We start from the raw sequence: 71,892 nt of genomic DNA, 5'->3' as shown, positions 1-71,892 counted from the left end.
CCCCTCCTCCCTGGCAGCCCCAAGAGGGTCCTGCCCAGGCAGGCAGCACATGACCAAGCTGAAGCCCCTTGCACGGCAGGGAGCGTGCAGAGCCGCTGCGCTCTGCGGCTCAAGGCAGGGACACTTGCTCAGCTCTGGCTCCTCAAGGCCTGCTTGAGGCACCAGGGCTGGGAAACGGTGGGCGAGACACAGGGCCCTGCCCCTCAGCCGTGTGCTGGCCATCTGCTTGCCTCTGGCCCTCTTTGGGCCCTTCTCCCCATGGCCAAGGAGCCACTGGAGCCCGTCCAGGCTGACGGGCCCCATACCTGTTGCACAGTGGCGAGCAGTACAGCAGGCTCACGGTCACCTCGCTGGGCTCCAAGCAGGCCAGCTGGCAAAGGGTCTTGTTTAGGGTGACCCGGGCCGACAGCTCCCTCACATACTTGACGTTCCTGTAGAGGCACCTTATGATGCGTGGCACCTGGAAGACACAAGGCGGACGGTGAGGCTGCTCCCAGAGAGCAGCCAATACCCCAGCTCCCACTCACTTCTCCTTCCCTCTCCACCACTCCCACCGCTCCTTGCTGCCTTCCAAGGGGCTCCGCTGCCCACGAACACTGGCTCTCGGCGGGGAAACAGCGCCCCAGAGGGTCGAGCCCCACGCACGCCAGCCCCAGGCTCCTTACATCTTCCAGCACAGAGAAAGCGTCCAGCAGGAACATGGTCAGCATGTGGGAAGCCACCTCCGTATTGTAGGTGCTGCAGTTCCTCATGCCCTCGATGGCTGTGACAATGACGTCTGTCCTTTCGGAAGGCTGCAGGTTTTTCACAAACAGCTGGGGCAGAAAGGACCCAGGAGAGAAGAAATGTCACGCTGCGGGCCGCACTACTGCTGCTTAGCTAAGCAGTGGATGTGGCTCTGGAGAGAGGTGCGGGGCAGTGCTGGCACCGTGGCCCAGGAGAGCCAGGAGCACGCGCTGTGCTGGGTAGCAGCAGCATGGGGCATGTGGCCAGAGGGCCACCAGGGCAAGGCAGGATGCTCGGGAGCAGGCTCACAGTGCACTGGCTCTGCAGGCAACCCTAGCTTGCCGGTGGCCAGCAGGCTGCAGCTGCTGCTGGGACTCTTGGAGCCAAGCCTCTGGCTAGTCCCTGCTCAGGGACAGCGGGAGACACAGCAGTGAGAGCAGGGCTGCTACCAGGCAGCAACCAGTACTCTAGGTGCCACTCAGAGCTGCTTCCTTCTCCACCACCACCTCTGCCTCAACCCCAAGGCCCCCTCAGCCCCACTCGTTAGGCATCCCTTTGCTCATCCACGTCTCCTCAGGACCCCATGGCCAACAGTCCCAGCAAGGGAAGTGCTCCTCACCCTCATGATCACGCTCATGTTGCTCGTCCACGAAAGGCAGAGCTCATTGTCGGCTTCCCTCTCCTTCTGGGGCTCCACATACTCTGGATCATCCTGCAGCATCGCCCGGCCTGAACAGCAGCAGAAAGACACAGCGGTCAGCAGGAGTCATGCAGAGCTGCAGCTGGCAGACTCATGGCGTCAGAGAGAAACCAGCCTGGCAGAGACAAAGGGCATGCCAGGAATGGATGGGGAGCAGGATTCCCAGGGAGGGTCGGGGCCTATTCCAGGGCAGAGAAGGGCAACTGCTTCAAAGGGTACCAAAAGCCTCACGGGCTTTCCGGTGCGAAGCCCGACACAAGCCGTAGCCTCTGAGCAGGGGCTGCTGAGCGTTTTCCAGGCCAGTGGTATCCAGGACAGGTACTAACAGCCCGCTCCCCTGCTCCTACATCAGCCGCGCCTCCTGCTCCTTTGCCTCACTGAGCAGAGGGGCCGAGGCAGTGCGATGCCTTCCCCGGCCTTGCCAGCGTGGCCGCGTGCAGAAGCACACAGCCCAGCACAGCTTCTCTTACGTTTTCGCTGCACGACGAATCTGAAGAGGCAATGAAGAGCATCCAAGGCCCCGCCCTTGGTCTCCGCGTCCTCGTAAGCACAGCAAAGGATGAGACAGCCCACCAGCTGTCCCAGCATCAGCACGGGGATCTTCCCATAGCAGGCAGGGCTCTCATCCACTCCTCCAAAGGGGTGCCACACCTGGGCAAGGCGGGTGGGACAGGTAGAAGGGCTGACGGGAGGCAGTCGCCACCAAAGCCCTGAAGCCAAGACTCTGCCCAGGCATGGATCCCAGCGGAGCCAAAGCTCTCGAGGGCCCTGCAGGCCTTGCCTCCCAAAGCAGCAGCCCAGCAAAGGCAGCACTGCCAGGCTGCGGCTCACATCATGCTCCGCGCGCACTGCTCCCCTGCACAGGGCTGGGGGCACAGCTGGCTCCTGCGACAAAGGGACTGCAGAGAAAAGCCCATGGAGAGAGGGCCAAAGAGCTTTGCTTCAGGGCAGAGCCTTGCTCAGTGCCTTAACCTGTGCCCACGCTTCCCTCCGAGGGACCCCCTGAGCTGCACTGTGCTCTGGGCTGCTGCAAAGGGCCAAAGCGGGGGCTGCACGGTGCTTGGCTCCTTACCTCCAGCGAGGAATAGTTGGCCAGCAACTTGCTCAGCCTCCCAATCCTCCCCACGGCCCTCTCACGCACAGCTGCTCTCTCCGTCTTGGTGAAGGGCAGCAGCATCTGCAAGGAGAAAGGCTACTGCTCTGCCCGGGGAGCTGACGCCCACTCCAGCAGAAGCAGCTCTGCTAAGCGCCTGCCTGCAGTCCTACAGTGCACCAAGGCTTCCTCGGAGCTAGAGCCAAGCCTGGAATGGCCTTCCTGCCCCTACAGGCCCCAGCCTGCAAGGCCCACCTTGCCCTCAGGCAGCCAGCCACACCTAAGCCCCCTCCCAGCCTCTGCTCCTGGCCATGCACATGGCCCCGGGTGCCCTCTTCAGGATGGCAGGCCTTTCAGGCCACACCTTCCCTAGGGGTCTGCAGTGGGCAGCCTGGCCTCCGGCCTCCTGGCATGGCAGAAGAACCAAGCTTCCGGGCTCGGCTCCCCTTGCAGCACGGGCAGCTCCCAGTGGGTCTCTGCCCCAAGGAAAGCACAAGGCACGCGGAGGCGGGGGGGCAGCAGCACCAGCTGCCATCAGTGCAGTGCCTAGAGAAGAAGGGTGACATTCCTCCCACTGCTTTGGTGCAAGGAGAGCTTTGGGGGCAGAGGTGGCCCAGGAGTGCTCATGGGGGCAAGGTGTTCCCAAGAGCCTGGAGGATGTTTGGGGTGGGAAGGGACTTGGGCTGTAGCCAGGGGGCACTGGGCTCACAGAAGAGCCCAGTGGGGAACCTCCGCTCACCCAAGCGAGAAACGCCCCCTGCCTGCAGCGTGCTGCCTGTACATGGCACTCGGGGGGGGGGGATGTCCACTCGAGGGTGTCACTTCCCTCTGGGCTGAGGAACAGGCCCAATGCAGCCCACTCTTTGCAAATGCCACACCTGCAAGATCTTCTGCAGCTCCAGGAGGCTGGAAGTGGCCGACTTGAGCACCAGCACCTCCAACATGTTGTCCATGGCATCGAGGGTCTGCAAGGAGGACAGGGGGTTGTGGCATTCCTTCCCCACTGCCTCTGACCCACAGCAGACTCAGTTGAACCCCTGCTGCCCAGCGAGGACACCCGCTGCCCTGCACGGGCCAACGAGAGGCCTCAGGGCAGGAGATCTGCTGTGCACGGACCAGCCCCTGGGCACTGCCCATGGCCCAGCCCACGGGAAGGGCATGAAGGCAGGAGGGTGGGAAAACAAAGCTGAGATCCTGCCCAGCCTTGGAGCTGACAGTCACCTCTCAGCACAGCGAAGCCAGGGGCAAGCCCAGAGGGGCTGGCGGGCTCCCTGTAGCTCACCCAGCACCTACCTTGGAGTAGAGGGACATGTCCACGGTCTCCATGTCTTCTCTTGGAGGAAGCAAGAAGACACTCTTGAAGCAGGCATGGAGAAGGCTGCTCTTTTTGCCCTCCAGAACCGGCTCCACTGCACTGCAAAGAGAGAGCGAGAGAGAGAGAGAGATGCCTGTTGGACACTGGTGCTGGGAGCAGTGCCTGGATGCCCTGGGGAGGTGGCTGTGGGCCGCTGGGGCAGGAGTCCCCCGGCTGCTACAGAGAGCACGTGAGGGAGCCCTGCAGGGAGGCACCTCCTCCCTCCATGAACTGGCCCAGGGCCAGAGGAGAGCCCAGGCAGCTAGGCCTCCCCCCTTCTCTACCACCTGCCTCCCCTTCTGCACTACAAGCCAAGGGGCCCTGGGGAGCTGCAGCAGGCAACCCTCTGCCCTCCCATCTGCCCTGCTGACAAGCCTGGGCCAGGGGAGAGCAGAAGCGCAGCAGACAGCACCGCCAGCCTCCTCCCACCATGGTGCACACCTCCCAGCCAGGCATGGTGCCATCAGGCACATGCTGTGCACAGGTCCTGGCCAAACCAGGGGCTCTGCTAGCTACCTCATTGCCGTGATAGCAAGCATGGCTTGCTGGCGCACTGCTGTGCCCAGGCGCTCCAAGGGCTCCTCTTCCAGCAGCACCTGCACAGCACAACCGGCAGTCAGCGCGGCAACTGCCATCACCCAGCACCAGCAGACCCAGGGCCCAGCTGGCCTTGCCCCTGTCCTCACACCTGCTGCCTCTCCCCTCACCTCGATATGCTCGGCCAGCTCGTGTCGGCAGCAGAACACCTCCAGGCCCCAGGACAAGGTCTTGGCGCTGCTGCCTCCACAGAGGGTGCCGATGGACGCTAGAAACTTCAGCTTCTGCGCCTCTTGCTGACAGACGGGGAAGAGAGACAGAGTGAGCGCGAGAGGGGACAGGAAAGGCCAGCAGGACCAGAGCAGCCAGGGGGCTGCAGTGCTGGGCGGGACCCCGGACGGCAGCAGCTCTGCACAGCCAGCACCTCCCCAGCAGCCTGCCAGCAGACATGGGCGGACCCGCAGGGAGACCCAGGCACAGCCCCCATGGAAACGGCTGCACTTACCTGTTCTCGGCCACCCACAAAGGCCTGGATGAAGTCCAAGGCTTCCTCATCCTCTCTGGACAGCTCGGACCAGCTGCTGATGGAAAACCTTGCACCTGAGAAAGGAAGAGAGCCGGGAGCACTGCAGAGATGGAGGGCAGGCAGCAGAGAGCCGCGCAGTGAGCTCTGCCCGCCGGCCAGCCATGGGCCTGCTCCCGGGCACGCAGTCTCCCCCAGGCTGCTCAAGGCTGCACGGTGCCCAGCACATGGGCTGCCCTGCTGCAGCCAGCCAGCCAGGGCAAACCTCAACTGCACCAGGCTGGGGAACGTGCTGCCAGACGGGCAGCATCCCTCCTCCTGCCACGGAGCTGCCGCTCGCTGCCCGTCCCAGGCAGCAGGAGCTGCGTCCATCTGCGCTCTCCCTCCTGGGCGCATGCTGCGCTGGGGCCAGCTCCCAAGCCCCGAGCGGGCCCTGGCATCCGGGCACCGCTGTGCCACCACCCTGGGCACCCCGACACCACGTGCTGGGGACATGGGAGCCCGGCGCAGAGCAGGGTGCGCTCCCCGGCCCTCACCCCAGCCCAGCCCAGCCCCACGGGGGCTCACTCACCTCTCCGCCACGCCTGGGACTCGAACCCCTCCAAGGGCCTCGAGGCAGAGCTGCTCTCCTCGGCAACCCTGTCCTGCTCCTGGGATGCCCGGCGCGGGCAGCCGTACTCCTGCTCCCAGGCCACCCGTGGGCGGCTGGGGGGTCTCTCCGCCATCCTGCGGCACGGAGCAGAGGCAGGAGGGGGACACTTGTTTAATGCAGAGCTGGGGAGGGTCCCCACGGGGGTGGGGGCAGCGCAGTCAAAGGTCCCCGCGCCCGTCCCGGCCCTGGAGCCAGCTCTCCTGCGCCTCAGCCCCTGCCGCAAGGTCCTGCCCCCGCCACGGCCGAGGGCCCCCGCAGCCCCGTGGCACTGCCGAGCCCGGCCCCGTCGCTCTCACCCGCAGCAGGAGCTGGCAAGGCCTCGGCAAGCGCCTCGACTCCGCGGGGCTGCCGGGGCGGCAGGGAAAGACGCGGCTGCGCTCGGGGGCTCCTCCTCGAGCTCCACGTGCTCCTGCCCTCTCCCGTCGCCGTCCGCCCGGACACTGCCCGCACCTGACAGCGCCGCCGGTGTCACAACGGGGGGGGTCACAATGGCCCCGCCGGGGGCGGCTCTGAGGTCACCTCTGCTGCGCGAGCTGCTCCAGCAGCAGCAGCCGGCGCCGCCAGGGGCTCCAGGGCCGCAGCGCGGCCGCCCCGGGCAGGAGGGAGCTGGGGCAGGGCAGGGCGAGGCAGCTCGAGGGGCCGCGCACGGCTCCGCATGGCCACCTCCCTCCTCTTTCATCCCCGGCTGCCCACGCCTGGCCGCACTCACCTGCTCACCACTAACCACCAGCACCACCTCAAAACCTGACCCCACCGTACCTCTTGCCCCAATCCCCTCCTCTCATCCCTCACCCCAAACTCTAACCCTCCAGCCACAACCCAGACCTCCAACCCCTTTCCCTAACTCTTGCTCCAGCCCTCACCGGCATCTCCAACCCTCAGCCCTAGACAACAAATGCTAGCCGTCACCCCAGCCCTCACCCCTGCCATAGCCCACTCCCCCACAAAGCTAGCCAACGCTCACAGCAAGCACCAGAAACCCGCAGCACAACCACCAAACCTCGCCCCACGCCTCACCCAACCCCTCACCCCATGCAGCCAGCTCTCGTCCCCAGCCCTGCCCTCAACACCAGCCCCCAAGCACCAACCCCAGGGAGATGCCCGAACCCCCACTGCCAGCCCCAACCCCTTCTCCCGCCCGGCACCTGGCCCCTTCTCTGCACGGCACAGATTATTGGCCTTGCCAGTTCTGCTGGCCCCCGGGGCCGTGGCCGGGCTCCCAAGTGGGCGGAAAACCACACGGACGTCGGGCAAAGAGCTGGTGAGCAGCCTGGACTGCTTCAGGCTGGAGCACATTGTACGGTGTAGAAATTATGCCCTCCACTCCTGCAAGTAGGAGGATGTTGGCCCGTTCAGCTGGCACGGTTGGAGCTGGAAAAGGATGCCTGCCCGTTGTCTAAAAGAAAATGTTGTAAAACCTAAAACCTTTTCCCTGTGTTTTACAAAAGCAAAACAGCTAACCTCGTGTGAACTCAAGGAGCAATTTCTCTGGGAGGACTGTATGAAAACTGAGGGGGTTTTTTTGTTTGTTTTGAGGAGAAAAGCACTCTTTCTTTTCCAAACCCTTGAGTTGGTGTTCTTTGACCTTCATACGTGAGTCGATTTCAGCCTAGAAGGCTCTTTTCCCACCGGTAGGTGTTGATGTTGACAGAGGCACCGCTGTGCTTTCTAGTGTGGCATGCTAGCACCTATTCCAAGAAGTGGAACTCTCTCTGCTTATTGCGTTGTGGCCAAGCAATACATCCGCACAATGGAAGAAGGTTGAGGGCAGAAGCCTGGCTGTGACTGACCACAGGTGTTGCCAAGAAAGCTGGATGAATCTCAGCACAAAGGGCGCCACAGGCTGGCCTTTGTTTTAAGGCATGCCCTGGACTCCTGCAAGCACCTGAAGGCTGGAAATCCATCCTTCCAGGAGCAGAAACGATGAGCAGTAGAGGGAATGTGCTGCGCAGGTGAGCTGCAGCTGGTGCAGCAAGCATTGCTGGTTTGAAGCGGTGGCTTGCTCCTTTGCCCTTTCCCAGAGAAATGCAATCTGATAATGGATGACATCTGTAAGAACAAAGAACTGCAAAGGTGGAGTTCTTCCCGTGGAGTCCAGTGGACTTTCCACCTACCGTGTCGAGCTCAATGCAATGGGGGAGGAGAAAGATGCAATGGATGAGAGAAAGGACAGCAATGCAAGAGTGACTCTTCTCTCTTAGAATACTTCTAAGTGGGGATTGGATTTGTGGGAAGTCTGAAGTTGGCTACGTAAGTGACACCCTCCCACCATGGGAAGTGTCAGAGAAGGACATTGTATCTGATTTAGCTTCAGCTTAGTCTCAGGGCCTAAAGTAGATGAAGCCTGCGGGCCTCAAGGCCGAACTGTGAATGAACTTGAGAAACATTGCTGGCAATGTAGCTGCAAAACCATTTATGACCAGCTACTAAGGCTACAAAAGGGGCTAATGAGGATGTAAAATAGGATGCAGGAGACAAGATGGGATGCACGTGGGTTGGGCTTGACCTTGGAGGAGATAAGGGCCTGGGCTGTAGGCCAGGAGCTGTCCGAAGGAGAGAGAGAGCAGTCAGAAGGGGAGAGACCAGTGACTCAGAAAAGAAGACTGGAGGAGACTGTCACTGGCAGGTGGGGAAATAAGACTGCAAAGGGTCTGATTAGCCCAGAATGTCTTTGTTCAGGGTCCCTGCGTGGAGGCAGCCAGCTCGAGCTGTTACTTCCTGTACTGTCATTTATTCTTGTAATTCATGTCAAAGAAATAATTAATTCTGCTCCTATATGTGCATGAGACTCTGCTCCTCGGAAACCTAGGGTGGGGCCATGTCTACAACAGGAAGTCCCCTAGATGAGGGGTTTGTGTCAGTAGCTGCACAAATTCCTTTGAAAACACTGTCAAGGTCCTGGAGAATCACCGATCACAGGACGGCTGAGGTTGGAATGGACCTCTGGAGATCATCTAGTCCAACCCCCCTGCTCAAGCAGGGTCCTCCAGAGCACATTGCCCAGGACCCCACCCAGAGGGCTTTTGAGTGTCTCCAGGGAAGGAGACTGCACGGCCTCTCTGGGCAACCTGTGCCAGTGCTCCGTCACCCTCCCAGCCCAGAAGTTTTTCCTCCTGTGCACATGGAACTGCCTGTGGTTCAGTTTGTGCCCGTTGCCTCTTGTCCTGTCACTGGGCTCTACTGAGATCCCCTCTCAGTCTTGTCTTCTCCAGGCTCTACAGGCCGAGCTCTCGCAGCCTTTCTTCACAGGAGACATGCTGCAGTCCCCTCATCATCTTCGTAGCCCTCCGCCGGACTCTCTCCAGTAGGGCCATGTCTCTCTTGTACCCTCTTTCCAGCAGGTCAACCCCCAGCCTGTCCTGGGCCATGGAGTTCTTCCTCCCTAGGTGCAGGACCCTGCACTTGCCTTTGTTGAACTTGAGAAGGTTCCTCTCTGCCCATGAGGTTGTGATTAAACAAGGTTGTGGCTCTTTTTCTGGATGGTGGACGGGTGGGATGGCAGCAGGACGAGGAGTCATGAGGGGAGGAAGGGGAATTCCATTGACTTCTGCACCTGGGTTAGGTTCTTGGGAGGGTTATTATTGTGGGAAGTGAGGACATATGCAGCGTGAGTGCCCAAGCTGTGCACGAATTCAGCCACAGTCAGGGGTGAATCCTCCTTTGGGAGAAAATCAAGATGTAGGCCGAACTGATGAATGACTAGTTGAGGAGGAATATCCTTGTGCTTGTATTCGATGTGTATGTATGTTTTTGGATGCAATCCCTTTGGCTAGTCAGGGCTGCATAACCAGGAAAGTGGCTGGAAAGCAAGTAACCTTTCTAGTGGCTACAGGGGCTACTTTATCTCTCAAGCCATGGAGCTCAATGACAGTCCTTCCGAGATGGGTGTGTTATAAAGGTCCGCAGGCATTCACCACTAAGTCAGAGTCAGACTCTTATACGATCGTTTGTTTCAGCTGGAGCTGGGTGCCTCCAAAGAGGGACCCAGAACAAAGACATTCTGGGCTAATTATACTCCTTCCAGTCTTATTTCCCCGCCTGCCAGTGACAGTCTCTTCCAGTCTTCTTTCCTGAGTTGCTGGTCTCTTTCCTTGTAAATGGATTGTGTCTACATCCCAGGACGGTTGCTGTGTTCCTGCTTCAAAGTGCCTTATCTTATCCGGAGGCTAACCGTGACCTCTGTCCATTGTGTTCTGTATGTTGGAGGGCTGATTCTGGCTGCTTCTGCAGTTGTTGCGTCAGCAGCAGCCCACAGGTTCGGTAAAAGCTTCGGCCTGCAGGCTTCAGGGCATTATTTTAAATAAAATAATTACTTATTTAAATGATTTTACAGCATAGAAACAGCTCGAAGTGGGTGCCTCTGGAGAAGGACACCGGACAAAGAAATTCTGGGGTAATTAGACCCCTTACAGTTTTATTTTCCCACCGGCCAGTGAAGGCCTCCTCCAATCTTCTTTACTGAGTCAGTGGTCTCTCCCCTTCTGATTGGTGTCTCTCTCCTTCTGACAGCTCCTGGCCTACAGCCCAGGCTGGATGCCATGTCCTTGTTTCTCCCAGGCCCTTATCTCCTCCAAGGTCAAGCCCAACCCACGTGCATCCCATCTTGTCTCCTGCAGTCTACTTTGTAGCCTCATGAGCTAGTTTTGTATCTTTGTCAGCTAGTTTTAACTGGTTTGGCAGTTACAACATTGGCAAGGTCACATCCTTCGCAAAGTTTCTGGAGTTCAAGGACAGTTCAGCCTTGAGGCCTGCAGGCTTCATCTACTTTAGGCACTGATGCTAAGCAAGAGTGAGACTTATGCGAAGCGGAAGCTAAATCGGCTACAATTTCCTTCTCCAACAGTCCTCCCTTGGTTTCTATGAGCACACCTGCTGGATACATATATTGGGGTAGAGTATTTGTGCACATCATACAGGAGAATGTGAGGCACTTTTTCTCCCTTTTTTTTTTTTTTTTGTGAAGTTTACCTTAGATTAAATAATCTAATGAAAAGGCGCCCAGGTGTTGCTGGGTTGTTAAGAAAGCCTTACTGCACGGATTTGGTTTGGAGACTCAAGAACTGAGATGCAGCTGTGCTTTTGCAGCCGGGCACTAATTCGTGAAGCACAAAGTATAGGCATTCCTCTTTTTCGATTGTAATCCCGTTCCCAATAGTGCGTTATGACAAACAAGAAGTTATGTTACCATTTTTAGTTATTGAAGGCAGAACACTGAAGGAGATAAGCCCGCCTTAACTAGGATAATCCTTCTGTTAAGCAAACATGAAGATGGTACTGCTCTTTTGGAAGTTTGTCTGCAGCTCTTGAAAAAGCAGGTATCTCCCTAAGAGACAGCATCTCGAAGATGTACACAATATGCTAAACATTTCTCTCTCCTCAGAGTTTCTGGATTCCCCTGTCTCTAGTCATTGTGAATACTGTCCACCCTCCCAAGCTGATCCGCTTGCCTGGGGGCTCCTTACTCCTGGGGGCCTTCTTGGACAAAGGAGACATTCTCTCTGCATACGTCCTACATTGCCACAGAAATAACATTCCGGTCCCTCACTGTCTGCCCATCTTCTCCTGTCCCCTTCTCGTCCTTGCCCTTGGCATTGCCCTAGCCTTCCTCGGCCTCCTCTGTCTCTTCCTCTACCCCTTCCTCTAATTTGCAAGTTCCGTCCTGAAGCTGCTGCTAAGAGATTAGCCTCTTCTTGGTTTTCCTTTTTCCGTTCCTTTGCTTGCTTCCCTTGCTGTTTCTCCTCTCGCCCGTCATAGACCAATACTGCCACGCTTAAAATCCTTTGTGAAGTTTCTCCTTGCCACCCTGGCATGTGCTCCTTCAACTCTTTTGGGCTATCCGGAGCGGCCTGATGGACAAAGACACTAATGGCTAGTGCATCATTCCAATTCTGGAAAGTCCTTCCCCCCTAGTTCAACAAGGCTTGCCCTAGTCGTCCCCCAAAATCCCTGGCCTCTTTGTCCAAGCTCTGTCTACGCTCCTGCACTCTAGTCCAATCCACTCCTAGTTTGCTACATGCTCTAATAGCTTCTACCGAGTTCCGGAGTCCTGTCTGGCAAGCGACTCTGTCCCCTGCGTTATTGTAATCCCAATATGGATCGTTTGCTGGCTAACGATTTGTGTTTCCCCCAGTCTGTTGTACAAACTTTGCCTCTTTATTAACTATTTTATCATCTCGCTCGTTTGGTCAGAACAACTCTCTCAAGAGTACTTGGGTATCCCGCCAGTTTGGTCAGAACAACTCTCTCAAGAGTACTTGGGTATCCCGCCAGTTTGGATTATACCCAGTGCATATATATTAGAAAACAGCTGAGCGCTCCTTTCCGCATCCTCCCTCAACCTGGGCATTTTGCTTGCCCACAATGCTCAATCACTCGGACTCCAGGGTTGGCTAGTAAATACATGCAGTACCACGTGAGGGGGGTTAGCTCCCCCCCCCCGCCCCCGCTGCACTCGCTTGTAATGCTGCTGCATTAGGTAAAACATTAGCAACCATAGGATGGAGGCCTGCCACGGGAGGAGGGGAAGTCTGAGTAAGAGGAGGAGAGGGACAGATAGACAGATCTTCAGGAGGCGCCACCGGAGGAGTGTAAGGCGGAGCAGTAGCTCCTGGGGCGTTATTTGGGACACCTATATCTGCTGCAGCAAGAGTAGTTTTACAGAGGGTGCCGTTTGTCCTCCTTGGATCTCGCCGGTCCCACATCCAATTATCCCCACACATACCAATAATCCATTCAGTGAGGCTTTTCATCTTCCAATATAAGCTGTAGCAGAGCTCATTTCTTAGAATCGAAGGATCCTTCCTTGGGTTAACCCCCACATTAATTGTAAGATGGACAATCATCCTGACATAAAGGGACAGCTAACTAGCTAGGGATCGATTTGACTGTAACGGCTTTTTTCTCCTTTTTTTCCTTTTCCTTTTCTAAATTTGGATGTTTGGAGCCAAGAGGGTCCAATGGTGGTTGGCTACACTGCCATCTGGGGTGCCAAAGTGCTGTGCAAACACTTTGATCCTAGGTTTCCAAGAAGCAGAGCCTCACGCACATCTAGCAGCAAAATTTTATTTCTTGAAATGATGGTGCAGCATAGTAACTGCTGGAGCTGGGTGCCTCCAGGGAGGGACCTTGAACAAAGGAATTCTGGCCTAATTAGACCCTTTACAGTTTTATTTCCCACCTGCCAGGGAAGGTCTCCCCCAATCTTCTTTACTGAGTCTTCTTTACTCTCCTTCTGGTTGGTCTTGGCCTTCAGCCCACACTGGTTGCCATGTCCTTGTTTCCCACAGTCCCTTATCTCCTCCAAGGTCAACCCCAACCCACGTGCATCCCATCTTGTCCCCTGCAGTCTACTTTTTAGCCCCATGAGCTAGCTGTGTATCTTTATTAGCTGCTTTTAATGGGTTTGGCCGTTACATGCTCAGCAATGATTCTGGAGTTCATGGACGGTTCGGCCTTGAGGCCTGCATGCGCAGGGTAGGCAGTGGTGATAGAAACAGAGCTGCATGTCATACCCCAGCTCTGCCCTTCCACCTGAGATGCAAGCCCTGAAGACAGCAGGGGCCTGCTCTTGCCCTGCGGTGACTGGAGAGGGCAGGGGAGGCCAAAGCTTTTCTCCCCCTTTCCCTTGGCTATTGTGGGCCAGCAGAGCAGTTGACGCTTTGCAGCAAAACCAAAGTGTGTCAGGCCGCTCTACGCTGGCCTGGCATATTGGAACGAGTGGACACCCCGTCCCCCCCAGGACAAGCCAGATTCATGCAGGCAGCAAGTTTTGCCCCTTGCCTTTGGCTCCCTAAAAAAAGAACACTCACTCCGGCTGAGGAAACGGGGCTGTATCTTTGCGGGAAGCCCAACAAAGCCATGAAGTGGTAGCACAACAGGGGCTGTGCTTGAGGAGTCGAGCTGTCCTGGGGCTGCGGGAGATGCCAGCAATGAGCCAGACCTTCCAGCACAATTGCATGTGTGTGTCCGTGGTGTGCAGCACCATGGCATTGGCACAGCTGCGTCAGCTCTGCTCAAACAGAGTCACGTCCTGGCGGGAGGGTGCCACCTCGCCCATGCTCTCGGGAGCCAGGGACACAGTGCTCCGAGGTGGAATCTTGATGTTCTCCTTGGCACCCTCAGGTTCATGATGGTCTGTGACACCAGGCAACGGACTAAAGGTTCCGCATCATTTTCCAGGGGCTGGAGGGCTGCGAGAGAAAGGCACCGAGCTGAGAACAGACTCCCACCTTTGCAGAGATCCCAGGAATCCCCCCCCAGGCAGGGCCAGCCCCACTCAGCTCTTCCCATGCGGAGGAGGCAGCAGGTAGGACAAATGGATCAGCTGGCACTTGCAGGTCGGCCAAGCCCCAGATGCGCCCCAAATACCCCCTGCTCTCCCCCACGTAGGGACACAGAGCCTTCCTCACCTGGGGCAGGCCAGTGAACTGCAGCTCACTTCCCAGCCTCCTCCCTCCTCCCTGCCAGGGCTGCCTGACACAGCGCTGCTCTCACTCACCAGTGCACAGCTCCTGCACCTTCTCCTTCCTCCGCTTCTTCACTTGCTGCCCGATGAGCCCTAGGCAAACACCTCCGCTCACCCCTCATACTCCCCAGCAAGCCCCCAGCAGCACAGCTCCCATCTGGCCTTGCCAGCTTGGCCATGCAGCCTGCTCCCCTTGGGCAAGGCTGGCCCCAGCCCCGTCCCCACGGTGCAGGACCCAGGGACAGTGGGAGGGACTGAAGACCCTCCTGTGTGCCCGTCTGGGTGGGCAGGCATGGCCCTGGGCTTGTGGCTCACCAATGAACCTCACAGCTGCCTCCCGCAAGGATGCGTCCGGGTTCTCCAGGTAAGGCAGGCTCTGGCGCAGGTGTTGCTCCGCTCTGCTCCTGTCCCTCAGCAGCTGCAGACAGCACAAGGTTGGCACCGAGCCTCCCCAGAAGGCCAGGCCTGTCCCTCCTCCCAGCTCCGGCCTCCTCTTCCTTCCTGCCCACGCCTCCCAGCTAGAAGCTGGCTGGTAGCCAGGTTCAGAGGGAGCAGAGGGCAGAGCGGGGCCTGTGGGTGCTGAGATCCCCGCCATGCTTCTGCCAAGGCCCAGCCAGGCCAGGGGCCCCTTCAGCACCCCAGCGGGCACTTAGAGTAGAGGGCTCTGGGCTGCAGCAGTGCGTGAGGGGCACAGCTGTGCACCCTGCCCACTGGCCATGGCGGCAGGCCTCATCCCGCCGCGGCCCCGGGGGCTTTGGCCACGTCCTTACCACGCACTCCCCGATCTTCCATGTCTCCGCTCTTCTGGCCAGCTGCTTGAGCTCCTCCCACTTGAGGAACTGTGCAGCGCTCACCAGGGCTTCCTGAGAGGCCTGCAGAGCAACAGAGACCAGGAGATGCCACCGCAGCCACGGCAGGACACCCTGGGTCCCCCTCGTCTTGGCAAGGCTCCCAGCCTTTCCCAGCCCCAAATGGCACGACGCAGCGTGCCACTAGGTCTGGCCCTCCCTGAAGGCAGAGGCAGCTCTGCCTTGTCCTTCGGCACACAGGAAGCTGCACCTCATGCTGCCATGCGTTCCAAGGCACACTTGGCAGCAGCCCTTGCCTTGCTGCTCACCTCCACCCACGGCATGTCAGCATTGCTTCCCCAAAACACTGCTCCCTACCTGGGCCACTCTCTGCACCTTGTCACTCATGTGGAGGAAGAGCGGCACCAGGCTCCTCTGTGCATGCTGCTTCAGGTTCCGTTTGTTCTTCCCCACCACAGTCTCCAGCAGGTCTTTGAAGAGGAGCATGGAGAGCTCTCGCACTCTGCTGTCTTCCTGCAGGCAGGGAGGAGAGGAGGGGAGGCCTCAGCAATGACTCCAGGAACGGGGCCCGACAAGAGCGTTTGCCGTGGCAAGGCCTCGTCCTCTCCGGGCACAACTGTCCCCCAGCCCGGCCAGAGGTCGGAGCTGAGGACAAGCCTCTGCTGAGGCAGCCTGGACAATGAGGGTTGTCGGCAGCAGCACGACAAGCCTCCCTGGGCTCTGTCTCCCTCTCCCTCTGGAGGGAGCTTCTTGGATTTCCCGAGGCCTCCATCAGGGCCCCCGCACACAACAAGAGGACAGAAAGGGACAGCCCCGCGGCACGGCCTCTCCCTCGCTCTCTAGCCTGCTCCTACCTCTCTGCTCATCGCTGCCCCAGGCCACGGCAAGCGCCGCACGCAGTCAAGCATGAGACGCAGCAGCCGAGAGCAGACAGGGGGCTGGTTTGCTCTACTCCCACAGCCCTGGACACCAAGGCCAGCACAGGGCATGGGCTGAGAACCACAGGGCAAAAGGTTTCCTGACATACAGCAGGGCCTGTGTGGGGACGTGCCAACAGGCACGTATGCAGAGGGGCACACAGCACCCAGACCACGCATACGGACCCCTGGACACACCAGCAGAGCCCCGGCTCTCCCATCAGCCTTACGTCATCAAAGCGAGGCAGAAGCTTCTCGGCCAGCTGCAGAACAATCGGGTTGGAGCCCTTCTGTTCCAGGTAGCTGAGGATGTTTCTCAGCAGCATCAGGCTTCCTACACGCACTTCCCTGCAAGCATCCTGCAGCCACTCCATGCTGTCTGGGAGCAGGCTCTGCATTCTCCTTTTCTGTGGGAAACACACAACTTTCTTTGTGGGAAGCAAGGCCAGACACCCCACCCCGCCCACCCAAAAGTGCTCTGCCTGCTCTTTTCCCATCAGGGCTCAGTGGCCAGGGCCAGGGCTCTGCACACACGCAGGCCTTGGGCACAGAGGCTGCAGTGCAGGGCACAGATCTGCAAGGGGGCCCTCAGCATGCACTGGCCTCTGTAGGGAGCAAAGCTGCTGCCTCAAGGCCCAGGAGCACCTGGCTGCCTTAGCCCGGCCCTGTGCTCCAGCTCATTGTCCCTCTCCCAGATCTTCCCGCTGGGCACTGGTGCCTTTCTCCTTGTGCAGCACGGCCAAGGGCCTGGCATGACACTCGGGGCAGATGAATGGGGCAGTGGAGACTTGGGAGCAGCTACCACACCTCCGGATTGCCAGCCAAGTCCAAGCCACTCTCTGACCCAGTGTCTCCTGTCAAGCCCCAGGCTGCCAGCATGGCTTCACCCGCCTGCCCCCCTCCTCACCATCTTGGGTCTATTCAACAGGGCCACGAGGCCTCTGAACGCCAGTCTGCGCATCTCCAGGCTCTCACTCTGCGCATAACCCTGGACGAGTGGCAGGACCTCCTCATCCATGTCGGCAAGGTCAGGGCATTCCAGCAGCTGAAATGGACACAGCACTGAAAGACTGGCACAGCCGGCAGCACTGCCCGCAGCGTGCAGCTCTCCATCCCACCCACCATCCAGGGCAAGGGCACCAGGCCCTCACAAAGCTCAGCCCAAACACAGCAGGCATTGTGCAGACACCCCTGGGCCCTGCTCACAGCCCCGCGCCTCACGGCACGCTGCACACACTGCTCGCCTCCTCCTCCCGTCCCCTGAACCCTCCGCAGCCTCTTGTTCTCATCCCTTGGAGGAGCAATTGAACACAGAGAGCTGCCACAAAGCAGGCACGAAATACAAGTGCTTACGAGTGGTCGCCCAGCAGAAACGAGCCAAGGCCGGGGCTACTACCAGGAGCGTATGCATTGCCCCAGCTCCATTCACCAGCATCACCCCACACGCATGTGCACAAGCGAGCACAGCATTTAGAGGCCCCTCCAGAGAGGCACTGCTTGCCATGAGGCCCACCTCGACAAAGAAAGCCATGACGGGCAGCTGATGAAACTGGTCCTCCCTCCTCAGCAGCCTTGCCAGCTGGCGGAAGATCCAGCGACGCAGGTGACTGGCAGCCCCCCTCATTGCTCTGTCAGAGGCAAGAAGGCAGTGTTGGGCCTCAGCCGAGCAGGCAAACCTCCTCTGGCATCGCTCTGCTTGGCACGCAGCTCCTGCAGCCAGCGGCATTTGCTCATGGAGCACTGCTCTTGCCCTACCACACCTTGCCATTAGAAAGTCAGCGTCAGGCATCATTACGTTCCTCTTGGTGGGAGACCGGAGAAACAGCCTTCCTGCCCAGGCGGCATGGCCTGCCCACACATCCCCTCTCCTGCCCGCTTTGGATTCCTGTGCCCCTGGGCCCTCCCCAGGTTCTCCTGCGCACGACCCTCTCCCACAGCTCCTAACACCACCTGCTCCCCCAGCAGCTCTCCAAGCTGGGCAGCATGGCAGCTCCCAGGGCCCTTCTGCTGGGCGAGCCCTTGCCACAAGGGCTGAGGCTGCAGCCTCTTTCTTGGAGAAGTGGCGTTCCCCCTCCCCCACCAAGAAGCACATGGGGAGGCACACCCCACAGCCAGGGAAGAGGTGCTGGGCCAGAGCAGGCCGGAAAGGGCTCTACCTGGCCAGCACCACCACTCCCTTCTGCGAGGTGTCCGCATGCAGAAATAGGTCCCAGCCGCCCTTCCTCTCAACAGTCACGGCTACGGTCTCATAGTGGGCGCAGCGCAGCAGACTTTTCATGGCCTGCACGGCGCACCTGCATGCAGAGCAAAGCCCAGGTCACACTGGCAGCCCGGCCCTGCCTCCAGGTGCAGCGCAGAGACAGGGCGAGCGGGATCGAGCACCTGACGTGGCTGGTGGGACGGGACTCATCCCGTTGGCATTCCCTCAAGAAGATATTTGCTTCCTGGTGGCTGAACTCTGCTGTGAAGACCATCTGCAAGAGCAGCGCCAGGAAGAGCTGGGGGAAAAACGCCTTCACCGCCTCTGGGCAGACGGGCTCCCGGATGATCTCACACAGTGCCCTCGTTGCCTGCAGAAAACACTCAGTCACACCTCTCACTCCCGAGCAGTCCCCGGCATGCTTCCACAACCCTCCAGGTGGGAGGCTCGAGCACAGCCTTGGAGCATGGGAAGTGCAGCTGGAGGCCTCAGCCTGGCTGCCTGACCAGGGCCAGCGCCCGCAGGCTCTTGGGCCTCAGCTCCTGGTTGTACACAGTGAGCCTTCCTGCCTCAGCATGACCATCACCTCGGCAGGCTTCGTGTAGCGTGCACGCTCGGCCAGGCTCCCTGTCCCAGGCCGTGCTGCCTGCCCAGGTTTTGCAGGAGCCCTACTCCTGCCCCTCACCTTGCCCCCAACCCGACCCTGGCTTTCCAGCCTGCTGAGCGAGGTCGGCGGATGCAGGGACAGCGTCGGATGGAGATTTCCTGGGCATGGCCAGCCTGGCTGTTGGTGTGCAGAGAGGCCAGGCAGCACTTGGCAGCCCTGTGCGCTGGCACAGTCGGAGGCCTGGCGCTGGCCATGTTGTAGCCATGGGCCCAGGAGAGGTCCCTGCTTGGGGGCACACGGGCAGCGGAGAGGGGGAGGGGGCCCAGGGAGGCAGGCACCAGCCTGGGGGCACGGGAGGCCTGGTCCCCTAACTCACGGCCAGCGGAAGGATGCAGTTGTTGTCCCTGTCGGAGCTGGACTGCTTGCGCAGTGGCCGCTCCTCCAGCAAGCTCAGCAGCTCCCGCAGCATGTCCGGCGCAAGCATCGGCTTATCCATCAGCACCTTCCACATGCTCACGGCAGTGCTGCAGGCCCAGAGCGCCTTGTCAGTGGCACTTCCTTGGCCGCAGCACCGTAGCCTGGGCCAGCCCTGGAGGTCCCCAGCTGTGTGCCAGCCCTGCCCCTGCCCACCCCCTCCTCCCTGGCAGCCCCAAGAGGGTCCTGCCCAGGCAGGCAGCACATGACCAAGCTGAAGCCCCTTGCGCGGCAGGGAGCGTGCAGAGCCGCTGCGCTCTGCGGCTCAAGGCAGGGACACTTGCTCAGCTCTGGCTCCTCAAGGCCTGCTTGAGGCACCAGGGCTGGGAAACGGTGGGCGAGACACAGGGCCCTGCCCCTCAGCCGTGTGCTGGCCATCTGCTTGCCTCTGGCCCTCTTTGGGCCCTTCTCCCCATGGCCAAGGAGCCACTGGAGCCCGTCCAGGCTGACGGGCCCCATACCTGTTGCACAGTGGCGAGCAGTACAGCAGGCTCACGGTCACCTCGCTGGGCTCCAAGCAGGCCAGCTGGCAAAGGGTCTTGTTTAGGGTGACCCGGGCCGACAGCTCCCTCACATACTTGACGTTCCTGTAGAGGCACCTTATGATGCGTGGCACCTGGAAGACACAAGGCGGACGGTGAGGCTGCTCCCAGAGAGCAGCCAATACCCCAGCTCCCACTCACTTCTCCTTCCCTCTCCACCACTCCCACCGCTCCTTGCTGCCTTCCAAGGGGCTCCGCTGCCCACGAACACTGGCTCTCGGCGGGGAAACAGCGCCCCAGAGGGTCGAGCCCCACGCACGCCAGCCCCAGGCTCCTTACATCTTCCAGCACAGAGAAAGCGTCCAGCAGGAACATGGTCAGCATGTGGGAAGCCACCTCCGTATTGTAGGTGCTGCAGTTCCTCATGCCCTCGATGGCTGTGACAATGACGTCTGTCCTTTCGGAAGGCTGCAGGTTTTTCACAAACAGCTGGGGCAGAAAGGACCCAGGAGAGAAGAAATGTCACGCTGCGGGCCGCACTACTGCTGCTTAGCTAAGCAGTGGATGTGGCTCTGGAGAGAGGTGCGGGGCAGTGCTGGCACCGTGGCCCAGGAGAGCCAGGAGCACGCGCTGTGCTGGGTAGCAGCAGCATGGGGCATGTGGCCAGAGGGCCACCAGGGCAAGGCAGGATGCTCGGGAGCAGGCTCACAGTGCACTGGCTCTGCAGGCAACCCTAGCTTGCCGGTGGCCAGCAGGCTGCAGCTGCTGCTGGGACTCTTGGAGCCAAGCCTCTGGCTAGTCCCCCCGCTCAGGGACAGCGGGAGACACAGCAGTGAGAGCAGGGCTGCTACCAGGCAGCAACCAGTACTCTAGGTGCCACTCAGAGCTGCTTCCTTCTCCACCACCACCTCTGCCTCAACCCCAAGGCCCCCTCAGCCCCACTCGTTAGGCATCCCTTTGCTCATCCACGTCTCCTCAGGACCCCATGGCCAACAGTCCCAGCAAGGGAAGTGCTCCTCACCCTCATGATCACGCTCATGTTGCTCGTCCACGAAAGGCAGAGCTCATTGTCGGCTTCCCTCTCCTTCTGGGGCTCCACATACTCTGGATCATCCTGCAGCATCGCCCGGCCTGAACAGCAGCAGAAAGACACAGCGGTCAGCAGGAGTCATGCAGAGCTGCAGCTGGCAGACTCATGGCGTCAGAGAGAAACCAGCCTGGCAGAGACAAAGGGCATGCCAGGAATGGATGGGGAGCAGGATTCCCAGGGAGGGTCGGGGCCTATTCCAGGGCAGAGAAGGGCAACTGCTTCAAAGGGTACCAAAAGCCTCACGGGCTTTCCGGTGCGAAGCCCGACACAAGCCGTAGCCTCTGAGCAGGGGCTGCTGAGCGTTTTCCAGGCCAGTGGTATCCAGGACAGGTACTAACAGCCCGCTCCCCTGCTCCTACATCAGCCGCGCCTCCTGCTCCTTTGCCTCACTGAGCAGAGGGGCCGAGGCAGTGCGATGCCTTCCCCGGCCTTGCCAGCGTGGCCGCGTGCAGAAGCACACAGCCCAGCACAGCTTCTCTTACGTTTTCGCTGCACGACGAATCTGAAGAGGCAATGAAGAGCATCCAAGGCCCCGCCCTTGGTCTCCGCGTCCTCGTAAGCACAGCAAAGGATGAGACAGCCCACCAGCTGTCCCAGCATCAGCACGGGGATCTTCCCATAGCAGGCAGGGCTCTCATCCACTCCTCCAAAGGGGTGCCACACCTGGGCAAGGCGGGTGGGACAGGTAGAAGGGCTGATGGGAGGCAGTCGCCACCAAAGCCCTGAAGCCAAGACTCTGCCCAGGCATGGATCCCAGCGGAGCCAAAGCTCTCGAGGGCCCTGCAGGCCTTGCCTCCCAAAGCAGCAGCCCAGCAAAGGCAGCACTGCCAGGCTGCGGCTCACATCATGCTCCGCGCGCACTGCTCCCCTGCACAGGGCTGGGGGCACAGCTGGCTCCTGCGACAAAGGGACTGCAGAGAAAAGCCCATGGAGAGAGGGCCAAAGAGCTTTGCTTCAGGGCAGAGCCTTGCTCAGTGCCTTAACCTGTGCCCACGCTTCCCTCCGAGGGACCCCCTGAGCTGCACTGTGCTCTGGGCTGCTGCAAAGGGCCAAAGCGGGGGCTGCACGGTGCTTGGCTCCTTACCTCCAGCGAGGAATAGTTGGCCAGCAACTTGCTCAGCCTCCCAATCCTCCCCACGGCCCTCTCACGCACAGCTGCTCTCTCCGTCTTGGTGAAGGGCAGCAGCATCTGCAAGGAGAAAGGCTACTGCTCTGCCCGGGGAGCTGACGCCCACTCCAGCAGAAGCAGCTCTGCTAAGCGCCTGCCTGCAGTCCTACAGTGCACCAAGGCTTCCTCGGAGCTAGAGCCAAGCCTGGAATGGCCTTCCTGCCCCTACAGGCCCCAGCCTGCAAGGCCCACCTTGCCCTCAGGCAGCCAGCCACACCTAAGCCCCCTCCCAGCCTCTGCTCCTGGCCATGCACATGGCCCCGGGTGCCCTCTTCAGGATGGCAGGCCTTTCAGGCCACACCTTCCCTAGGGGTCTGCAGTGGGCAGCCTGGCCTCCGGCCTCCTGGCATGGCAGAAGAACCAAGCTTCCGGGCTCGGCTCCCCTTGCAGCACGGGCAGCTCCCAGTGGGTCTCTGCCCCAAGGAAAGCACAAGGCACGCGGAGGCGGGGGGGCAGCAGCACCAGCTGCCATCAGTGCAGTGCCTAGAGAAGAAGGGTGACATTCCTCCCACTGCTTTGGTGCAAGGAGAGCTTTGGGGGCAGAGGTGGCCCAGGAGTGCTCATGGGGGCAAGGTGTTCCCAAGAGCCTGGAGGATGTTTGGGGTGGGAAGGGACTTGGGCTGTAGCCAGGGGGCACTGGGCTCACAGAAGAGCCCAGTGGGGAACCTCCGCTCACCCAAGCGAGAAACGCCCCCTGCCTGCAGCGTGCTGCCTGTACATGGCACTCGGGGGGGGGGATGTCCACTCGAGGGTGTCACTTCCCTCTGGGCTGAGGAACAGGCCCAATGCAGCCCACTCTTTGCAAATGCCACACCTGCAAGATCTTCTGCAGCTCCAGGAGGCTGGAAGTGGCCGACTTGAGCACCAGCACCTCCAACATGTTGTCCATGGCATCGAGGGTCTGCAAGGAGGACAGGGGGTTGTGGCATTCCTTCCCCACTGCCTCTGACCCACAGCAGACTCAGTTGAACCCCTGCTGCCCAGCGAGGACACCCGCTGCCCTGCACGGGCCAACGAGAGGCCTCAGGGCAGGAGATCTGCTGTGCACGGACCAGCCCCTGGGCACTGCCCATGGCCCAGCCCACGGGAAGGGCATGAAGGCAGGAGGGTGGGAAAACAAAGCTGAGATCCTGCCCAGCCTTGGAGCTGACAGTCACCTCTCAGCACAGCGAAGCCAGGGGCAAGCCCAGAGGGGCTGGCGGGCTCCCTGTAGCTCACCCAGCACCTACCTTGGAGTAGAGGGACATGTCCACGGTCTCCATGTCTTCTCTTGGAGGAAGCAAGAAGACACTCTTGAAGCAGGCATGGAGAAGGCTGCTCTTTTTGCCCTCCAGAACCGGCTCCACTGCACTGCAAAGAGAGAGCGAGAGAGAGAGAGAGATGCCTGTTGGACACTGGTGCTGGGAGCAGTGCCTGGATGCCCTGGGGAGGTGGCTGTGGGCCGCTGGGGCAGGAGTCCCCCGGCTGCTACAGAGAGCACGTGAGGGAGCCCTGCAGGGAGGCACCTCCTCCCTCCATGAACTGGCCCAGGGCCAGAGGAGAGCCCAGGCAGCTAGGCCTCCCCCCTTCTCTACCACCTGCCTCCCCTTCTGCACTACAAGCCAAGGGGCCCTGGGGAGCTGCAGCAGGCAACCCTCTGCCCTCCCATCTGCCCTGCTGACAAGCCTGGGCCAGGGGAGAGCAGAAGCGCAGCAGACAGCACCGCCAGCCTCCTCCCACCATGGTGCACACCTCCCAGCCAGGGACGGTGCCATCAGGCACATGCTGTGCACAGGTCCTGGCCAAACCAGGGGCTCTGCTAGCTACCTCATTGCCGTGATAGCAAGCATGGCTTGCTGGCGCACTGCTGTGCCCAGGCGCTCCAAGGGCTCCTCTTCCAGCAGCACCTGCACAGCACAACCGGCAGTCAGCGCGGCAACTGCCATCACCCAGCACCAGCAGACCCAGGGCCCAGCTGGCCTTGCCCCTGTCCTCACACCTGCTGCCTCTCCCCTCACCTCGATATGCTCGGCCAGCTCGTGTCGGCAGCAGAACACCTCCAGGCCCCAGGACAAGGTCTTGGCGCTGCTGCCTCCACAGAGGGTGCCGATGGACGCTAGAAACTTCAGCTTCTGCGCCTCTTGCTGACAGACGGGGAAGAGAGACAGAGTGAGCGCGAGAGGGGACAGGAAAGGCCAGCAGGACCAGAGCAGCCAGGGGGCTGCAGTGCTGGGCGGGACCCCGGACGGCAGCAGCTCTGCACAGCCAGCACCTCCCCAGCAGCCTGCCAGCAGACATGGGCGGACCCGCAGGGAGACCCAGGCACAGCCCCCATGGAAACGGCTGCACTTACCTGTTCTCGGCCACCCACAAAGGCCTGGATGAAGTCCAAGGCTTCCTCATCCTCTCTGGACAGCTCGGACCAGCTGCTGATGGAAAACCTTGCACCTGAGAAAGGAAGAGAGCCGGGAGCACTGCAGAGATGGAGGGCAGGCAGCAGAGAGCCGCGCAGTGAGCTCTGCCCGCCGGCCAGCCATGGGCCTGCTCCCGGGCACGCAGTCTCCCCCAGGCTGCTCAAGGCTGCACGGTGCCCAGCACATGGGCTGCCCTGCTGCAGCCAGCCAGCCAGGGCAAACCTCAACTGCACCAGGCTGGGGAACGTGCTGCCAGACGGGCAGCATCCCTCCTCCTGCCACGGAGCTGCCGCTCGCTGCCCGTCCCAGGCAGCAGGAGCTGCGTCCATCTGCGCTCTCCCTCCTGGGCGCATGCTGCGCTGGGGCCAGCTCCCAAGCCCCGAGCGGGCCCTGGCATCCGGGCACCGCTGTGCCACCACCCTGGGCACCCCGACACCACGTGCTGGGGACATGGGAGCCCGACGCAGAGCAGGGTGCGCTCCCCGGCCCTCACCCCAGCCCAGCCCAGCCCCACGGGGGCTCACTCACCTCTCCGCCACGCCTGGGACTCGAACCCCTCCAAGGGCCTCGAGGCAGAGCTGCTCTCCTCGGCAACCCTGTCCTGCTCCTGGGATGCCCGGCGCGGGCAGCCGTACTCCTGCTCCCAGGCCACCCGTGGGCGGCTGGGGGGTCTCTCCGCCATCCTGCGGCACGGAGCAGAGGCAGGAGGGGGACACTTGTTTAATGCAGAGCTGGGGAGGGTCCCCACGGGGGTGGGGGCAGCGCAGTCAAAGGTCCCCGCGCCCGTCCTGGCCCTGGAGCCAGCTCTCCTGCGCCTCAGCCCCTGCCGCAAGGTCCTGCCCCCGCCACGGCCGAGGGCCCCCGCAGCCCCGTGGCACTGCCGAGCCCGGCCCCGTCGCTCTCACCCGCAGCAGGAGCTGGCAAGGCCTCGGCAAGCGCCTCGACTCCGCGGGGCTGCCGGGGCGGCAGGGAAAGACGCGGCTGCGCTCGGGGGCTCCTCCTCGAGCTCCACGTGCTCCTGCCCTCTCCCGTCGCCGTCCGCCCGGACACTGCCCGCACCTGACAGCGCCGCCGGTGTCACAACGGGGGGGGTCACAATGGCCCCGCCGGGGGCGGCTCTGAGGTCACCTCTGCTGCGCGAGCTGCTCCAGCAGCAGCAGCCGGCGCCGCCAGGGGCTCCAGGGCCGCAGCGCGGCCGCCCCGGGCAGGAGGGAGCTGGGGCAGGGCAGGGCGAGGCAGCTCGAGGGGCCGCGCACGGCTCCGCATGGCCACCTCCCTCCTCTTTCATCCCCGGCTGCCCACGCCTGGCCGCACTCACCTGCTCACCACTAACCACCAGCACCACCTCAAAACCTGACCCCACCGTACCTCTTGCCCCAATCCCCTCCTCTCATCCCTCACCCCAAACTCTAACCCTCCAGCCACAACCCAGACCTCCAACCCCTTTCCCTAACTCTTGCTCCAGCCCTCACCGGCATCTCCAACCCTCAGCCCTAGACAACAAATGCTAGCCGTCACCCCAGCCCTCACCCCTGCCATAGCCCACTCCCCCACAAAGCTAGCCAACGCTCACAGCAAGCACCAGAAACCCGCAGCACAACCACCAAACCTCGCCCCACGCCTCACCCAACCCCTCACCCCATGCAGCCAGCTCTCGTCCCCAGCCCTGCCCTCAACACCAGCCCCCAAGCACCAACCCCAGGGAGATGCCCGAACCCCCACTGCCAGCCCCAACCCCTTCTCCCGCCCGGCACCTGGCCCCTTCTCTGCACGGCACAGATTATTGGCCTTGCCAGTTCTGCTGGCCCCCGGGGCCGTGGCCGGGCTCCCAAGTGGGCGGAAAACCACACGGACGTCGGGCAAAGAGCTGGTGAGCAGCCTGGACTGCTTCAGGCTGGAGCACATTGTACGGTGTAGAAATTATGCCCTCCACTCCTGCAAGTAGGAGGATGTTGGCCCGTTCAGCTGGCACGGTTGGAGCTGGAAAAGGATGCCTGCCCGTTGTCTAAAAGAAAATGTTGTAAAACCTAAAACCTTTTCCCTGTGTTTTACAAAAGCAAAACAGCTAACCTCGTGTGAACTCAAGGAGCAATTTCTCTGGGAGGACTGTATGAAAACTGAGGGGGTTTTTTTGTTTGTTTTGAGGAGAAAAGCACTCTTTCTTTTCCAAACCCTTGAGTTGGTGTTCTTTGACCTTCATACGTGAGTCGATTTCAGCCTAGAAGGCTCTTTTCCCACCGGTAGGTGTTGATGTTGACAGAGGCACCGCTGTGCTTTCTAGTGTGGCATGCTAGCACCTATTCCAAGAAGTGGAACTCTCTCTGCTTATTGCGTTGTGGCCAAGCAATACATCCGCACAATGGAAGAAGGTTGAGGGCAGAAGCCTGGCTGTGACTGACCACAGGTGTTGCCAAGAAAGCTGGATGAATCTCAGCACAAAGGGCGCCACAGGCTGGCCTTTGTTTTAAGGCATGCCCTGGACTCCTGCAAGCACCTGAAGGCTGGAAATCCATCCTTCCAGGAGCAGAAACGATGAGCAGTAGAGGGAATGTGCTGCGCAGGTGAGCTGCAGCTGGTGCAGCAAGCATTGCTGGTTTGAAGCGGTGGCTTGCTCCTTTGCCCTTTCCCAGAGAAATGCAATCTGATAATGGATGACATCTGTAAGAACAAAGAACTGCAAAGGTGGAGTTCTTCCCGTGGAGTCCAGTGGACTTTCCACCTACCGTGTCGAGCTCAATGCAATGGGGGAGGAGAAAGATGCAATGGATGAGAGAAAGGACAGCAATGCAAGAGTGACTCTTCTCTCTTAGAATACTTCTAAGTGGGGATTGGATTTGTGGGAAGTCTGAAGTTGGCTACGTAAGTGACACCCTCCCACCATGGGAAGTGTCAGAGAAGGACATTGTATCTGATTTAGCTTCAGCTTAGTCTCAGGGCCTAAAGTAGATGAAGCCTGCGGGCCTCAAGGCCGAACTGTGAATGAACTTGAGAAACATTGCTGGCAATGTAGCTGCAAAACCATTTATGACCAGCTACTAAGGCTACAAAAGGGGCTAATGAGGATGTAAAATAGGATGCAGGAGACAAGATGGGATGCACGTGGGTTGGGCTTGACCTTGGAGGAGATAAGGGCCTGGGCTGTAGGCCAGGAGCTGTCCGAAGGAGAGAGAGAGCAGTCAGAAGGGGAGAGACCAGTGACTCAGAAAAGAAGACTGGAGGAGACTGTCACTGGCAGGTGGGGAAATAAGACTGCAAAGGGTCTGATTAGCCCAGAATGTCTTTGTTCAGGGTCCCTGCGTGGAGGCAGCCAGCTCGAGCTGTTACTTCCTGTACTGTCATTTATTCTTGTAATTCATGTCAAAGAAATAATTAATTCTGCTCCTATATGTGCATGAGACTCTGCTCCTCGGAAACCTAGGGTGGGGCCATGTCTACAACAGGAAGTCCCCTAGATGAGGGGTTTGTGTCAGTAGCTGCACAAATTCCTTTGAAAACACTGTCAAGGTCCTGGAGAATCACCGATCACAGGACGGCTGAGGTTGGAATGGACCTCTGGAGATCATCTAGTCCAACCCCCCTGCTCAAGCAGGGTCCTCCAGAGCACATTGCCCAGGACCCCACCCAGAGGGCTTTTGAGTGTCTCCAGGGAAGGAGACTGCACGGCCTCTCTGGGCAACCTGTGCCAGTGCTCCGTCACCCTCCCAGCCCAGAAGTTTTTCCTCCTGTGCACATGGAACTGCCTGTGGTTCAGTTTGTGCCCGTTGCCTCTTGTCCTGTCACTGGGCTCTACTGAGATCCCCTCTCAGTCTTGTCTTCTCCAGGCTCTACAGGCCGAGCTCTCGCAGCCTTTCTTCACAGGAGACATGCTGCAGTCCCCTCATCATCTTCGTAGCCCTCCGCCGGACTCTCTCCAGTAGGGCCATGTCTCTCTTGTACCCTCTTTCCAGCAGGTCAACCCCCAGCCTGTCCTGGGCCATGGAGTTCTTCCTCCCTAGGTGCAGGACCCTGCACTTGCCTTTGTTGAACTTGAGAAGGTTCCTCTCTGCCCATGAGGTTGTGATTAAACAAGGTTGTGGCTCTTTTTCTGGATGGTGGACGGGTGGGATGGCAGCAGGACGAGGAGTCATGAGGGGAGGAAGGGGAATTCCATTGACTTCTGCACCTGGGTTAGGTTCTTGGGAGGGTTATTATTGTGGGAAGTGAGGACATATGCAGCGTGAGTGCCCAAGCTGTGCACGAATTCAGCCACAGTCAGGGGTGAATCCTCCTTTGGGAGAAAATCAAGATGTAGGCCGAACTGATGAATGACTAGTTGAGGAGGAATATCCTTGTGCTTGTATTCGATGTGTATGTATGTTTTTGGATGCAATCCCTTTGGCTAGTCAGGGCTGCATAACCAGGAAAGTGGCTGGAAAGCAAGTAACCTTTCTAGTGGCTACAGGGGCTACTTTATCTCTCAAGCCATGGAGCTCAATGACAGTCCTTCCGAGATGGGTGTGTTATAAAGGTCCGCAGGCATTCACCACTAAGTCAGAGTCAGACTCTTATACGATCGTTTGTTTCAGCTGGAGCTGGGTGCCTCCAAAGAGGGACCCAGAACAAAGACATTCTGGGCTAATTATACTCCTTCCAGTCTTATTTCCCCGCCTGCCAGTGACAGTCTCTTCCAGTCTTCTTTCCTGAGTTGCTGGTCTCTTTCCTTGTAAATGGATTGTGTCTACATCCCAGGACGGTTGCTGTGTTCCTGCTTCAAAGTGCCTTATCTTATCCGGAGGCTAACCGTGACCTCTGTCCATTGTGTTCTGTATGTTGGAGGGCTGATTCTGGCTGCTTCTGCAGTTGTTGCGTCAGCAGCAGCCCACAGGTTCGGTAAAAGCTTCGGCCTGCAGGCTTCAGGGCATTATTTTAAATAAAATAATTACTTATTTAAATGATTTTACAGCATAGAAACAGCTCGAAGTGGGTGCCTCTGGAGAAGGACACCGGACAAAGAAATTCTGGGGTAATTAGACCCCTTACAGTTTTATTTTCCCACCGGCCAGTGAAGGCCTCCTCCAATCTTCTTTACTGAGTCAGTGGTCTCTCCCCTTCTGATTGGTGTCTCTCTCCTTCTGACAGCTCCTGGCCTACAGCCCAGGCTGGATGCCATGTCCTTGTTTCTCCCAGGCCCTTATCTCCTCCAAGGTCAAGCCCAACCCACGTGCATCCCATCTTGTCTCCTGCAGTCTACTTTGTAGCCTCATGAGCTAGTTTTGTATCTTTGTCAGCTAGTTTTAACTGGTTTGGCAGTTACAACATTGGCAAGGTCACATCCTTCGCAAAGTTTCTGGAGTTCAAGGACAGTTCAGCCTTGAGGCCTGCAGGCTTCATCTACTTTAGGCACTGATGCTAAGCAAGAGTGAGACTTATGCGAAGCGGAAGCTAAATCGGCTACAATTTCCTTCTCCAACAGTCCTCCCTTGGTTTCTATGAGCACACCTGCTGGATACATATATTGGGGTAGAGTATTTGTGCACATCATACAGGAGAATGTGAGGCACTTTTTCTCCCTTTTTTTTTTTTTTTTGTGAAGTTTACCTTAGATTAAATAATCTAATGAAAAGGCGCCCAGGTGTTGCTGGGTTGTTAAGAAAGCCTTACTGCACGGATTTGGTTTGGAGACTCAAGAACTGAGATGCAGCTGTGCTTTTGCAGCCGGGCACTAATTCGTGAAGCACAAAGTATAGGCATTCCTCTTTTTCGATTGTAATCCCGTTCCCAATAGTGCGTTATGACAAACAAGAAGTTATGTTACCATTTTTAGTTATTGAAGGCAGAACACTGAAGGAGATAAGCCCGCCTTAACTAGGATAATCCTTCTGTTAAGCAAACATGAAGATGGTACTGCTCTTTTGGAAGTTTGTCTGCAGCTCTTGAAAAAGCAGGTATCTCCCTAAGAGACAGCATCTCGAAGATGTACACAATATGCTAAACATTTCTCTCTCCTCAGAGTTTCTGGATTCCCCTGTCTCTAGTCATTGTGAATACTGTCCACCCTCCCAAGCTGATCCGCTTGCCTGGGGGCTCCTTACTCCTGGGGACCTTCTTGGACAAAGGAGACATTCTCTCTGCATACGTCCTACATTGCCACAGAAATAACATTCCGGTCCCTCACTGTCTGCCCGTCTTCTCCTGTCCCCTTCTCGTCCTTGCCCTTGGCATTGCCCTAGCCTTCCTCGGCCTCCTCTGTCTCTTCCTCTACCCCTTCCTCTAATTTGCAAGTTCCGTCCTGAAGCTGCTGCTAAGAGATTAGCCTCTTCTTGGTTTTCCTTTTTCCGTTCCTTTGCTTGCTTCCCTTGCTGTTTCTCCTCTCGCCCGTCATAGACCAATACTGCCACGCTTAAAATCCTTTGTGAAGTTTCTCCTTGCCACCCTGGCATGTGCTCCTTCAACTCTTTTGGGCTATCCGGAGCGGCCTGATGGACAAAGACACTAATGGCTAGTGCATCATTCCAATTCTGGAAAGTCCTTCCCCCCTAGTTCAACAAGGCTTGCCCTAGTCGTCCCCCAAAATCCCTGGCCTCTTTGTCCAAGCTCTGTCTACGCTCCTGCACTCTAGTCCAATCCACTCCTAGTTTGCTACATGCTCTAATAGCTTCTACCGAGTTCCGGAGTCCTGTCTGGCAAGCGACTCTGTCCCCTGCGTTATTGTAATCCCAATATGGATCGTTTGCTGGCTAACGATTTGTGTTTCCCCCAGTCTGTTGTACAAACTTTGCCTCTTTATTAACTATTTTATCATCTCGCTCGTTTGGTCAGAACAACTCTCTCAAGAGTACTTGGGTATCCCGCCAGTTTGGATTATACCCAGTGCATATATATTAGAAAACAGCTGAGCGCTCCTTTCCGCATCCTCCCTCAACCTGGGCATTTTGCTTGCCCACAATGCTCAGTCACTCGGACTCCAGGGTTGGCTAGTAAATACATGCAGTACCACGTGAGGGGGGTTAGCTCCCCCCCCCCCCGCCCCCGCTGCACTCGCTTGTAATGCTGCTGCATTAGGTAAAACATTAGCAACCATAGGATGGAGTCCTGCCACGGGAGGAGGGGAAGTCTGAGTAAGAGGAGGAGAGGGACAGATAGACAGATCTTCAGGAGGCGCCACCGGAGGAGTGTAAGGTGGAGCAGTAGCTCCTGGGGCGTTATTTGGGACACCTATATCTGCTGCAGCAAGAGTAGTTTTACAGAGGGTGCCGTTTGTCCTCCTTGGATCTCGCCGGTCCCACATCCAATTATCCCCACACATACCAATAATCCATTCAGTGAGGCTTTTCATCTTCCAATATAAGCTGTAGCAGAGCTCATTTCTTAGAATCGAAGGATCCTTCCTTGGGTTAACCCCCACATTAATTGTAAGATGGACAATCATCCTGACATAAAGGGACAGCTAACTAGCTAGGGATCGATTTGACTGTAACGGCTTTTTTCTCCTTTTTTTCCTTTTCCTTTTCTAAATTTGGATGTTTGGAGCCAAGAGGGTCCAATGGTGGTTGGCTACACTGCCATCTGGGGTGCCAAAGTGCTGTGCAAACACTTTGATCCTAGGTTTCCAAGAAGCAGAGCCTCACGCACATCTAGCAGCAAAATTTTATTTCTTGAAATGATGGTGCAGCATAGTAACTGCTGGAGCTGGGTGCCTCCAGGGAGGGACCTTGAACAAAGGAATTCTGGCCTAATTAGACCCTTTACAGTTTTATTTCCCACCTGCCAGGGAAGGTCTCCCCCAATCTTCTTTACTGAGTCTTCTTTACTCTCCTTCTGGTTGGTCTTGGCCTTCAGCCCACACTGGTTGCCATGTCCTTGTTTCCCACAGTCCCTTATCTCCTCCAAGGTCAACCCCAACCCACGTGCATCCCATCTTGTCCCCTGCAGTCTACTTTTTAGCCCCATGAGCTAGCTGTGTATCTTTATTAGCTGCTTTTAATGGGTTTGGCCGTTACATGCTCAGCAATGATTCTGGAGTTCATGGACGGTTCGGCCTTGAGGCCTGCATGCGCAGGGTAGGCAGTGGTGATAGAAACAGAGCTGCATGTCATACCCCAGCTCTGCCCTTCCACCTGAGATGCAAGCCCTGAAGACAGCAGGGGCCTGCTCTTGCCCTGCGGTGACTGGAGAGGGCAGGGGAGGCCAAAGCTTTTCTCCCCCTTTCCCTTGGCTATTGTGGGCCAGCAGAGCAGTTGACGCTTTGCAGCAAAACCAAAGTGTGTCAGGCCGCTCTACGCTGGCCTGGCATATTGGAACGAGTGGACACCCCGTCCCCCCCAGGACAAGCCAGATTCATGCAGGCAGCAAGTTTTGCCCCTTGCCTTTGGCTCCCTAAAAAAAGAACACTCACTCCGGCTGAGGAAACGGGGCTGTATCTTTGCGGGAAGCCCAACAAAGCCATGAAGCGGTAGCACAACAGGGGCTGTGCTTGAGGAGTCGAGCTGTCCTGGGGCTGCGGGAGATGCCAGCAATGAGCCAGACCTTCCAGCACAATTGCATGTGTGTGTCCGTGGTGTGCAGCACCATGGCATTGGCACAGCTGCGTCAGCTCTGCTCAAACAGAGTCACGTCCTGGCGGGAGGGTGCCACCTCGTCCATGCTCTCGGGAGCCAGGGACACAGTGCTCCGAGGTGGAATCTTGATGTTCTCCTTGGCACCCTCAGGTTCATGATGGTCTGTGACACCAGGCAACGGACTAAAGGTTCCGCATCATTTTCCAGGGGCTGGAGGGCTGCGAGAGAAAGGCACCGAGCTGAGAACAGACTCCCACCTTTGCAGAGATCCCAGGAATCCCCCCCCCAGGCAGGGCCAGCCCCACTCAGCTCTTCCCATGCGGAGGAGGCAGCAGGTAGGACAAATGGATCAGCTGGCACTTGCAGGTCGGCCAAGCCCCAGATGCGCCCCAAATACCCCCTGCTCTCCCCCACGTAGGGACACAGAGCCTTCCTCACCTGGGGCAGGCCAGTGAACTGCAGCTCACTTCCCAGCCTCCTCCCTCCTCCCTGCCAGGGCTGCCTGACACAGCGCTGCTCTCACTCACCAGTGCACAGCTCCTGCACCTTCTCCTTCCTCCGCTTCTTCACTTGCTGCCCGATGAGCCCTAGGCAAACACCTCCGCTCACCCCTCATACTCCCCAGCAAGCCCCCAGCAGCACAGCTCCCATCTGGCCTTGCCAGCTTGGCCATGCAGCCTGCTCCCCTTGGGCAAGGCTGGCCCCAGCCCCGTCCCCACGGTGCAGGACCCAGGGACAGTGGGAGGGACTGAAGACCCTCCTGTGTGCCCGTCTGGGTGGGCAGGCATGGCCCTGGGCTTGTGGCTCACCAATGAACCTCACAGCTGCCTCCCGCAAGGATGCGTCCGGGTTCTCCAGGTAAGGCAGGCTCTGGCGCAGGTGTTGCTCCGCTCTGCTCCTGTCCCTCAGCAGCTGCAGACAGCACAAGGTTGGCACCGAGCCTCCCCAGAAGGCCAGGCCTGTCCCTCCTCCCAGCTCCGGCCTCCTCTTCCTTCCTGTTCACGCCTCCCAGCTAGAAGCTGGCTGGTAGCCAGGTTCAGAGGGAGCAGAGGGCAGAGCGGGGCCTGCGGGTGCTGAGATCCCCGCCATGCTTCTGCCAAGGCCCAGCCAGGCCAGGGGCCCCTTCAGCACCCCAGCGGGCACTTAGAGTAGAGGGCTCTGGGCTGCAGCAGTGCGTGAGGGGCACAGCTGTGCACCCTGCCCACTGGCCATGGCGGCAGGCCTCATCCCGCCGCGGCCCCGGGGGCTTTGGCCACGTCCTTACCACGCACTCCCCGATCTTCCATGTCTCCGCTCTTCTGGCCAGCTGCTTGAGCTCCTCCCACTTGAGGAACTGTGCAGCGCTCACCAGGGCTTCCTGAGAGGCCTGCAGAGCAACAGAGACCAGGAGATGCCACCGCAGCCACGGCAGGACACCCTGGGTCCCCCTCGTCTTGGCAAGGCTCCCAGCCTTTCCCAGCCCCAAATGGCACGACGCAGCGTGCCACTAGGTCTGGCCCTCCCTGAAGGCAGAGGCAGCTCTGCCTTGTCCTTCGGCACACAGGAAGCTGCACCTCATGCTGCCATGCGTTCCAAGGCACACTTGGCAGCAGCCCTTGCCTTGCTGCTCACCTCCACCCACGGCATGTCAGCATTGCTTCCCCAAAACACTGCTCCCTACCTGGGCCACTCTCTGCACCTTGTCACTCATGTGGAGGAAGAGCGGCACCAGGCTCCTCTGTGCATGCTGCTTCAGGTTCCGTTTGTTCTTCCCCACCACAGTCTCCAGCAGGTCTTTGAAGAGGAGCATGGAGAGCTCTCGCACTCTGCTATCTTCCTGCAGGCAGGGAGGAGAGGAGGGGAGGCCTCAGCAACGACTCCAGGAACGGGGCCCGACAAGAGCGTTTGCCGTGGCAAGGCCTCGTCCTCTCCGGGCACAACTGTCCCCCAGCCCGGCCAGAGGTCGGAGCTGAGGACAAGCCTCTGCTGAGGCAGCCTGGACAATGAGGGTTGTCGGCAGCAGCACGACAAGCCTCCCTGGGCTCTGTCTCCCTCTCCCTCTGGAGGGAGCTTCTTGGATTTCCCGAGGCCTCCATCAGGGCCCCCGCACACAACAAGAGGACAGAAAGGGACAGCCCCGCGGCACGGCCTCTCCCTCGCTCTCTAGCCTGCTCCTACCTCTCTGCTCATCGCTGCCCCAGGCCACGGCAAGCGCCGCACGCAGTCAAGCATGAGACGCAGCAGCCGAGAGCAGACAGGGGGCTGGTTTGCTCTACTCCCACAGCCCTGGACACCAAGGCCAGCACAGGGCATGGGCTGAGAACCACAGGGCAAAAGGTTTCCTGACATACAGCAGGGCCTGTGTGGGGACGTGCCAACAGGCACGTATGCAGAGGGGCACACAGCACCCAGACCACGCATACGGACCCCCGGACACACCAGCAGAGCCCCGGCTCTCCCATCAGCCTTACGTCATCAAAGCGAGGCAGAAGCTTCTCGGCCAGCTGCAGAACAATCGGGTTGGAGCCCTTCTGTTCCAGGTAGCTGAGGATGTTTCTCAGCAGCATCAGGCTTCCTACACGCACTTCCCTGCAAGCATCCTGCAGCCACTCCATGCTGTCTGGGAGCAGGCTCTGCATTCTCCTTTTCTGTGGGAAACACACAACTTTCTTTGTGGGAAGCAAGGCCAGACACCCCACCCCGCCCACCCAAAAGTGCTCTGCCTGCTCTTTTCCCATCAGGGCTCAGTGGCCAGGGCCAGGGCTCTGCACACACGCAGGCCTTGGGCACAGAGGCTGCAGTGCAGGGCACAGATCTGCAAGGGGGCCCTCAGCATGCACTGGCCTCTGTAGGGAGCAAAGCTGCTGCCTCAAGGCCCAGGAGCACCTGGCTGCCTTAGCCCGGCCCTGTGCTCCAGCTCATTGTCCCTCTCCCAGATCTTCCCGCTGGGCACTGGTGCCTTTCTCCTTGTGCAGCACGGCCAAGGGCCTGGCATGACACTCGGGGCAGATGAATGGGGCAGTGGAGACTTGGGAGCAGCTACCACACCTCCGGATTGCCAGCCAAGTCCAAGCCACTCTCTGACCCAGTGTCTCCTGTCAAGCCCCAGGCTGCCAGCATGGCTTCACCCGCCTGCCCCCCTCCTCACCATCTTGGGTCTATTCAACAGGGCCACGAGGCCTCTGAACGCCAGTCTGCGCATCTCCAGGCTCTCACTCTGCGCATAACCCTGGACGAGTGGCAGGACCTCCTCATCCATGTCGGCAAGGTCAGGGCATTCCAGCAGCTGAAATGGACACAGCACTGAAAGACTGGCACAGCCGGCAGCACTGCCCGCAGCGTGCAGCTCTCCATCCCACCCACCATCCAGGGCAAGGGCACCAGGCCCTCACAAAGCTCAGCCCAAACACAGCAGGCATTGTGCAGACACCCCTGGGCCCTGCTCACAGCCCCGCGCCTCACGGCACGCTGCACACACTGCTCGCCTCCTCCTCCCGTCCCCTGAACCCTCCGCAGCCTCTTGTTCTCATCCCTTGGAGGAGCAATTGAACACAGAGAGCTGCCACAAAGCAGGCACGAAATACAAGTGCTTACGAGTGGTCGCCCAGCAGAAACGAGCCAAGGCCGGGGCTACTACCAGGAGTGTATGCATTGCCCCAGCTCCATTCACCAGCATCACCCCACACGCATGTGCACAAGCGAGCACAGCATTTAGAGGCCCCTCCAGAGAGGCACTGCTTGCCATGAGGCCCACCTCGACAAAGAAAGCCATGACGGGCAGCTGATGAAACTGGTCCTCCCTCCTCAGCAGCCTTGCCAGCTGGCGGAAGATCCAGCGACGCAGGTGACTGGCAGCCCCCCTCATTGCTCTGTCAGAGGCAAGAAGGCAGTGTTGGGCCTCAGCCGAGCAGGCAAACCTCCTCTGGCATCGCTCTGCTTGGCACGCAGCTCCTGCAGCCAGCGGCATTTGCTCATGGAGCACTGCTCTTGCCCTACCACACCTTGCCATTAGAAAGTCAGCGTCAGGCATCATTACGTTCCTCTTGGTGGGAGACCGGAGAAACAGCCTTCCTGCCCAGGCGGCATGGCCTGCCCACACATCCCCTCTCCTGCCCGCTTTGGATTCCTGTGCCCCTGGGCCCTCCCCAGGTTCTCCTGCGCACGACCCTCTCCCACAGCTCCTAACACCACCTGCTCCCCCAGCAGCTCTCCAAGCTGGGCAGCATGGCAGCTCCCAGGGCCCTTCTGCTGGGCGAGCCCTTGCCACAAGGGCTGAGGCTGCAGCCCCTTTCTTGGAGAAGTGGCGTTCCCCCTCCCCCACCAAGAAGCACATGGGGAGGCACACCCCACAGCCAGGGAAGAGGTGCTGGGCCAGAGCAGGCCGGAAAGGGCTCTACCTGGCCAGCACCACCACTCCCTTCTGCGAGGTGTCCGCATGCAGAAATAGGTCCCAGCCGCCCTTCCTCTCAACAGCCACGGCTATGGTCTCATAGTGGGCGCAGCGCAGCAGACTTTTCATGGCCTGCACGGCGCACCTGCATGCAGAGCAAAGCCCAGGTCACACTGGCAGCCCGGCCCTGCCTCCAGGTGCAGCGCAGAGACAGGGCGAGCGGGATCGAGCACCTGACGTGGCTGGTGGGACGGGACTCATCCCGTTGGCATTCCCTCAAGAAGATATTTGCTTCCTGGTGGCTGAACTCTGCTGTGAAGACCATCTGCAAGAGCAGCGCCAGGAAGAGCTGGGGGAAAAACGCCTTCACCGCCTCTGGGCAGACGGGCTCCCGGATGATCTCACACAGTGCCCTCGTTGCCTGCAGAAAACACTCAGTCACACCTCTCACTCCCGAGCAGTCCCCGGCATGCTTCCACAACCCTCCAGGTGGGAGGCTCGAGCACAGCCTTGGAGCATGGGAAGTGCAGCTGGAGGCCTCAGCCTGGCTGCCTGACCAGGGCCAGCGCCCGCAGGCTCTTGGGCCTCAGCTCCTGGTTGTACACAGTGAGCCTTCCTGCCTCAGCATGACCATCACCTCGGCAGGCTTCGTGTAGCGTGCACGCTCGGCCAGGCTCCCTGTCCCAGGCCGTGCTGCCTGCCCAGGTTTTGCAGGAGCCCTACTCCTGCCCCTCACCTTGCCCCCAACCCGACCCTGGCTTTCCAGCCTGCTGAGCGAGGTCGGCGGATGCAGGGACAGCGTCGGATGGAGATTTCCTGGGCATGGCCAGCCTGGCTGTTGGTGTGCAGAGAGGCCAGGCAGCACTTGGCAGCCCTGTGCGCTGGCACAGTCGGAGGCCTGGCGCTGGCCATGTTGTAGCCATGGGCCCAGGAGAGGTCCCTGCTTGGGGGCACACGGGCAGCGGAGAGGGGGAGGGGGCCCAGGGAGGCAGGCACCAGCCTGGGGGCATGGGAGGCCTGGTCCCCTAACTCACGGCCAGCGGAAGGATGCAGTTGTTGTCCCTGTCGGAGCTGGACTGCTTGCGCAGTGGCCGCTCCTCCAGCAAGCTCAGCAGCTCCCGCAGCATGTCCGGCGCAAGCATCGGCTTATCCATCAGCACCTTCCACATGCTCACGGCAGTGCTGCAGGCCCAAAGCGCTCTGAAGCGAAAGCCCCCTGCCCCTCCATGGGGAAGTGTTAGGGAAGGACATTGTATCTGATTTAGCTTCAGCTTAGCATCAGGGCCTAAAGTAGATGAAGCCTGCTTGAGGCTTCAAGGCTGAACTGTATGGACTTGAGAAACATTGCTGGCAATGTAACTGCAAAACCATTTATGACCAGCTACTAAGGCTACAAAACCAGCTAATGAGGATGTAAAATAGGATGCAGGATACAAGATGGGATGCACTGGATGGGTAGCTGGACATGGTTTTGGCAATTGAGTGCAATGGGTACTACAGCCACAAAAGGCAGCATTTGCTGTTGTAATGTGACATGTGTTTTTGACCAAATTGCCGTGCAGACGTACTCGTTAACTTCTCCTATGCCTGAAGAAACAATGGCTAATTTTTGCACTGTTTCTTACATCAGGAACACTTGGAGGCAGCACAACAACACCGATCACTCTGTGTCTCCCCTGATCTTGTGTCCAAGACATCCCCCTCCTGGTCTGTCGACAGCCCCTCCATGCGTACAACGCTGCCCAGGACACCATGAGAGTGCTGGCCCTGCAGCCCCTCGAGCAGCTCCTGCTGCCCTAGGGGCAGAGCAGCCTGCTCTGAGCTGGTGCCCAGAGAAACCTGTTTGTTGTTTCCATTTTCTATGTCTGAATGCTGCCCTGCTTTTCTCCTGGGATGTGCCTGCTGCCCTGAGAGCCTTTCCTTGTCGGAGAACAACAGGAGACAAGCACATCCGATGATGTGCAGAAACACAAAGATAGCCCCTCCCCCAAAATAAGACCTTTGCAGGTGTTTGCCGTACTCCTGTCTTAGGGTCCTTATACCGTACCCATATGGTACTAGTATCTTGACATTCAGATGAAGAGCTAGTATGTACAACTACGGGTGGATACTTTGCATCTCCAAAAACACACAAATGGTTAATTACGAATAAGGTTTTCAACAATCTTGAATGCGGATCAGCGATCTCTGCATGATGTGCCAAATGCTGTTTTAGGGTACCATGTGCCCGTTCCACTATAGCTTGTCCTGTGGGGGAGTGAGGAATTCCCGTGACATGTCTTACTCCCCATGTCTTCAAAAATCTATCCATCCTGTGGCTAGTATAAGCGGGACCATTGTCCGTCTTTAACTGCTTTGGGACTCCCATGACAGCAAAACAACTAAGCACATGTCTTTCGACATGCAATACTTTCTCTCCAGCTTGTGCCGTTGCCCAAATAAATTTACTATATGTATCAATAGATACATGCACATATTTTAAACGTCCAAAAGAAGAGACATGAGTAACATCCATCTGCCAAAGGTCATTTGAGACAAGCCCTCTGGGATTAACTCCCACTCCTAATCCGCAACCTCCATTATGGTTACTACAGATTGGGCAAGCTCCAACAATACTACACGCCTCCGCCATGGAGATCCCAAATTCGACATGCAGGCCTTTGGCATTTTGGTGGAAAACCGAATGGGCCTCTCTGGCTAAAACAGTTTTTGCAATGGGAACAGCAGTGAAAACAGAGACCAGCCTATCCGCCCTATCATTACCCTCTCCAAGTCCAATATTCCATTTATGACTTCGTATGTGGATTATAGAATAGGGATTTTCTCTAAGCTTCACTGCCTTTCTGAGTTGGATAAAAAGCTCATGTAACCTCTTATTTTGGACGTCTTTGATAAATGCATCCTCGATTCGCTCAACAATGCCCGTTACATAAAGTGAATCAGTTACAATATTTAGAGGCCCCATCAAGTTCATCATACGACGGCAGTCAGTTCCATGGTCTGTAAAGTATCCTCCTGTCTTGCGTGTGACAATTCCTGTTTCCATGAACTGTTGTCTTGCCATGTAACGGCAGCCCGTTGCGATTTACGTCCTGCATCAGTATATGCTGTTACCGCGTCTTTTATAGGGTTCTTTTCTCTTTTTGGGCATGTCATCCAGTTCCATTGCCCGATCCATCGTAATAATGGGGACTCAAAGCTATTAGTCTCAATCACACAACCAGCACCAAGCAACGCCTCTTGCAAATGTTCACTGTTCTGTAGATACCATTGTAAAGAGTCTTTTCTTTGCATGGGTAAATATATTGTGGAAGGCTGGCAGCCTTGAACTTGTAAAATTCTTTCCCGTCCTCGTTTTATCAAATCCGCCAAAATTTCCACTTGTTGTACCAAGGTTTTAGCCTGCTGTAAAGCAGGGGATACCCATTCAAGAATACCCAATTCCCCGGTTTTCTTTAATTGCATGAGAGCTCCAATCAGGTACCGATGCCCTAACCACACAGCAAGGTCAATCGGAACAGTAGCATCGAGTCGATGTACATGTCCTGTAATAGCGCGTTCTACAATTTGCTGTATGAGAGTTTTCTGATAAGGGGTAACTCTAAGTTCTTTCGTAGGGTCCGTACCTAGCAATTCATTTGGTATACCCACTATGGGCCGTAGCCACTGCAAGTCTCCTAAAAATCTTTGTGCATCATTAAGAGTCCGTAGTCGCGACTGCAACTGTAATTTCTGAGGGGACACAGTTTTGTCAGTAAGCACCCATCCTAAATATTTCCATGGTGACGACTGTTGAACCTTATCTGAAGAAATTACCAGATTAGAACATTGTAACACTTGTTGGATGTGTTCAATCTGCTTGTCAGAAAAGGGGCGCAGCTTGAGCTATATCAGATTGAGATATATCAATCATGTAGATTGAGATATATCATCCATGTAATGATAAATTATAACATGTTTCCATTGTTCTCGTAAGGGCTGTAGTGCAGCAGCTACATATAATTGACACAAGGTGGGGCTATTACGCATACCCTGTGGTAATACTGTCCATTCAAATCGTTGATCTGGGCCCTCTCTGTTAAGGGAGGGTAAGGTAAAAGCAAACCGTTTTTGATCCTGAGGATTTAAATCAATTGTAAAAAAGCAATCCTTTAAATCAATAATTAGCAGAGACCAACACTCCGGAATCATGGCTGGATTAGGTAGCCCTGGCTGTAAAGCACCCGTCGGTTCCATCTGATTATTAATCTCTCTCAGATCATGTAACAATCGATATTTACCTAACTTCTTTTTTATGACAAATATTGGAGAATTCCATGGACTAGTGGACAAACGTAAATGACCTTGTTGAAATTGCTCTTTGACCAATTGATGAGCATGAAACAGACTTTCCCGTTTTAATGGCCATTGCTTAACCCATACCGGTGTGTTGGTAGTTCAGGTAATGGGAATTGGGAAAGTCCAAGCAATGGCTAATAGGCCAAAGGGTGCTCATTCGTAAGTACAACCGCCAACTGTGAGAGTATATCCCTTCCAATTAGACACTGGTGGTAGTTGGTGGTAGTTGTACCACAGAAAACACAGCAGAAACTTGACGACCCTCCAGTTTTACTTTTAACGTAGGTGTTCTCTGAGCAAATGTCATACCCCCAACTCCAGAAACCGTAGTACCTGATGGAAACAGGGGCCATCCTTGGGGCCACTGTGATGGAGTAATTATACTAGAATCTGCCCCAGTGTCCAAAAGGGCCGTAAGGATCAGTTCTTGATTGTCATAACCAATCTCAACCTTGTGTCTAGGTCGATCATTTAATGTCAAGGTTAAAAGAGTCAGTCCCCCTGAAGAGCCGAATCCTTCATCACCTCGATCCTTATCAGTTAACGACGGCGTTCCCTTTGTAAGTTGTTCCAATGGGATCAACTGAGCGATACGTTGTCCATTGGTTATCCGTATGGGAGGAAAAGGGGTATATAACATTATCATTATTTCTCCGGTGTAGTCAGCGTCAATAACGCCAGGTAAAACAAAGAGTCCCAGCATTGATGCCGATGACCTGCCGAGTAATAATGCCCCCACAAACTTATTTTGAATCACCACAGGACCATACACTCCAGTGGGAATTCGATGTGGCTGAGTATTTAGGAGACTAATGTCTACAGCGGATGCCAGGTCAAGTCCGAGACTCCCTCTTGTTGCTGGTCTGAGGCGGGAGACGCTACCTGCTGTGCAGCAGCTACTTGTGTCTGCACGCGGCTGCTCCGATTTGCGCTCCCAACGGAGTTTCCCGAACGGCGATGACAGGCTCCCGTTTTATGATTATCCGAACGACACTTGACACACCACACACCGGAGGCAGTACACTCTTTGCGAACGAACGTGGCCCAGAAGGCCACACCGAAAGCACCTTGCTCGGCCAGTCCCCGGGGACGTCTTCTGTCGAGTAACGACCGACGCTTGGAGGGGTGCAAGAGCTGCTAACACTTGAGTCTGAGATGCCTTAGCTTGTTCTTGTAACCCAACCCCCAACTGCTTTATAGCCTCTACTACTAAAGCTTGAGGTCCAGTGGGCACCTGAGCCATCCTTTCTAATGCTTCCTCTATTGTCCAATTGGCACCAAGAGTGCTCAAAATATTACGAGTAGTAGTATTACAATTTTGTAAGGCACACTGTTTTAACAAGGTTCCTCGCATATGTTCAGGAACCCCAGCTCTCTCTGTAGCTGCAGCAGCCTTGTCTATGAATGCCCCAAACGTTTCGTCCCTGCCTTGTCTTATACCCATATAAACTGGAACGCCCCCCGGTTCTTTCACTCGATCAATAGCTCTCCTTACTAGTTGCATTGCCTCTCTCAACTTATCTGGACCTATCATTGCTTGTGCTTCAGTGCGTAAAAACGGTCCAAGTCCCATAAGTTCCTCTACAGTCACTCCCTGCAACGGATCCCCAGGCTGTCTCTGAATTGCAACGGATTCATGCACTAAACTCTGCCAATGAGCATTAAACAACAATTGCTGATGCTGGGTAAATATCAATCGAATTATCCCTCGGCAGTCAGCAGGTAATAAAATTTGTGTACTCCAGATATAATCTAACATTTGTTTCGCTGGCTCGCTATGGACTCCAAATTGACTGACCGTGGCGCGCAATTGGGACAATAATTTCCAATCCAAGGCTGAAACTGTCGCTTGCACACCGCCTCCCGGAATTGCTGGAATGTGACAGGACAGGCTAGCTGTGCAGCCACTTGCAATACCTCTCCATCCCCCCGCTCCAGCCCTTCCCGAGCTAGCGCAGCCCAAGCTTCTCTACGTTCCTTTGCCATAGCCTCAGCCAGGTCCGCTTCCGCCCCTGGAGTTGGCTCCGACAGAAACGGATTAGTAGGGCTGCTTGATGTGTCCTTGGGAGCAAACTCGCTCTCGGGGGCTGAGGGTACAGAAGGAGGAGGTTTAAATCCATCAGTAGAAGGAGGAGGCGATGGAGGCAAGTATACGGTAGACACACTTGGGGGTAAGGGGGCATCTCGCGGCCAGTCAATCCCGTACGTCTTATTCTTTTCATGAGCAGCAGATGCCTGTTCAGCCGCCCTCTGTTCTGCCTGATATCGTAATAACTCGTTATGTACAGCCCTCCATGGTTTTCCAAATTTCTTGGCTGACTTATCCCCATCAATTGCAGCCTCCCATAACCTATCACCCAATTTACGCCACTCAGATAATTCGTGAACAGTATGCGGGTTCTGAAAACAGCCCTGGGAGTGCCCATAAGCTAACAACCCAGGAAGATCCTTTTGTAAATCGATCTCCCTAATTTGTCTCTTTTGTAAGAGACATGTACATAAATCATATGCTGCTTGCCTCTGCATACCTGAATATCGTCAGCGCGCGCTGTTGCAGCTCTCCAAGGTCTCGGCAGCACGTTTCAGCCGGGTACGCCGATGCGAACGCCCGGGGCTCGACACAGTTTTCTTCGCTGTGTTTTAGCCGTCCTCGCTGCAAAGGACCTGACCACTCGTTGCTCCGTCGTGGATCACGTCGGGGGTCACCATTTGTCGGAGAACAACGGGAGACAAGCACATCCGATGATGATCAACAAGTCTCAGTTTATTCAGAACTATCTTATGACTTATATAACAGAGTTAATTAGCTCATACATATTGCAAAAGCCAAGCTCCTTATAGGTGGCTACAGTAGAAGGCATTGTTATCTATTAAATGGATACAGTAGAAGGCTATGCATCTTTTCCCAAGACACTAGTAGCAAGTCATGTACCTTTCCCAGGACACTAGTAGCAAGTCATGTACCTTTCCCAAGACACTAGTAGCAAGTCATGTACTTTTCTCAAGACACTGGTATCTACATTATTTTCTGGTTTCTAAACCAAGGTCCTGCATTCCGTGTCTAGCTACATTTAAGCAGGTCTTGTGATCTTGTTGTCATGCCCCTTGTCACGGAGCCAGTATTCAATAATATCTTCCACATTTCCCCCGTCTTCTTTTAATAAAAACAAATTATTTTGTGTTTTATGGACCATGCGTATAACTATATTCTGTAGATAGGCTACAAAACAGGGTAAAAACAATATAATCAACAAAACCATCAATCCTATACCTGTTGCATACATAATCATGGTCTTAAGCCAGGGACCAATACCGAGAGATGATAGCCAGGTATCAAGCGGGTTAGTTGCAACAGTAATATCCTTAGTGTGATTCTTAAGCCATTGCAATTGCTTGTGAATTGATTCTGAATTAGAGGAGAGATTAAAACAACACATGCCCTCAAAATCTTTACAACCATGCCCATGAGCCAATAATAAAAAATCAATAGCAGCTCTATTTTCAAGTATCTGATGTCTGAGATTTTCCATGTCCTGTGCTAGTTCACTCAATATCTGTGTTGTTACGTTTGATTGCTTAACCATCCAGCATGCTAGTGTATTTATAGTACGAAGCGCATGAGCAGCACCTACCCCTGGAACAATTGACGCAAAAAAGTTAGCCGTGGGTCCCCAGAGTTCTACTTGATCACTACAGTCGGGTGTGAGGGTTGCTACAGCTCGCTTATCACGATGTGTCTTATTAAAAAGGAATTGTGATATTACAGTAACATTTGGTGCGAAAAGAGTCAATTTTCCCAGATAACATGGACCACCACGAGCATGCCTAGGTATTCCTTGCCATGCTCGATCACCGCAAATCAAATAGGTGTTGCCAGGCAATGCCTTTGCACTGTCATTAGCCCAAATCTTTGTGTCATTTTTCCCCCCAACCATAGGTTCTATAATCGCCACACATATATGTTTCGTTCCAAAAGGGATAGCTCCTGGGTGTAAGCCATAATGCAGGATCATTGACATTTTGCTTATAATCACCCAGTTCAACACATCCTGATTCATTTGCTGAACTATTCAACATTCTGCTACCTAAAAAGCCCGATTTCTTGAGGATCCCAGGGTAATGTTTTGTTTAATGCAGCTAATAATTTGGCTGTCCATTTACTGCTGTCATCTAACCTATTGCATGTGGCAGTGGATAGCTTTGAAAAATCAGTTGTATTATATCCGGGTATTCCAACCAAACATGTACGAAAAGGATCAGTAGCAGAAGCCAATGCTAAGCAAAAGGAAGTAGTATGCGTTTTGTTAGCCCATGTTACCCATAAGTTTGGTGGAGAATTGAGATACATAGCAAAAACGGTATTATACACAAATAAGATGCAGTAGATCCAGGACCACACGATCGCAGTAATATTGGATCAGCTCTTCTTCAATCACCGTGCCTTTCTGTTGACTCCGTGGAACTTTGGGGATCAAGTACAGGTCTTGCCCATCTTGCAGGTATCCAAAGAGGTCCTGTAGGGGCAGAAACACAAAGATAGCCCCTCCCCCAAAATAAGACCTTTGCAGGTGTTTGCCGTACTCCTGTCTTAGGGTCCTTATTCCGTACCCATATGGTACTAGTATCTTGACATTCAGATGAAGAGCTAGTATGTACAACTACGGGTGGATACTTTGCATCTCCAAAAACACACAAATGGTTAATTACGAATAAGGTTTTCAACAATCTTGAATGCGGATCAGCGATCTCTGCATGATGTGCCAAATGCTGTTTTAGGGTACCATGTGCCCGTTCCACTATAGCTTGTCCTGTGGGGGAGTGAGGAATTCCCGTGACATGTCTTACTCCCCATGTCTTCAAAAATCTATCCATCCTGTGGCTAGTATAAGCGGGACCATTGTCCGTCTTTAACTGCTTTGGGACTCCCATGACAGCAAAACAACTAAGCACATGTCTTTCGACATGCAATACTTTCTCTCCAGCTTGTGCCGTTGCCCAAATAAATTTACTATATGTATCAATAGATACATGCACATATTTTAAACGTCCAAAAGAAGAGACATGAGTAACATCCATCTGCCAAAGGTCATTTGAGACAAGCCCTCTGGGATTAACTCCCACTCCTAATCCGCAACCTCCATTATGGTTACTACAGATTGGGCAAGCTCCAACAATACTACACGCCTCTGCCATGGAGATCCCAAATTCGACATGCAGGCCTTTGGCATTTTGGTGGAAAACCGAATGGGCCTCTCTGGCTAAAACAGTTTTTGCAATGGGAACAGCAGTGAAAACAGAGACCAGCCTATCCGCCCTATCATTACCCTCTCCAAGTCCAATATTCCATTTATGACTTCGTTTGTGGATTATAGAATAGGGATTTTCTCTAAGCTTCACTGCCTTTCTGAGTTGGATAAAAAGCTCATGTAACCTCTTATTTTGGACGTCTTTGATAAATGCATCCTCGATTCGCTCAACAATGCCCGTTACATAAAGTGAATCAGTTACAATATTTAGAGGCCCCATCAAGTTCATCATGGCCCATACGATGGCAGTCAGTTCCATGGTCTGTAAAGTATCCTCCTGTCTTGCGTGTAACAATTCCTGTTTCCATGAACCGTTGTCTTGCCATGTAACGGCAGCCCGTTGCGATTTACGTCCTGCATCAGTATATGCTGTTACCGCGTCTTTTATAGGGTTCTTTTCTCTTTTTGGGCATGTCATCCAGTTCCATTGCCCGATCCATCGTAATAATGGGGACTCAAAGCTATTAGTCTCAATCACACAACCAGCACCAAGCAACGCCTCTTGCAAATGTTCACTGTTCTGTAGATACCATTGTAAAGAGTCTTTTCTTTGCATGGGTAAATATATTGTGGAAGGCTGGCAGCCTTGAACTTGTAAAATTCTTTCCCGTCCTCGTTTTATCAAATCCGCCAAAATTTCCACTTGTTGTACCAAGGTTTTAGCCTGCTGTAAAGCAGGGGATACCCATTCAAGAATACCCAATTCCCCGGTTTTCTTTAATTGCATGAGAGCTCCAATCAGGTACCGATGCCCTAACCACACAGCAAGGTCAATCGGAACAGTAGCATCGAGTCGATGTACATGTCCTGTAATAGCGCGTTCTACAATTTGCTGTATGAGAGTTTTCTGATAAGGGGTAACTCTAAGTTCTTTCGTAGGGTCCGTACCTAGCAATTCATTTGGTATACCCACTATGGGCCGTAGCCACTGCAAGTCTCCTAAAAATCTTTGTGCATCATTAAGAGTCCGTAGTCGCGACTGCAACTGTAATTTCTGAGGGGACACAGTTTTGTCAGTAAGCACCCATCCTAAATATTTCCATGGTGACGACTGTTGAACCTTATCTGAAGAAATTACCAGATTAGAACATTGTAACACTTGTTGGATGTGTTCAATCTGCTTGTCAGAAAAGGGGCGCAGCTTGAGCTATATCAGATTGAGATATATCAATCATGTAGATTGAGATATATCATCCATGTAATGATAAATTATAACATGTTTCCATTGTTCTCGTAAGGGCTGTAGTGCAGCAGCTACATATAATTGACACAAGGTGGGGCTATTACGCATACCCTGTGGTAATACTGTCCATTCAAATCGTTGATCTGGGCCCTCTCTGTTAAGGGAGGGTAAGGTAAAAGCAAACCGTTTTTGATCCTGAGGATTTAAATCAATTGTAAAAAAGCAATCCTTTAAATCAATAATTAGCAGAGACCAACACTCTGGAATCATGGCTGGATTAGGTAGCCCTGGCTGTAAAGCACCCGTCGGTTCCATCTGATTATTAATCTCTCTCAGATCATGTAACAATCAATATTTACCTGACTTCTTTTTTATGACAAATATTGGAGAATTCCATGGACTAGTGGACAAACATAAATGACCTTGTTGAAATTGCTCTTTGACCAATTGATGAGCATGAAATAGACTTTCCCGTTTTAATGGCCATTGCTTAACCCATACCGGTGTGTTGGTAGTTCAGGTAATGGGAATTGGGAAAGTCCAAGCAATGGCTAATAGGCCAAAGGGTGCTCATTCGTAAGTACAACCGCCAACTGTGAGAGTATATCCCTTCCAATTAGACACTGGTGGTAGTTGGTGGTAGTTGTACCACAGAAAACACAGCAGAAACTTGACGACCCTCCAGCTTTACTTTTAACGTAGGTGTTCTCTGAGCAAATGTCATACCCCCAACTCCAGAAACCGTAGTACCTGATGGAAACAGGGGCCATCCTTGGGGCCACTGTGATGGAGTAATTATACTAGAATCTGCCCCAGTGTCCAAAAGGGCCATAAGGATCAGTTCTTGATTGTCATAACCAATCTCAACCTTGTGTCTAGGTCGATCATTTAATGTCAAGGTTAAAAGAGTCAGTCCCCCTGAAGAGCCGAATCCTTCATCACCTCGATCCTTATCAGTTAACGACGGCGTTCCCTTTGTAAGTTGTTCCAATGGGATCAACTGAGCGATACGTTGTCCATTGGTTATCCGTACGGGAGGAAAAGGGGTATATAACATTATCATTATTTCTCCGGTGTAGTCAGCGTCAATAACGCCAGGTAAAACAAAGAGTCCCAGCATTGATGCCGATGACCTGCCGAGTAATAATGCCCCCACAAACTTATTTTGAATCACCACAGGACCATACACTCCAGTGGGAATTCGATGTGGCTGAGTATTTAGGAGACTAATGTCTACAGCGGATGCCAGGTCAAGTCCGAGACTCCCTCTTGTTGCTGGTCTGAGGCGGGAGACGCTACCTGCTGTGCAGCAGCTACTTGTGTCTGCACGCGGCTGCTCCGATTTGCGCTCCCAACGGAGTTTCCCGAACGGCGATGACAGGCTCCCGTTTTATGATTATCCGAACGACACTTGACACACCACACACCGGAGGCAGTACACTCTTTGCGAACGAACGTGGCCCAGAAGGCCACACCGAAAGCACCTTGCTCGGCCAGTCCCCGGGGACGTCTTCTGTCGAGTAACGACCGACGCTTGGAGGGGTGCAAGAGCTGCTAACACTTGAGTCTGAGATGCCTTAGCTTGTTCTTGTAACCCAACCCCCAACTGCTTTATAGCCTCTACTACTAAAGCTTGAGGTCCAGTGGGCACCTGAGCCATCCTTTCTAATGCTTCCTCTATTGTCCAATTGGCACCAAGAGTGCTCAAAATATTACGAGTAGTAGTATTACAATTTTGTAAGGCACACTGTTTTAACAAGGTTCCTCGCATATGTTCAGGAACCCCAGCTCTCTCTGTAGCTGCAGCAGCCTTGTCTATGAATGCCCCAAACGTTTCGTCCCTGCCTTGTCTTATACCCATATAAACTGGAACGCCCCCCGGTTCTTTCACTCGATCAATAGCTCTCCTTACTAGTTGCATTGCCTCTCTCAACTTATCTGGACCTATCATTGCTTGTGCTTCAGTGCGTAAAAACGGTCCAAGTCCCATAAGTTCCTCTACAGTCACTCCCTGCAACGGATCCCCAGGCTGTCTCTGAATTGCAACGGATTCATGCACTAAACTCTGCCAATGAGCATTAAACAACAATTGCTGATGCTGGGTAAATATCAATCGAATTATCCCTCGGCAGTCAGCAGGTAATAAAATTTGTGTACTCCAGATATAATCTAACATTTGTTTCGCTGGCTCGCTATGGACTCCAAATTGACTGACCGTGGCGCGCAATTGGGACAATAATTTCCAATCCAAGGCTGAAACTGTCGCTTGCACACCGCCTCCCGGAATTGCTGGAATGTGACAGGACAGGCTAGCTGTGCAGCCACTTGCAATACCTCTCCATCCCCCCGCTCCAGCCCTTCCCGAGCTAGCGCAGCCCAAGCTTCTCTACGTTCCTTTGCCATAGCCTCAGCCAGGTCCGCTTCCGCCCCTGGAGTTGGCTCCGACAGAAACGGATTAGTAGGGCTGCTTGATGTGTCCTTGGGAGCAAACTCGCTCTCGGGGGCTGAGGGTACAGAAGGAGGAGGTTTAAATCCATCAGTAGAAGGAGGAGGCGATGGAGGCAAGTATACGGTAGACACACTTGGGGGTAAGGGGGCATCTCGCGGCCAGTCAATCCCGTACGTCTTATTCTTTTCATGAGCAGCAGATGCCTGTTCAGCCGCCCTCTGTTCTGCCTGATATCGTAATAACTCGTTATGTACAGCCCTCCATGGTTTTCCAAATTTCTTGGCTGACTTATCCCCATCAATTGCAGCCTCCCATAACCTATCACCCAATTTACGCCACTCAGATAATTCGTGAACAGTATGCGGGTTCTGAAAACAGCCCTGGGAGTGCCCATAAGCTAACAACCCAGGAAGATCCTTTTGTAAATCGATCTCCCTAATTTGTCTCTTTTGTAAGAGACATGTACATAAATCATATGCTGCTTGCCTCTGCATACCTGAATATCGTCAGCGCGTGCTGTTGCAGCTCTCCAAGGTCTCGGCAGCACGTTTCAGCCGGGTACGCCGATGCGAACGCCCGGGGCTCGACACAGTTTTCTTCGCTGTGTTTTAGCCGTCCTCGCTGCAAAGGACCTGACCACTCGTTGCTCCGTCGTGGATCACGTCGGGGGTCACCATTTGTCGGAGAACAACGGGAGACAAGCACATCCGATGATGATCAACAAGTCTCAGTTTATTCAGAACTATCTTATGACTTATATAACAGAGTTAATTAGCTCATACATATTGCAAAAGCCAAGCTCCTTATAGGTGGCTACAGTAGAAGGCATTGTTATCTATTAAATGGATACAGTAGAAGGCTATGCATCTTTTCCCAAGACACTAGTAGCAAGTCATGTACCTTTCCCAGGACACTAGTAGCAAGTCATGTACCTTTCCCAAGACACTAGTAGCAAGTCATGTACTTTTCTCAAGACACTGGTATCTACATTATTTTCTGGTTTCTAAACCAAGGTCCTGCATTCCGTGTCTAGCTACATTTAAGCAGGTCTTGTGATCTTGTTGTCATGCCCCTTGTCACGGAGCCAGTATTCAATAATATCTTCCACATTTCCCCCGTCTTCTTTTAATAAAAACAAATTATTTTGTGTTTTATGGACCATGCGTATAACTATATTCTGTAGATAGGCTACAAAACAGGGTAAAAACAATATAATCAACAAAACCATCAATCCTATACCTGTTGCATACATAATCATGGTCTTAAGCCAGGGACCAATACCGAGAGATGATAGCCAGGTATCAAGCGGCTTAGTTGCAACAGTAATATCCTTAGTGTGATTCTTAAGCCATTGCAATTGCTTGTGAATTGATTCTGAATTAGAGGAGAGATTAAAACAACACATGCCCTCAAAATCTTCACAACCATGCCCATGAGCCAATAATAAAAAATCAATAGCAGCTCTATTTTCAAGTATCTGATGTCTGAGATTTTCCATGTCCTGTGCTAGTTCACTCAATATCTGTGTTGTTACGTTTGATTGCTTAACCATCCAGCATGCTAGTGTATTTATAGTACGAAGCGCATGAGCAGCACCTACCCCTGGAACAATTGACGCAAAAAAGTTAGCCGTGGGTCCCCAGAGTTCTACTTGATCACTACAGTCGGGTGTGAGGGTTGCTACAGCTCGCTTATCACGATGTGTCTTATTAAAAAGGAATTGTGATATTACAGTAACATTTGGTGCGAAAAGAGTCAATTTTCCCAGATAACATGGACCACCACGAGCATGCCTAGGTATTCCTTGCCATGCTCGATCACCGCAAATCAAATAGGTGTTGCCAGGCAATGCCTTTGCACTGTCATTAGCCCAAATCTTTGTGTCATTTTTCCCCCCAACCATAGGTTCTATAATCGCCACACATATATGTTTCGTTCCAAAAGGGATAGCTCCTGGGTGTAAGCCATAATGCAGGATCATTGACATTTTGCTTATAATCACCCAGTTCAACACATCCTGATTCATTTGCTGAACTATTCAACATTCTGCTACCTAAAAAGCCCGATTTCTTGAGGATCCCAGGGTAATGTTTTGTTTAATGCAGCTAATAATTTGGCTGTCCATTTACTGCTGTCATCTAACCTATTGCATGTGGCAGTGGATAGCTTTGAAAAATCAGTTGTATTATATCCGGGTATTCCAACCAAACATGTACGAAAAGGATCAGTAGCAGAAGCCAATGCTAAGCAAAAGGAAGTAGTATGTGTTTTGTTAGCCCATGTTACCCATAAGTTTGGTGGAGAATTGAGATACATAGCAAAAACGGTATTATACACAAATAAGATGCAGTAGATCCAGGACCACACGATCGCAGTAATATTGGATCAGCTCTTCTTCAATCACCGTGCCTTTCTGTTGACTCCGTGGAACTTTGGGGATCAAGTACAGGTCTTGCCCATCTTGCAGGTATCCAAAGAGGTCCTGTAGGGGCAGAAACACAAAGATAGCCCCTCCCCCAAAATAAGACCTTTGCAGGTGTTTGCCGTACTCCTGTCTTAGGGTCCTTATTCCGTACCCATATGGTACTAGTATCTTGACATTCAGATGAAGAGCTAGTATGTACAACTACGGGTGGATACTTTGCATCTCCAAAAACACACAAATGGTTAATTACGAATAAGGTTTTCAACAATCTTGAATGCGGATCAGCGATCTCTGCATGATGTGCCAAATGCTGTTTTAGGGTACCATGTGCCCGTTCCACTATAGCTTGTCCTGTGGGGGAGTGAGGAATTCCCGTGACATGTCTTACTCCCCATGTCTTCAAAAATCTATCCATCCTGTGGCTAGTATAAGCGGGACCATTGTCCGTCTTTAACTGCTTTGGGACTCCCATGACAGCAAAACAACTAAGCACATGTCTTTCGACATGCAATACTTTCTCTCCAGCTTGTGCCGTTGCCCAAATAAATTTACTATATGTATCAATAGATACATGCACATATTTTAAACGTCCAAAAGAAGAGACATGAGTAACATCCATCTGCCAAAGGTCATTTGAGACAAGCCCTCTGGGATTAACTCCCACTCCTAATGCGCAACCTCCATTATGGTTACTACAGATTGGGCAAGCTCCAACAATACTACACGCCTCTGCCATGGAGATCCCAAATTCGACATGCAGGCCTTTGGCATTTTGGTGGAAAACCGAATGGGCCTCTCTGGCTAAAACAGTTTTTGCAATGGGAACAGCAGTGAAAACAGAGACCAGCCTATCCGCCCTATCATTACCCTCTCCAAGTCCAATATTCCATTTATGACTTCGTTTGTGGATTATAGAATAGGGATTTTCTCTAAGCTTCACTGCCTTTCTGAGTTGGATAAAAAGCTCATGTAACCTCTTATTTTGGACGTCTTTGATAAATGCATCCTCGATTCGCTCAACAATGCCCGTTACATAAAGTGAATCAGTTACAATATTTAGAGGCCCCATCAAGTTCATCATGGCCCATACGATGGCAGTCAGTTCCATGGTCTGTAAAGTATCCTCCTGTCTTGCGTGTAACAATTCCTGTTTCCATGAACCGTTGTCTTGCCATGTAACGGCAGCCCGTTGCGATTTACGTCCTGCATCAGTATATGCTGTTACCGCGTCTTTTATAGGGTTCTTTTCTCTTTTTGGGCATGTCATCCAGTTCCATTGCCCGATCCATCGTAATAATGGGGACTCAAAGCTATTAGTCTCAATCACACAACCAGCACCAAGCAACGCCTCTTGCAAATGTTCACTGTTCTGTAGATACCATTGTAAAGAGTCTTTTCTTTGCATGGGTAAATATATTGTGGAAGGCTGGCAGCCTTGAACTTGTAAAATTCTTTCCCGTCCTCGTTTTATCAAATCCGCCAAAATTTCCACTTGTTGTACCAAGGTTTTAGCCTGCTGTAAAGCAGGGGATACCCATTCAAGAATACCCAATTCCCCGGTTTTCTTTAATTGCATGAGAGCTCCAATCAGGTACCGATGCCCTAACCACACAGCAAGGTCAATCGGAACAGTAGCATCGAGTCGATGTACATGTCCTGTAATAGCGCGTTCTACAATTTGCTGTATGAGAGTTTTCTGATAAGGGGTAACTCTAAGTTCTTTCGTAGGGTCCGTACCTAGCAATTCATTTGGTATACCCACTATGGGCCGTAGCCACTGCAAGTCTCCTAAAAATCTTTGTGCATCATTAAGAGTCCGTAGTCGCGACTGCAACTGTAATTTCTGAGGGGACACAGTTTTGTCAGTAAGCACCCATCCTAAATATTTCCATGGTGACGACTGTTGAACCTTATCTGAAGAAATTACCAGATTAGAACATTGTAACACTTGTTGGATGTGTTCAATCTGCTTGTCAGAAAAGGGGCGCAGCTTGAGCTATATCAGATTGAGATATATCAATCATGTAGATTGAGATATATCATCCATGTAATGATAAATTATAACATGTTTCCATTGTTCTCGTAAGGGCTGTAGTGCAGCAGCTACATATAATTGACACAAGGTGGGGCTATTACGCATACCCTGTGGTAATACTGTCCATTCAAATCGTTGATCTGGGCCCTCTCTGTTAAGGGAGGGTAAGGTAAAAGCAAACCGTTTTTGATCCTGAGGATTTAAATCAATTGTAAAAAAGCAATCCTTTAAATCAATAATTAGCAGAGACCAACACTCTGGAATCATGGCTGGATTAGGTAGCCCTGGCTGTAAAGCACCCGTCGGTTCCATCTGATTATTAATCTCTCTCAGATCATGTAACAATCAATATTTACCTGACTTCTTTTTTATGACAAATATTGGAGAATTCCATGGACTAGTGGACAAACATAAATGACCTTGTTGAAATTGCTCTTTGACCAATTGATGAGCATGAAATAGACTTTCCCGTTTTAATGGCCATTGCTTAACCCATACCGGTGTGTTGGTAGTTCAGGTAATGGGAATTGGGAAAGTCCAAGCAATGGCTAATAGGCCAAAGGGTGCTCATTCGTAAGTACAACCGCCAACTGTGAGAGTATATCCCTTCCAATTAGACACTGGTGGTAGTTGGTGGTAGTTGTACCACAGAAAACACAGCAGAAACTTGACGACCCTCCAGCTTTACTTTTAACGTAGGTGTTCTCTGAGCAAATGTCATACCCCCAACTCCAGAAACCGTAGTACCTGATGGAAACAGGGGCCATCCTTGGGGCCACTGTGATGGAGTAATTATACTAGAATCTGCCCCAGTGTCCAAAAGGGCCATAAGGATCAGTTCTTGATTGTCATAACCAATCTCAACCTTGTGTCTAGGTCGATCATTTAATGTCAAGGTTAAAAGAGTCAGTCCCCCTGAAGAGCCGAATCCTTCATCACCTCGATCCTTATCAGTTAACGACGGCGTTCCCTTTGTAAGTTGTTCCAATGGGATCAACTGAGCGATACGTTGTCCATTGGTTATCCGTACGGGAGGAAAAGGGGTATATAACATTATCATTATTTCTCCGGTGTAGTCAGCGTCAATAACGCCAGGTAAAACAAAGAGTCCCAGCATTGATGCCGATGACCTGCCGAGTAATAATGCCCCCACAAACTTATTTTGAATCACCACAGGACCATACACTCCAGTGGGAATTCGATGTGGCTGAGTATTTAGGAGACTAATGTCTACAGCGGATGCCAGATCAAGTCCGAGACTCCCTCTTGTTGCTGGTCTGAGGCGGGAGACGCTACCTGCTGTGCAGCAGCTACTTGTGTCTGCACGCGGCTGCTCCGATTTGCGCTCCCAACGGAGTTTCCCGAACGGCGATGACAGGCTCCCGTTTTATGATTATCCGAACGACACTTGACACACCACACACCGGAGGCAGTACACTCTTTGCGAACGAACGTGGCCCAGAAGGCCACACCGAAAGCACCTTGCTCGGCCAGTCCCCGGGGACGTCTTCTGTCGAGTAACGACCGACGCTTGGAGGGGTGCAAGAGCTGCTAACACTTGAGTCTGAGATGCCTTAGCTTGTTCTTGTAACCCAACCCCCAACTGCTTTATAGCCTCTACTACTAAAGCTTGAGGTCCAGTGGGCACCTGAGCCATCCTTTCTAATGCTTCCTCTATTGTCCAATTGGCACCAAGAGTGCTCAAAATATTACGAGTAGTAGTATTACAATTTTGTAAGGCACACTGTTTTAACAAGGTTCCTCGCATATGTTCAGGAACCCCAGCTCTCTCTGTAGCTGCAGCAGCCTTGTCTATGAATGCCCCAAACGTTTCGTCCCTGCCTTGTCTTATACCCATATAAACTGGAACGCCCCCCGGTTCTTTCACTCGATCAATAGCTCTCCTTACTAGTTGCATTGCCTCTCTCAACTTATCTGGACCTATCATTGCTTGTGCTTCAGTGCGTAAAAACGGTCCAAGTCCCATAAGTTCCTCTACAGTCACTCCCTGCAACGGATCCCCAGGCTGTCTCTGAATTGCAACGGATTCATGCACTAAACTCTGCCAATGAGCATTAAACAACAATTGCTGATGCTGGGTAAATATCAATCGAATTATCCCTCGGCAGTCAGCAGGTAATAAAATTTGTGTACTCCAGATATAATCTAACATTTGTTTCGCTGGCTCGCTATGGACTCCAAATTGACTGACCGTGGCGCGCAATTGGGACAATAATTTCCAATCCAAGGCTGAAACTGTCGCTTGCACACCGCCTCCCGGAATTGCTGGAATGTGACAGGACAGGCTAGCTGTGCAGCCACTTGCAATACCTCTCCATCCCCCCGCTCCAGCCCTTCCCGAGCTAGCGCAGCCCAAGCTTCTCTACGTTCCTTTGCCATAGCCTCAGCCAGGTCCGCTTCCGCCCCTGGAGTTGGCTCCGACAGAAACGGATTAGTAGGGCTGCTTGATGTGTCCTTGGGAGCAAACTCGCTCTCGGGGGCTGAGGGTACAGAAGGAGGAGGTTTAAATCCATCAGTAGAAGGAGGAGGCGATGGAGGCAAGTATACGGTAGACACACTTGGGGGTAAGGGGGCATCTCGCGGCCAGTCAATCCCGTACGTCTTATTCTTTTCATGAGCAGCAGATGCCTGTTCAGCCGCCCTCTGTTCTGCCTGATATCGTAATAACTCGTTATGTACAGCCCTCCATGGTTTTCCAAATTTCTTGGCTGACTTATCCCCATCAATTGCAGCCTCCCATAACCTATCACCCAATTTACGCCACTCAGATAATTCGTGAACAGTATGCGGGTTCTGAAAACAGCCCTGGGAGTGCCCATAAGCTAACAACCCAGGAAGATCCTTTTGTAAATCGATCTCCCTAATTTGTCTCTTTTGTAAGAGACATGTACATAAATCATATGCTGCTTGCCTCTGCATACCTGAATATCGTCAGCGCGTGCTGTTGCAGCTCTCCAAGGTCTCGGCAGCACGTTTCAGCCGGGTACGCCGATGCGAACGCCCGGGGCTCGACACAGTTTTCTTCGCTGTGTTTTAGCCGTCCTCGCTGCAAAGGACCTGACCACTCGTTGCTCCGTCGTGGATCACGTCGGGGGTCACCATTTGTCGGAGAACAACGGGAGACAAGCACATCCGATGATGATCAACAAGTCTCAGTTTATTCAGAACTATCTTATGACTTATATAACAGAGTTAATTAGCTCATACATATTGCAAAAGCCAAGCTCCTTATAGGTGGCTACAGTAGAAGGCATTGTTATCTATTAAATGGATACAGTAGAAGGCTATGCATCTTTTCCCAAGACACTAGTAGCAAGTCATGTACCTTTCCCAGGACACTAGTAGCAAGTCATGTACCTTTCCCAAGACACTAGTAGCAAGTCATGTACTTTTCTCAAGACACTGGTATCTACATTATTTTCTGGTTTCTAAACCAAGGTCCTGCATTCCGTGTCTAGCTACATTTAAGCAGGTCTTGTGATCTTGTTGTCATGCCCCTTGTCACGGAGCCAGTATTCAATAATATCTTCCACATTTCCCCCGTCTTCTTTTAATAAAAACAAATTATTTTGTGTTTTATGGACCATGCGTATAACTATATTCTGTAGATAGGCTACAAAACAGGGTAAAAACAATATAATCAACAAAACCATCAATCCTATACCTGTTGCATACATAATCATGGTCTTAAGCCAGGGACCAATACCGAGAGATGATAGCCAGGTATCAAGCGGGTTAGTTGCAACAGTAATATCCTTAGTGTGATTCTTAAGCCATTGCAATTGCTTGTGAATTGATTCTGAATTAGAGGAGAGATTAAAACAACACATGCCCTCAAAATCTTCACAACCATGCCCATGAGCCAATAATAAAAAATCAATAGCAGCTCTATTTTCAAGTATCTGATGTCTGAGATTTTCCATGTCCTGTGCTAGTTCACTCAATATCTGTGTTGTTACGTTTGATTGCTTAACCATCCAGCATGCTAGTGTATTTATAGTACGAAGCGCATGAGCAGCACCTACCCCTGGAACAATTGACGCAAAAAAGTTAGCCGTGGGTCCCCAGAGTTCTACTTGATCACTACAGTCGGGTGTGAGGGTTGCTACAGCTCGCTTATCACGATGTGTCTTATTAAAAAGGAATTGTGATATTACAGTAACATTTGGTGCGAAAAGAGTCAATTTTCCCAGATAACATGGACCACCACGAGCATGCCTAGGTATTCCTTGCCATGCTCGATCACCGCAAATCAAATAGGTGTTGCCAGGCAATGCCTTTGCACTGTCATTAGCCCAAATCTTTGTGTCATTTTTCCCCCCAACCATAGGTTCTATAATCGCCACACATATATGTTTCGTTCCAAAAGGGATAGCTCCTGGGTGTAAGCCATAATGCAGGATCATTGACATTTTGCTTATAATCACCCAGTTCAACACATCCTGATTCATTTGCTGAACTATTCAACATTCTGCTACCTAAAAAGCCCGATTTCTTGAGGATCCCAGGGTAATGTTTTGTTTAATGCAGCTAATAATTTGGCTGTCCATTTACTGCTGTCATCTAACCTATTGCATGTGGCAGTGGATAGCTTTGAAAAATCAGTTGTATTATATCCGGGTATTCCAACCAAACATGTACGAAAAGGATCAGTAGCAGAAGCCAATGCTAAGCAAAAGGAAGTAGTATGTGTTTTGTTAGCCCATGTTACCCATAAGTTTGGTGGAGAATTGAGATACATAGCAAAAACGGTATTATACACAAATAAGATGCAGTAGATCCAGGACCACACGATCGCAGTAATATTGGATCAGCTCTTCTTCAATCACCGTGCCTTTCTGTTGACTCCGTGGAACTTTGGGGATCAAGTACAGGTCTTGCCCATCTTGCAGGTATCCAAAGAGGTCCTGTAGGGGCAGAAACACAAAGATAGCCCCTCCCCCAAAATAAGACCTTTGCAGGTGTTTGCCGTACTCCTGTCTTAGGGTCCTTATTCCGTACCCATATGGTACTAGTATCTTGACATTCAGATGAAGAGCTAGTATGTACAACTACGGGTGGATACTTTGCATCTCCAAAAACACACAAATGGTTAATTACGAATAAGGTTTTCAACAATCTTGAATGCGGATCAGCGATCTCTGCATGATGTGCCAAATGCTGTTTTAGGGTACCATGTGCCCGTTCCACTATAGCTTGTCCTGTGGGGGAGTGAGGAATTCCCGTGACATGTCTTACTCCCCATGTCTTCAAAAATCTATCCATCCTGTGGCTAGTATAAGCGGGACCATTGTCCGTCTTTAACTGCTTTGGGACTCCCATGACAGCAAAACAACTAAGCACATGTCTTTCGACATGCAATACTTTCTCTCCAGCTTGTGCCGTTGCCCAAATAAATTTACTATATGTATCAATAGATACATGCACATATTTTAAACGTCCAAAAGAAGAGACATGAGTAACATCCATCTGCCAAAGGTCATTTGAGACAAGCCCTCTGGGATTAACTCCCACTCCTAATGCGCAACCTCCATTATGGTTACTACAGATTGGGCAAGCTCCAACAATACTACACGCCTCTGCCATGGAGATCCCAAATTCGACATGCAGGCCTTTGGCATTTTGGTGGAAAACCGAATGGGCCTCTCTGGCTAAAACAGTTTTTGCAATGGGAACAGCAGTGAAAACAGAGACCAGCCTATCCGCCCTATCATTACCCTCTCCAAGTCCAATATTCCATTTATGACTTCGTTTGTGGATTATAGAATAGGGATTTTCTCTAAGCTTCACTGCCTTTCTGAGTTGGATAAAAAGCTCATGTAACCTCTTATTTTGGACGTCTTTGATAAATGCATCCTCGATTCGCTCAACAATGCCCGTTACATAAAGTGAATCAGTTACAATATTTAGAGGCCCCATCAAGTTCATCATGGCCCATACGATGGCAGTCAGTTCCATGGTCTGTAAAGTATCCTCCTGTCTTGCGTGTAACAATTCCTGTTTCCATGAACCGTTGTCTTGCCATGTAACGGCAGCCCGTTGCGATTTACGTCCTGCATCAGTATATGCTGTTACCGCGTCTTTTATAGGGTTCTTTTCTCTTTTTGGGCATGTCATCCAGTTCCATTGCCCGATCCATCGTAATAATGGGGACTCAAAGCTATTAGTCTCAATCACACAACCAGCACCAAGCAACGCCTCTTGCAAATGTTCACTGTTCTGTAGATACCATTGTAAAGAGTCTTTTCTTTGCATGGGTAAATATATTGTGGAAGGCTGGCAGCCTTGAACTTGTAAAATTCTTTCCCGTCCTCGTTTTATCAAATCCGCCAAAATTTCCACTTGTTGTACCAAGGTTTTAGCCTGCTGTAAAGCAGGGGATACCCATTCAAGAATACCCAATTCCCCGGTTTTCTTTAATTGCATGAGAGCTCCAATCAGGTACCGATGCCCTAACCACACAGCAAGATCAATCGGAACAGTAGCATCGAGTCGATGTACATGTCCTGTAATAGCGCGTTCTACAATTTGCTGTATGAGAGTTTTCTGATAAGGGGTAACTCTAAGTTCTATCGTAGGGTCCGTACCTTTCAATAATGGACGGAGTCCTTCTAGCAATTCATTTGGTATACCCACTATGGGCCGTAGCCACTGCAAGTCTCCTAAAAATCTTTGTGCATCATTAAGAGTCCGTAGTCGCGACTGTAACTGTAATTTCTGAGGGGACACAGTTTTGTCAGTAAGCACCCATCCTAAATATTTCCATGGTGACGACTGTTGAACCTTATCTGAAGAAATTACCAGATTAGAACATTGTAACACTTGTTGGATGTGTTCAATCTGCTTGTCAGAAAAGGGGCGCAGCTTGAGCTATATCAGATTGAGATATATCAATCATGTAGATTGAGATATATCATCCATGTAATGATAAATTATAACATGTTTCCATTGTTCTCGTAAGGGCTGTAGTGCAGCAGCTACATATAATTGACACAAGGTGGGGCTATTACGCATACCCTGTGGTAATACTGTCCATTCAAATCGTTGATCTGGGCCCTCTCTGTTAAGGGAGGGTAAGGTAAAAGCAAACCGGTTTTGATCCTGAGGATGTAAATCAATTGTAAAAAAGCAATCCTTTAAATCAATAATTAGCAGAGACCAACACTCTGGAATCATGGCTGGATTAGGTAGCCCTGGCTGTAAAGCACCCGTCGGTTCCATCTGATTATTAATCTCTCTCAGATCATGTAACAATCGATATTTACCTGACTTCTTTTTTATGACAAATATTGGAGAATTCCATGGACTAGTGGACAAACGTAAATGACCTTGTTGAAATTGCTCTTTGACCAATTGATGAGCATGAAACAGACTTTCCCGTTTTAATGGCCATTGCTTAACCCATACCGGTGTGTTGGTAGTTCAGGTAATGGGAATTGGGAAAGTCCAAGCAATGGCTAATAGGCCAAAGGGTGCTCATTCGTAAGTACAACCGCCAACTGTGAGAGTATATCCCTTCCAATTAGACACTGGTGGTAGTTGGTGGTAGTTGTACCACAGAAAACACAGCAGAAACTTGACGACCCTCCAGTTTTACTTTTAACGTAGGTGTTCTCTGAGCAAATGTCATACCCCCAACTCCAGAAACCGTAGTACCTGATGGAAACAGGGGCCATCCTTGGGGCCACTGTGATGGAGTAATTATACTAGAATCTGCCCCAGTGTCCAAAAGGGCCATAAGGATCAGTTCTTGATTGTCATAACCAATCTCAACCTTGTGTCTAGGTCGATCATTTAATGTCAAGGTTAAAAGAGTCAGTCCCCCTGAAGAGCCGAATCCTTCATCACCTCGATCCTTATCAGTTAACGACGGCGTTCCCTTTGTAAGTTGTTCCAATGGGATCAACTGAGCGATACGTTGTCCATTGGTTATCCGTACGGGAGGAAAAGGGGTATATAACATTATCATTATTTCTCCGGTGTAGTCAGCGTCAATAACGCCAGGTAAAACAAAGAGTCCCAGCATTGATGCCGATGACCTGCCGAGTAATAATGCCCCCACAAACTTATTTTGAATCACCACAGGACCATACACTCCAGTGGGAATTCGATGTGGCTGAGTATTTAGGAGACTAATGTCTACAGCGGATGCCAGGTCAAGTCCGAGACTCCCTCTTGTTGCTGGTCTGAGGCGGGAGACGCTACCTGCTGTGCAGCAGCTACTTGTGTCTGCACACGGCTGCTCCGATTTGCGCTCCCAACGGAGTTTCCCGAACGGCGATGACAGGCTCCCGTTTTATGATTATCCGAACGACACTTGACACACCACACACCGGAGGCAGTACACTCTTTGCGAACGAACGTGGCCCAGAAGGCCACACCGAAAGCACCTTGCTCGGCCAGTCCCCGGGGACGTCTTCTGTCGAGTAACGACCGACGCTTGGAGGGGTGCAAGAGCTGCTAACACTTGAGTCTGAGATGCCTTAGCTTGTTCTTGTAACCCAACCCCCAACTGCTTTATAGCCTCTACTACTAAAGCTTGAGGTCCAGTGGGCACCTGAGCCATCCTTTCTAATGCTTCCTCTATTGTCCAATTGGCACCAAGAGTGCTCAAAATATTACGAGTAGTAGTATTACAATTTTGTAAGGCACACTGTTTTAACAAGGTTCCTCGCATATGTTCAGGAACCCCAGCTCTCTCTGTAGCTGCAGCAGCCTTGTCTATGAATGCCCCAAACGTTTCGTCCCTGCCTTGTCTTATACCCATATAAACTGGAACGCCCCCCGGTTCTTTCACTCGATCAATAGCTCTCCTTACTAGTTGCATTGCCTCTCTCAACTTATCTGGACCTATCATTGCTTGTGCTTCAGTGCGTAAAAACGGTCCAAGTCCCATAAGTTCCTCTACAGTCACTCCCTGCAACGGATCCCCAGGCTGTCTCTGAATTGCAACGGATTCATGCACTAAACTCTGCCAATGAGCATTAAACAACAATTGCTGATGCTGGGTAAATATCAATCGAATTATCCCTCGGCAGTCAGCAGGTAATAAAATTTGTGTACTCCAGATATAATCTAACATTTGTTTCGCTGGCTCGCTATGGACTCCAAATTGACTGACCGTGGCGCGCAATTGGGACAATAATTTCCAATCCAAGGCTGAAACTGTCGCTTGCACACCGCCTCCCGGAATTGCTGGAATGTGACAGGACAGGCTAGCTGTGCAGCCACTTGCAATACCTCTCCATCCCCCCGCTCCAGCCCTTCCCGAGCTAGCACAGCCCAAGCTTCTCTACGTTCCTTTGCCATAGCCTCAGCCAGGTCCGCTTCCGCCCCTGGAGTTGGCTCCGACAGAAACGGATTAGTAGGGCTGCTTGATGTGTCCTTGGGAGCAAACTCGCTCTCGGGGGCTGAGGGTACAGAAGGAGGAGGTTTAAATCCATCAGTAGAAGGAGGAGGCGATGGAGGCAAGTATACGGTAGACACACTTGGGGGTAAGGGGGCATCTCGCGGCCAGTCAATCCCGTACGTCTTATTCTTTTCATGAGCAGCAGATGCCTGTTCAGCCGCCCTCTGTTCTGCCTGATATCGTAATAACTCGTTATGTACAGCCCTCCATGGTTTTCCAAATTTCTTGGCTGACTTATCCCCATCAATTGCAGCCTCCCATAACCTATCACCCAATTTACGCCACTCAGATAATTCGTGAACAGTATGCGGGTTCTGAAAACAGCCCTGGGAGTGCCCATAAGCTAACAACCCAGGAAGATCCTTTTGTAAATCGATCTCCCTAATTTGTCTCTTTTGTAAGAGACATGTACATAAATCATATGCTGCTTGCCTCTGCATACCTGAATATCGTCAGCGCGCGCTGTTGCAGCTCTCCAAGGTCTCGGCAGCACGTTTCAGCCGGGTACGCCGATGCGAACGCCCGGGGCTCGACACAGTTTTCTTCGCTGTGTTTTAGCCGTCCTCGCTGCAAAGGACCTGACCACTCGTTGCTCCGTCGTGGATCACGTCGGGGTCACCATTTGTCGGAGAACAACGGGAGACAAGCACATCCGATGATGATCAACAAGTCTCAGTTTATTCAGAATTATCTTATGACTTATATAACAGAGTTAATTAGCTCATACATATTGCAAAAGCCAAGCTCCTTATAGGTGGCTACAGTAGAAGGCATTGTTATCTATTAAATGGATACAGTAGAAGGCTATGCATCTTTTCCCAAGACACTAGTAGCAAGTCATGTACCTTTCCCAGGACACTAGTAGCAAGTCATGTACCTTTCCCAAGACACTAGTAGCAAGTCATGTACTTTTCTCAAGACACTGGTATCTACATTATTTTCTGGTTTCTAAACCAAGGTCCTGCATTCCGTGTCTAGCTACATTTAAGCAGGTCTTGTGATCTTGTTGTCATGCCCCTTGTCACGGAGCCAGTATTCAATAATATCTTCCACATTTCCCCCGTCTTCTTTTAATAAAAACAAATTATTTTGTGTTTTATGGACCATGCGTATAACTATATTCTGTAGATAGGCTACAAAACAGGGTAAAAACAATATAATCAACAAAACCATCAATCCTATACCTATTGCATACATAATCATGGTCTTAAGCCAGGGACCAATACCGAGAGATGATAGCCAGGTATCAAGCGGGTTAGTTGCAACAGTAATATCCTTAGTGTGATTCTTAAGCCATTGCAATTGCTTGTGAATTGATTCTGAATTAGAGGAGAGATTAAAACAACACATGCCCTCAAAATCTTTACAACCATGCCCATGAGCCAATAATAAAAAATCAATAGCAGCTCTATTTTCAAGTATCTGATGTCTGAGATTTTCCATGTCCTGTGCTAGTTCACTCAATACCTGTGTTGTTACGTTTGATTGCTTAACCATCCAGCATGCTAGTGTATTTATAGTACGAAGCGCATGAGCAGCACCTACCCCTGGAACAATTGACGCAAAAAAGTTAGCCGTGGGTCCCCAGAGTTCTACTTGATCACTACAGTCGGGTGTGAGGGTTGCTACAGCTCGCTTATCACGATGTGTCTTATTAAAAAGGAATTGTGATATTACAGTAACATTTGGTGCGAAAAGAGTCAATTTTCCCAGATAACATGGACCACCACGAGCATGCCTAGGTATTCCTTGCCATGCTCGATCACCGCAAATCAAATAGGTGTTGCCAGGCAATGCCTTTGCACTGTCATTAGCCCAAATCTTTGTGTCATTTTTCCCCCCAACCATAGGTTCTATAATCGCCACACATATATGTTTCGTTCCAAAAGGGATAGCTCCTGGGTGTAAGCCATAATGCAGGATCATTGACATTTTGCTTATAATCACCCAGTTCAACACATCCTGATTCATTTGCTGAACTATTCAACATTCTGCTACCTAAAAAGCCCGATTTCTTGAGGATCCCAGGGTAATGTTTTGTTTAATGCAGCTAATAATTTGGCTGTCCATTTACTGCTGTCATCTAACCTATTGCATGTGGCAGTGGATAGCTTTGAAAAATCAGTTGTATTATATCCGGGTATTCCAACCAAACATGTACGAAAAGGATCAGTAGCAGAAGCCAATGCTAAGCAAAAGGAAGTAGTATGTGTTTTGTTAGCCCATGTTACCCATAAGTTTGGTGGAGAATTGAGATACATAGCAAAAACGGTATTATACACAAATAAGATGCAGTAGATCCAGGACCACACGATCGCAGTAATATTGGATCAGCTCTTCTTCAATCACCGTGCCTTTCTGTTGACTCCGTGGAACTTTGGGGATCAAGTACAGGTCTTGCCCATCTTGCAGGTATCCAAAGAGGTCCTGTAGGGGCAGAAACACAAAGATAGCCCCTCCCCCAAAATAAGACCTTTGCAGGTGTTTGCCGTACTCCTGTCTTAGGGTCCTTATTCCGTACCCATATGGTACTAGTATCTTGACATTCAGATGAAGAGCTAGTATGTACAACTACGGGTGGATACTTTGCATCTCCAAAAACACACAAATGGTTAATTACGAATAAGGTTTTCAACAATCTTGAATGCGGATCAGCGATCTCTGCATGATGTGCCAAATGCTGTTTTAGGGTACCATGTGCCCGTTCCACTATAGCTTGTCCTGTGGGGGAGTGAGGAATTCCCGTGACATGTCTTACTCCCCATGTCTTCAAAAATCTATCCATCCTGTGGCTAGTATAAGCGGGACCATTGTCCGTCTTTAACTGCTTTGGGACTCCCATGACAGCAAAACAACTAAGCACATGTCTTTCGACATGCAATACTTTCTCTCCAGCTTGTGCCGTTGCCCAAATAAATTTACTATATGTATCAATAGATACATGCACATATTTTAAACGTCCAAAAGAAGAGACATGAGTAACATCCATCTGCCAAAGGTCATTTGAGACAAGCCCTCTGGGATTAACTCCCACTCCTAATGCGCAACCTCCATTATGGTTACTACAGATTGGGCAAGCTCCAACAATACTACACGCCTCCGCCATGGAGATCCCAAATTCGACATGCAGGCCTTTGGCATTTTGGTGGAAAACCGAATGGGCCTCTCTGGCTAAAACAGTTTTTGCAATGGGAACAGCAGTGAAAACAGAGACCAGCCTATCCGCCCTATCATTACCCTCTCCAAGTCCAATATTCCATTTATGACTTCGTTTGTGGATTATAGAATAGGGATTTTCTCTAAGCTTCACTGCCTTTCTGAGTTGGATAAAAAGCTCATGTAACCTCTTATTTTGGACGTCTTTGATAAATGCATCCTCGATTCGCTCAACAATGCCCGTTACATAAAGTGAATCAGTTACAATATTTAGAGGCCCCATCAAGTTCATCATGGCCCATACGACGGCAGTCAGTTCCATGGTCTGTAAAGTATCCTCCTGTCTTGCGTGTAACAATTCCTGTTTCCATGAACCGTTGTCTTGCCATGTAACGGCAGCCCGTTGCGATTTACGTCCTGCATCAGTATATGCTGTTACCGCGTCTTTTATAGGGTTCTTTTCTCTTTTTGGGCATGTCATCCAGTTCCATTGCCCGATCCATCGTAATAATGGGGACTCAAAGCTATTAGTCTCAATCACACAACCAGCACCAAGCAACGCCTCTTGCAAATGTTCACTGTTCTGTAGATACCATTGTAAAGAGTCTTTTCTTTGCATGGGTAAATATATTGTGGAAGGCTGGCAGCCTTGAACTTGTAAAATTCTTTCCTGTCCTCGTTTTATCAAATCCGCCAAAATTTCCACTTGTTGTACCAAGGTTTTAGCCTGCTGTAAAGCAGGGGATACCCATTCAAGAATACCCAATTCCCCGGTTTTCTTTAATTGCATGAGAGCTCCAATCAGGTACCGATGCCCTAACCACACAGCAAGGTCAATCGGAACAGTAGCATCGAGTCGATGTACATGTCCTGTAATAGCGCGTTCTACAATTTGCTGTATGAGAGTTTTCTGATAAGGGGTAACTCTAAGTTCTTTCGTAGGGTCCGTACCTAGCAATTCATTTGGTATACCCACTATGGGCCGTAGCCACTGCAAGTCTCCTAAAAATCTTTGTGCATCATTAAGAGTCCGTAGTCGCGACTGCAACTGTAATTTCTGAGGGGACACAGTTTTGTCAGTAAGCACCCATCCTAAATATTTCCATGGTGACGACTGTTGAACCTTATCTGAAGAAATTACCAGATTAGAACATTGTAACACTTGTTGGATGTGTTCAATCTGCTTGTCAGAAAAGGGGCGCAGCTTGAGCTATATCAGATTGAGATATATCAATCATGTAGATTGAGATATATCATCCATGTAATGATAAATTATAACATGTTTCCATTGTTCTCGTAAGGGCTGTAGTGCAGCAGCTACATATAATTGACACAAGGTGGGGCTATTACGCATACCCTGTGGTAATACTGTCCATTCAAATCGTTGATCTGGGCCCTCTCTGTTAAGGGAGGGTAAGGTAAAAGCAAACCGGTTTTGATCCTGAGGATGTAAATCAATTGTAAAAAAGCAATCCTTTAAATCAATAATTAGCAGAGACCAACACTCCGGAATCATGGCTGGATTAGGTAGCCCTGGCTGTAAAGCACCCGTCGGTTCCATCTGATTATTAATCTCTCTCAGATCATGTAACAATCGATATTTACCTGACTTCTTTTTTATGACAAATATTGGAGAATTCCATGGACTAGTGGACAAACGTAAATGACCTTGTTGAAATTGCTCTTTGACCAATTGATGAGCATGAAACAGACTTTCCCGTTTTAATGGCCATTGCTTAACCCATACCGGTGTGTTGGTAGTTCAGGTAATGGGAATTGGGAAAGTCCAAGCAATGGCTAATAGGCCAAAGGGTGCTCATTCGTAAGTACAACCGCCAACTGTGAGAGTATATCCCTTCCAATTAGACACTGGTGGTAGTTGGTGGTAGTTGTACCACAGAAAACACAGCAGAAACTTGACGACCCTCCAGTTTTACTTTTAACGTAGGTGTTCTCTGAGCAAATGTCATACCCCCAACTCCAGAAACCGTAGTACCTGATGGAAACAGGGGCCATCCTTGGGGCCACTGTGATGGAGTAATTATACTAGAATCTGCCCCAGTGTCCAAAAGGGCCATAAGGATCAGTTCTTGATTGTCATAACCAATCTCAACCTTGTGTCTAGGTCGATCATTTAATGTCAAGGTTAAAAGAGTCAGTCCCCCTGAAGAGCCGAATCCTTCATCACCTCGATCCTTATCAGTTAACGACGGCGTTCCCTTTGTAAGTTGTTCCAATGGGATCAACTGAGCGATACGTTGTCCATTGGTTATCCGTACGGGAGGAAAAGGGGTATATAACATTATCATTATTTCTCCGGTGTAGTCAGCGTCAATAACGCCAGGTAAAACAAAGAGTCCCAGCATTGATGCCGATGACCTGCCGAGTAATAATGCCCCCACAAACTTATTTTGAATCACCACAGGACCATACACTCCAGTGGGAATTCGATGTGGCTGAGTATTTAGGAGACTAATGTCTACAGCGGATGCCAGGTCAAGTCCGAGACTCCCTCTTGTTGCTGGTCTGAGGCGGGAGACGCTACCTGCTGTGCAGCAGCTACTTGTGTCTGCACACGGCTGCTCCGATTTGCGCTCCCAACGGAGTTTCCCGAACGGCGATGACAGGCTCCCGTTTTATGATTATCCGAACGACACTTGACACACCACACACCGGAGGCAGTACACTCTTTGCGAACGAACGTGGCCCAGAAGGCCACACCGAAAGCACCTTGCTCGGCCAGTCCCCGGGGACGTCTTCTGTCGAGTAACGACCGACGCTTGGAGGGGTGCAAGAGCTGCTAACACTTGAGTCTGAGATGCCTTAGCTTGTTCTTGTAACCCAACCCCCAACTGCTTTATAGCCTCTACTACTAAAGCTTGAGGTCCAGTGGGCACCTGAGCCATCCTTTCTAATGCTTCCTCTATTGTCCAATTGGCACCAAGAGTGCTCAAAATATTACGAGTAGTAGTATTACAATTTTGTAAGGCACACTGTTTTAACAAGGTTCCTCGCATATGTTCAGGAACCCCAGCTCTCTCTGTAGCTGCAGCAGCCTTGTCTATGAATGCCCCAAACGTTTCGTCCCTGCCTTGTCTTATACCCATATAAACTGGAACGCCCCCCGGTTCTTTCACTCGATCAATAGCTCTCCTTACTAGTTGCATTGCCTCTCTCAACTTATCTGGACCTATCATTGCTTGTGCTTCAGTGCGTAAAAACGGTCCAAGTCCCATAAGTTCCTCTACAGTCACTCCCTGCAACGGATCCCCAGGCTGTCTCTGAATTGCAACGGATTCATGCACTAAACTCTGCCAATGGGCATTAAACAACAATTGCTGATGCTGGGTAAATATCAATCGAATTATCCCTCGGCAGTCAGCAGGTAATAAAATTTGTGTACTCCAGATATAATCTAACATTTGTTTCGCTGGCTCGCTATGGACTCCAAATTGACTGACCGTGGCGCGCAATTGGGACAATAATTTCCAATCCAAGGCTGAAATTGTCGCTTGCACACCGCCTCCCGGAATTGCTGGAATGTGACAGGACAGGCTAGCTGTGCAGCCACTTGCAATACTTCTCCATCCCCCCGCTCCAGCCCTTCCCGAGCTAGCGCAGCCCAAGCTTCTCTGCATTCCTTTGCCATAGCCTCAGCCAGGTCCGCTTCCGCCCCTGGAGTTGGCTCCGACAGAAACGGATTAGTAGGGCTGCTTGATGTGTCCTTGGGAGCAAACTCGCTCTCGGGGGCTGAGGGTACAGAAGGAGGAGGTTTAAATCCATCAGTAGAAGGAGGAGGCGATGGAGGCAAGTATACGGTAGACACACTTGGGGGTAAGGGGGCATCTCGCGGCCAGTCTATCCCGTACGTCTTATTCTTTTCATGAGCAGCAGATGCCTGTTCAGCCACCCTCTGTTCTGCCTGATATCGTAATAACTCATTATGTACAGCCCTCCATGGTTTTCCAAATTTTTTGGCTGACTTATCCCCATCAATTGCAGCCTCCCATAACCTATCACCCAATTTACGCCACTCAGATAATTCGTGAACAGTATGCGGGTTCTGAAAACAGCCCTGGGAGTGCCCATAAGCTAACAACCCAGGAAGATCCTTTTGTAAATCGATCTCCCTAATTTGTCTCTTTTGTAAGAGACATGTACATAAATCATATGCTGCTTGCCTCTGCATACCTGAATATCGTCAGCGCGCGCTGTTGCAGCTCTCCAAGGTCTCGGCAGCACGTTTCAGCCGGGTACGCCGATGCGAACGCCCGGGGCTCGACACAGTTTTCTTCGCTGTGTTTTAGCCGTCCTCGCTGCAAAGGACCTGACCACTCGTTGCTCCGTCGTGGATCACGTCGGGGTCACCATTTGTCGGAGAACAACGGGAGACAAGCACATCCGATGATGATCAACAAGTCTCAGTTTATTCAGAATTATCTTATGACTTATATAACAGAGTTAATTAGCTCATA

The sequence above is a fragment of the Struthio camelus genome, chromosome 13, assembly GCF_040807025.1.
Source record: "Struthio camelus isolate bStrCam1 chromosome 13, bStrCam1.hap1, whole genome shotgun sequence".
In the NCBI taxonomy this organism is placed as follows: Eukaryota; Metazoa; Chordata; class Aves; order Struthioniformes; family Struthionidae; genus Struthio; species Struthio camelus.
The sequence above is the reverse complement of the archived record's forward strand: the minus strand, read 5'-3'. Positions refer to the sequence as shown.